General features: G+C 33.5%; 1 protein-coding gene, 1 long non-coding RNA gene and 1 pseudogene across 2 annotated transcripts; all 3 read left to right on the top strand.

Moving 5' to 3' along the window:
* The first annotated feature begins 6,218 nt into the window (after positions 1-6,218).
* LOC135599154 (uncharacterized) lies at positions 6,219-12,780 on the top strand. Its single transcript, XR_010481853.1, has 3 exons — positions 6,219-9,201; positions 9,280-9,326; positions 12,373-12,780. It is a non-coding gene; the product is annotated as an uncharacterized LOC135599154 (long non-coding RNA).
* A 15,355-nt stretch (positions 12,781-28,135) lies between these two features.
* On the top strand, positions 28,136-29,422 carry LOC135598257 (cell division cycle 20.2, cofactor of APC complex-like). Its single transcript, XM_065091789.1, has one exon. It carries the CDS (start codon positions 28,136-28,138, stop codon positions 29,420-29,422), a length of 1,287 nt encoding a protein of 428 aa, XP_064947861.1.
* Positions 29,423-42,323: 12,901 nt separating this feature from the next.
* Positions 42,324-51,733, top strand: LOC135599153 (uncharacterized; annotated as a pseudogene).
* Positions 51,734-61,359: the final 9,626 nt, after the last annotated feature.

Raw genomic sequence — 61,359 nt, 5'->3', positions numbered from 1 at the left:
ATGTACCGCCCGTACCGGGCGGTATAATTCGGTATTGTAGACCTTGGTCATGAATATAGAAATTCAGAAAATAAATCTATCTGAGATATTTTTTTTCTGCTGTTATGTAGTCCATTCTCTAATCTTATATAGGAAATATTTTATTGATGTCAGTTATCTAGTTTTACTTGACATGCCATATTTAGTAATTTGTGCATCTCTGTGTATTTGCCTCGTTCAAGATTCAGATTGTTCATTGTACCAACAACAACAAGAAGTGAAGACATCATGGGTAGCTACTATCATTTTCTAAAATGCTGTATGATTGGTTATAACCATTGAGTGTCATACAATTTCAACAATGGTGATTTAGATTTATTTACTCTCAAGTGTTGGTGCTATCAGTTTTTTTGGTTATGTTAATGTTGCTCTGAGCTAGGAACTAGGTCAGAATTTTTTTTAAAAAAATTGAAGAGAATCTCAAGAAGTAAGAAATCATGAAGACAAATGTCCATCTTTAAATATTTTTGTGATTTTAAATGGAATATTAAATGCAAAGCTACCTTTCTTGTGATCTTAGAGTTCTCTCTTGGTGATTGTTATTTGTCATAGCTTGATAAGGATTAGTAACCAGATGACATTCACTTAATATGGGTGTTTCTCTTTTATTTTCAAAATTTGCTATCAAGTAGATGCTAATACAGACAAATTCCAATGATTTATGACCTCTCCTCGACCTTTAGGTGTTAATGTTGGTGTGTTTGTCTTAATGAAATTTGGGACTCAATTGCTGATGGTTTCAGCTTGGTCATTTCTCAGATGATGGCGATTGCAATATGTGGATATGGAATTATGGGATAGTGTCACTTGGTAGAATGTTTTTTCTTTGATTATTAGCTCTTATGTTGTCTAGATTCAACTTCCAATAGCATTTTGTAGTGCTTGTGATCAAGATTTTAGTTATGCTCACTGATCCGAAGTTTTTGTTTATGTTCACTTATCCAAATTGAGAGATTTACATGAGCTCTTGAAATGTTGCTGAAGTCAAGTCTGCAATTTTGTGCCCTTAACATTGGAACTATAAATTTTTATGATGTGTTGTTAGCAAGAAGTTCTTATGCATTTATGATGCAATTATTACTATAGTTAATAAGGTTTTATAATGTGGCATTTTATATTGTTTGCTATGCTTTAGCTAAATTGACTTTACTCAACTCGATACTCAAAGAACATCCTTGTGTAATTTTTACGATCCTTTTTGCTTATCATGTTATTACTTCTAAAATAATTAATTTGTAATTCTATGATGGTAAATGTACAATGTGAAATATTAAGTGTAAATAAAATCTCACTCAAATTGAAATGACTAGCAAAGCAAATTATAAAGGTATCGTACAAAGCTAGTTGTTAATTGGAACATATTTGTGCAGCATTCAACTGATATCTCAATAAAAGATGCTTCTTAATCAGGTTAAAACACATGTACTTATCCATACGTTTTGAAGGTACACTCAATCAGTTACGTTTTGATATGGTAATTTGAAACTTTTATTTTTAGTCTCCATAGGTTAGGCTTTGTAGAATCACTAGATTTGGGTATAAAAGTAGATGCATAACTGAATCATGATACTTTTGGCTCATATCATATTCTTTTTTATCACTAAATAGGAAGCTAGCTACTTAGTTTTGATGAACATCTTCTATTGTTTATAAAGCAAATTGTCATGCCCTGTAATTCTTTATGTTGTTTTTCTTCTTTTATTTTTTCATGTAATATGGTATCAAAACTTAATCGTTGACCCGTATGCTCGTCCCTCTTGGATTTGTATGCTATGTTTGTATGTAGTTGTTTTTGCTTTTCATGTACTTTCCAACTTCCATGAATGAATTGAATATTGGTACTAATTCTAACGCAATATGATGTGATATAACACAAAAATACAAAAATTGTTAGTTGAAATCTTTAGGAATGTACAATATATTAATTAATGCTAGCAAATGATCGGATTGATGTTGTCAAATTGACTCTGTTAGAACGTCAATCCTTGTTGTCAATATATCATACCAACTCAGGCAGAACATCAATAACATCAATCCTTATTGTCAATATACCTTGGTTATTTTAATTATGGCTATCTAAAATCGAAACATGAAAAAAATATTGAGGAAAATAATTTGGAGTACATAAATTAATTTTTATGACTTTTAAACATAATACAGTTGTTTGAGGTAAAATTCCAAATTATTTTGTTCTGCGTAATGAAATTTGCCACCAAATTGAGAGTATAACTAAATTTCCTTTGTCATGAGAAAAAATAATAGATAATTTTAGAAAGAAATATTGATAACAATTAAGAAGAAGTTGACAAAACATATAACACAAACAAAACATATAAAATATTTAAAATAATTAGGAAAATATGATTTAATTGAAAGCAGTCTGAAAAATGTTTAAATAAGATTTAACACAATAAAAACATGGAAAATTAAAAATCTACTTATGTTGATAAAGATGTTAGAGAAATGTTTACAAATTTATGAAAATTAAAAATTTCACAAAAGTTGTCTTAGTCTAAGAATATATTTTCCTCAAATCTTGAAAGTTCATAATAGTTTATCACACAATCAAAATCTTCAAGGGCATTCCTATAGACTACACCTATTCGATCCAAAACATAGTTATCTAATAAGGGACATGACGAGTGCCTACTGGGCCTCTACCTGAACTTCATTAACTCAGACAAACATAGTTCACTCGATCAAGGATCTCTGCTAATTTCCTTGTCCTCAAACACCTATTGCATCAATGATAACATGTCTCCTTAGTTTTGATGTAATGCATTACTTAGCTTTTAAGGAATGAACATTTTGATTTTTTTAAAAATAGATGTAATTGAAATAAAGTTTACAAAAGGTAGAATATGGTGATTAGGAATACTTGTTAATTGGCTAAAATATGTTAATTGTTGCCATTTTGTGTGTCTTCATTAAGAATTAATTATAAAAAATACAGTTATCATTTAATAAATATAAGGCATTGTTAGAGATTACATTTTAGAGGAAGGGAGATGCATAGTTGAAAAGGTCATTTTATAAATATAAAGCAGTATTAGAGCTCAAATTTTAGCGCAAGAGAAGTATAGTTGAAATTTGAAAAGATCTACCAAGTTTTCTTTCTAGTCTAAAATATCACATTCTAAATAAAGACCTTAATGATGTTTGATGATGTCTATAATCTATTGTTTGGACTCTGGATTATAGTATCTCTTTCTCTTTCATTCAAATTTGTTAATGATAAAAAATGACTAACAACTTGTTTGTATACCAGGCGGAACATGTTGGTATACTATCTTATATACCAGTACCATACTACTCTGATATATTATTGAAACCGATATCGGACTGAGATTGAAAATATTATTTTTTGGTGTGTATTTTGTTTATTTCAATTTGTTTACAAGAGTAGTTCTGATTCATTTTTATGGGCATTAACTTTATTTCTGGTAACATGTGGAATTTTACCGCAAGACAACTACGTAGTTTGCCAACATGGCAACCAATTTTAGTGACTAAGACTTTTAGTTAAAAGCAAGGGCTTTTCAATTTTAGTTATTTTGGGTTACATGAATGAACAAACAGTGTACTTTTTTTTCCCAAAAGTGGACAAATTTAAACATTTAAGATGATATGCTAAACATTGTTTGTAAAAAATGAACTAACAAAATGAAAGAATGCAGGAAGAACTTGCAAGACTCTGAACGTTTACATCTTTGGGCAATGAATCATTCGAACCAGAAGCTCAGCTTAAACACATACTTTACCTTCATTTGAATTAGTGAATTGGTCCCCCCTCTGTGTCTTTGTTAAGCCTTCTGAATTTTTTAATGAAATATTACAAACTTGTTTAAAGAGTTCAATTATTCCAAGAATTACTTCAATGCATTTCTGATTTTAGTAAGATGCGTCATAATTTCTGTAGAAAGCAGTTATTTCAACCTAAGAGAACTGTAAACCACAGTATATTTCATAATAGTAAAGAGATACCAAACAAATAAATCTATGAGCTTGATAAAGGTGAGGCATTGTAATTCTGTTTATTATGTTTTTCCCTGTGAAATGAATAAAAATATCAAATTTACATGTCTTTCCATGAATAGACTAGGTCTTCTGCAACATAGATACACTTCTGATCCTAAGATAGGGCTAGAAAACTGGTGCCAAATGGGATATAATGCAGGTTCTAAATTTTGGAAGTTAGTTTACTAGATCAATAGTTCACAAATGCTTCATTATGGTGATAGTGGAGTAGTTCGGGTCCTTCCGATTAACAGGATCTTCATTGAATCCGAAGGTTCTGATTTGTGATTGTTTCAGTCTATGGGATTTATCTTGCTGAATCAGTTGTAGCTGTAGAAGAGTAGTAGCAATGTTCATGAGCTTGATAGACAAGCTTGTTATGTTTCATATAAATGTTCAACAATTAATGACATGGCTACTATTTCAGTATTTTTTCAATTCTGCTGTTGTGGTCATTTACCACAAGTTTCAGCATCCAAGCACTATATCTGAAATTTTCCTTTTGTAAGTATAACACCGACCTTTGAGTTGGTATTTCTTGTTTCCAACTTCCCTATTTGTTTACTGAGATTAAGGTAGCAGCAACGGTTGTGATTATTTATTGTGATTCCAGTAATATCACATGTGGTGCCAAGTTTGAATTTGACATGATAATTCCGATTGAATTATTGAAGTCATCATTTTTTTAATAATATATTGATGATCTTGTTGGATGTAATGGAGAAACAAAATGAATATTGGGTAAGCATTTGAAGTCTCCATCACCAAAGTTACCATCCCTTCCAACACCTCTACCTCTGTGCCTCTTGCCTTCGTCATGTACATCTTGTAAACTATCATTGGCCTTATGGACAAGGCTAATGCAGTGGAGATTGATGATCCTCAGGAAACTCCAGAGCCTGATCAAGACAAACAAGAAGCTCATGGCCAATGGTGCGTGCATCCTTTGCAAGAAGGGGATGGTGTATATACCAAGGTTCGTAATACCGTACCGTACCATACCGGTATTTCGACCTAGGCTCGGTACCGGTACGGTACGGTATACCGAGCGGTAAAACCAGGTGTACTGAGTACTGTAGCACTGCTACAGTGCTACGGTACACTCGGACCGATAACAGTCGGTCCGCGTACCGACAACCTGTCGGACCGGTACGTACCACCCGTACGGGGCGGTATGGCTCGGTACGGCAGACCCACTATATACAACCTTCTTTTTCTCTTGATTAGTGGTTATTGGTGTTTGAATTGTAAAACTAGAAATCAATTTTATGTTGTGAAATTATGCATCGAAGAACAAGAGAATGAATGTCTGACAAATTACCAATGAGATCATCTAGTATTTTTTTTATTAATGCACATATGCTTAGCTCACCCTTGTTATCCAGAATAATAGTTATTCATACTGGTCAGATTTTTTTTGTTTCCCTCGTGTTTCAAATGGTTTGAATATTTCGTGCTTGACGTGGAGCCATCCAGAAAAGATCCATCTACTAGGTGCTTGTTAGTGTTTGACTTGAAGCCTCCCACTTTGGATAAAAATTTGAGAGAATTTGTACATGAATGAACAACCAGTGTACTTTTTTTTCACAAAAGTGGACAAATTTATATATCCAAGCTGATATTCTAGATATTGTTTGTCAAAAATGAACTAACAAAATGAAAGAATGCAGGAAGAACTCGTAAGATTCTGAACGTTTACATCTTGGGGCAATGTATCATTCGAACCAGAAGCTTAGCTTAAACACACACTTTACCTTCATTTGAATTAGTGAATTGGTCCCCCATCTCTCTCTCTCTGTTAAGCCTTCTGAATTTGTTAATGAAATATTGCAAATTGTTTTGAAGAGTTCAATTATTTCAAGAATTACTTCAATGCATTTTATTGGTATACTAAGTGAACTGATTTTCCAAAAAATTTAGAAGTCATATGTTAATTTATAAGTAAAACAAAGGGACGTCGCTTGTTTTTTTGCCCGCGTGGGAGAAGAAACCCTCCCCCCGCACCAAAAAGGGTGACGAGGCAATCGCCCCTTTTTATGTTATGTATATATATGTATATATATATACATATATATATATATATATATATACATATATATACATATATATATACATACATATACATATATATATACATACATATACATATATATACATACATATACATATATATATCAAATGTACCTCTCGGTATACAGTACCATATTGTACCGAGCGAATCTCAAAACTCTGATATGGTATGAAATTTCAATCCTTGTCCTGAATATACATTTATTATTCATTATAATCCTTGTCCTGAACATATATTTGTTATTCATTATAAGTTTTTGGCTTTTGTATATTGGATCTTAAGTTGCTAGACTAAAAATGTATGTATTGGAATGAAATCCTACAGAAACAAGATGTCTAATTAGTTTATGTCAACTAATCTAGACAAAAGTAAATAAATAATGGGTCGGACGGATAGTTTACATATATGATTCAAGTTTCAAAAATTCTATATATTCTTGCAAAACTCTTAGGATATGCCGAAATAAAAGTTGCAATTGATCACAACAAGAAAAAAGATATAACTTAATTCCTCGATGGTGTGACAAAATTTGAACATTTTTTTTGTATTACAATATATGTCTCTTTAACTCAAGTCCATGATAGTGTAATCAATTTAATTGTCTTCTTTTATATAAATTATTATCTGAAAGAGTCTTCCCATATTTTCTTAATTTCTGATTTTTTTATTTTAGTACACTTGTTAATGGAGCTATCTCTTGATCTTCCAAGGCATTCTCTCATTAAGATATTAGGACAAGCTACCCAGTTGATATATGGATCTGAAAATTGAATAAAAGTTACATAAAGATTGCATCTTTCATGAAACAAATAGGATAAATATTTATATAGTTGGGTTTCCTTACCACAAATGGAGTACCAATAGACTAGATTAATTAAAAATGTTCTCACCTTGAACGTTAGGCAGGAGGCAAGGTTAGGAGGAACAAATTTAAATGGACAAATTTATCTTATATAAGTATTTGTTAGACGTAAATAAATTTTTGCTTAGTTGTAAACAAGATGAAACATGTTCAATCTAGTAGAGTTATTATGTTGATGTGAATGCCTCAATCGAGAACTTCATTTTCTCTAGGATTTTCTGCATTGGAAGTCGTTGTGTCATAGGTTAGTGATATGTTCAGAGATGGCTATGCTTAATTTCCCCCTTTCTCCACCAAAATCACAGCCATAGAGAAAACAAACTTTCTTATGTTTTTATGTGTTGGCAAAAAAATGTTTCTCATTGTTAGGTTTAAAAAAACGAGTAGTGCCATGATTCAAAGGCCTCTTTGTTGTCTAATTAGACAGAAGTATACTTATTTTTTGGATCTACAATTGTCACTTTTAAATTCCTTCTAGGTGTTTCAATTTTGATCTTTCTCAAAGAAAATTAGTTTCTTTACTTGATTTCTTGTTATGAGTACCAATGTTTCTAACATCGCCAATGTCGGTCCCAAGCCCGAATGAAAAAGGTGGAGGGTTGCTTAAGGCCATAAAAAGCCAGTGTTGAAAACATGTTAGTACTCATAAGCATGATCCTAACTGTTTCATGGTAAGACTAGTCTGTCTGGTAGCGGGCGGTTCGCGTACTGGTATGTCGTCGGATCGGTACGTATCGCCCGTACCGGGTGGTACCAATCTAAATTGGTTGGACCAAGATTGACAATCCTTGGAACATGATGAGATAAACTACTCCACTCTATTTGACTTTGTGAACTAAAATTTGATGGTTAATTTTTTTTTTTAACTTTTTATTGGCAGCTGCAATGACATATATGAATCTCCAATTGAATTGTGAGAGACACGATGGCTATGCAGGTCCATTTCTCAAAGGATTTGGACTGCCATTTACAAGGACAAGTCTCCACATTGTTAGTTACAGATGCTCTTTTGTTTCTTCTTTGCATTTTGTTCTGTAATATTTTGTGTCAAACATTGAAATAATTATAGATGATGTGTTCCATATTACTTAATAGAAATTCTTTTGCTTTTTGGCTTTCCACGTGTTCAAAAGTGTTCTTTCTTAGTTTAGAGGATTCCACAATAAGTTTATGAAGAAACTAATGTTAATTAAATTATTTTTTCATGCATATTATGTGAATGGATATGGTTTCTTATCAAATCAATTTACAACCTGATTTGGCAATTTTGTACTTGAATAGTTGGGTCTGTCTTCAATATTTGATGAAATTGTTAAAACTGAAGTAACCAGGCACATGCAACCTACTGATTACTTGAGCTTGTTTGGGGAAGAATTCAAATGAACTGAAGATTATTGGGATGCTTCTTATTTGAATGTCTTGGATATATCTGCAGCGGAAGAAGGCAGTCCTCATGTCTTATTTGGATGTGCTTCACAAGTATGTTCTAAATGATCACCTACCCTATAATGTTTTTTAAACTAATTATCCTATTTTTTTCCTATTGGAATAACTTTTAGCCACCAGGAGTCTGCTTCTGTAACTAAATTGTCGAGTGTTTACATTCTTTTATAATGAATAAATAGCCTCTCTTGTTCTGCAAATTGGCTAACAGTAATTCAAATTTTTGGTGCCTATTACCACTTATACAAGCACTGCTTCCAGGTGAAAGGTCTCTGTTTTAAGTTAAAACTTTTAACACCTTTTACTAGTTTATATATTAATTAATTTGGATGGATTCTGATTTCCTTTCATTTGATGGCACGTCTTCCTCCAATTAGCCTCCTAAATCAAGTTGATGATAGTTTTTTCTTGTGGAAACATCCTTCTGTCCAGCATGCTCTCTCTCAGGTTCAGCAGTGATGCATCTGGGTGATATACGTTACATGCATTTGTATTCTTATCAAAAGTCTCAACAATTCATATTAATCTGTTGTTGCAGATAATAATAATTTCATCGTCATCTTCTTAATGCTTGTGCGGGCTATCTGTCTTCATTCTTATCATCTCGTGTTTGTTGGTTTCATACCAAGTTTAATTATGAATAGACAACTTACTTTTTGGCTTTCTAAGTAAGCATTTATTTTTCAATCTTCAGGCAAAAGCAGCATGTGTATTGATTGATTTATGCTTTGGACCATTATCACCATGGATATATACAATTACTGCAAAGGTTTCATCTTTTCTCATAATAAGTCTACATATTAAGTCAACAACTTGTATTTTTGTAACTGCATCGACTCTTTTTCAGGTTGATCTTGCAATTGAACTTCCGGAGGACCTCTTGGTGTTATTCAAGTAATTCCATCATTCTTCTTGTTTTTATTACTGTTATGAAGGTTTAATTCTTTATTATAATGAATGCTCGTTTGATTGGTTGGTTGGTTATGAAGTCATGGATACAAGTGCAAGATATTGATATGATGGATATGGGCATGTATCAATGTATAATGTTTACTATTTAATGTGCCAAAATTTGGTATTTATTTAATGTTAGAATAGGTAGATGTATATAAATCATGATTCATCATAATTAACCTATTCATCATGAAAATATATAAATAATGTTTGGTGAATTATCTAACATAAGCAATTAAAACTATCTATGTTTGATGAGTACTTGATCATTTCTTGGTGCAGATCTGACCTTTTTTGTGGTCAATACATTGTGATTTATTGTGGATGATCAAATTATCAATCATTAATTTTCTCGTGAAATAATCTTCTCATTTTGAGAAAAATGTTATTTGATTTGAACATCATAGTCCTAGCATAACAAAGACTATGAAGTTCAAAGGTAATTTGTTCTGCTGTGGTATAATATTTGATGATGATTGTTCAGATGGCAATTAGTTTTACTATTTGATGATGTATGATAATATTTCAAGTTTGCCAGCAGTGGTTGATGATTGTCGAACTATGTCATGCTAGTATAATACTAGCATGGTGTTTGGTTTTATACCAAGGATGTCCTTGAACACACAATCAAGCACAAGGCTTGTTCCAGCCATATGTTTAAACCGTGCTGATCGGCATGTATTGTACTGACATGTCCATCCTGATGAACTAAAAAAACACTTTCTATGACCTATCATAGATGTTATTTTGTGATCCATCTATTACCTTATTGTGAAGATTCCAACAATATCAGTCATTTGTACACTTGAATAAAACCTTGATCTCTTGAATTTGATCATGATCATGATAGCAGTTATTGTGAAACTGAAAATTTTGTCTGTTGGATTGTAGTTTTCCGTTTTTTCTAGAGTGCCAATAAAGAACCTACTGTTTGAGTGTTCTGATGATACAACTATGACACAGCCTTGTACAGAGTTCTTTGGAGTGTTGTGCTCAACTCTTATGGGACTTTTATGGACCAATATAACTACTGTTGTGGCTTGGAAAGCTATATATTTCTTAATAGGTAGCAGATTATTTTTTACATGTTTCTTAGATACCAATATACACTTAAAATATACACTTTAAATCCTGTGAATGCAAGTCCTTTAGTTCTAGTTACTGTCATTTAGTACTTTTTAGTTCATGAACCCTGTATGTGACATCCATCTTTCATCTGTGTGTGCTCAAGAAATTATGAATTTCATCACAATGCCCCAGTTATTATCCAATTTCACTAACAGTTATGTCCAGGATACATCTTGACTCTATGATTTCGCAGACCTGATTTTATCAAGATTACAAAATAGGATAATAAGTTGTATCACATATTATAATTTATAGACTGGCCAAGGACCTTACATTTGATTAGGTACTAAGATCTTACTGATACTTATTGCATTATGATCTTCATTTTTTACTGATTTCATCAGGCTTTTTTTGGATATGCACAATTGGTAAAAAAAAAATCAGTTGGGTCCTGATGCGATACCTTGTTTCTGTGGCATGTATCTAGCAACAGGTTTTAGTATGAAAATGTCTCTTTGTGAGTTCCACACATTGCAGCTACCAACATGCATGTGACAGCTCTCTTGCACACTTTCACTATGTTGTTTCTAAGACTAATGAAGTTTTAGTTCCTGATTGTTTTTAAGGTACAATAAAATATTTTCTTTATGGAACCATATATTCTAACTTCTAAGAACCTACAATGGAATATTTTTAGTGTCACATTTTCTGCAGGCACATTTGACGAAAAGAGCATTTCCTGTTATTTACTTATGGTGGATCATGTTTCTTATGTAGGATAAGATTTTTTTCATGCAGCTTTTATGCATGAAACAATAAGGATCCTACCTGTGAATTTGGAATTAGCTATGGTTGGTTTATTCAAATCCTGCAAGTCCTTTAGTTCTAGTCATTATCATTTAGTACTTTTTAGTTCATGAACCCTGTATGTGACATCCATCTTTCATCTGTGTGTGCTCAAGAAATTATGAATTTCATCACAATGCCTCAGTTATTATCCAATTTCACTAACAGTTATGTCCAGGATACATCTTGACTCTATGATTTCGTAGACCTGATTTTATCAAGATTACAAAATAGGATAATAAGTTGTATCACATATTATAATTTATAGACTGGCCAAGGACCTTGCATTTGATTAGGTACTAAGATCTTACTGATACTTATTGCATTATGATCTTAATTGTTTACTGATTTCATCAGGCTTTTTTTGGATATGCACAATTGGTCAAAAATAAATCAGTTGGGTCCTGATGCAATACCTTGTTTCTGTGGCATGTATCTAGCAACAGGTTTTAGTATGAAAATGTCTCTTTGTGAGTTCCACACATTGCAGCTACCAACATGCATGTGACAGCTCTCTTGCACATCTTGACTCAGTTATTATCCAATTTCACTAACAGTTATGTCCAGGATACATCTTGACTCTATGATTTCGTAGACCTGATTTTATCAAGATTACAAAATAGGATAATAAGTTGTATAACATATTATAATTTATAGACTGGCCAAGGACCTTGCATTTGATTAGGTTTCCTTAAGTACTTTTGGTTTGCTTTTTCAAAAGCTGTTATTTTAACATCCTGCGCTTTAGTCTTCAGAGCATCTGGTACACTTCTGATCTGCATTTCAAGTAAGGTGATAATCTTCTTTAATTATCCCCCAAGTGGAATGTAGATCCTGTTCTTCTCCGTCTCCTTTTGCTTTTCCTATGTTGGTTGGCAGTCTGCAAAATTTTAACACAATGGAAAGGATCGCCTGCCACCCCCCATCTCCCTGCTGCAAATCAAAGCTTCCTCTCTGCCTCCTTTTGCTTTTCCTTCCCCTTCATTAGTCATTCTCTTCTCAGTGTCTACATTAACCAGGCACCTTGTTTTGGAATGAATAGACTGATTGCTTATCTGCGATTTGTTGACAGACGGGTGGTCTAAGCAGTCGCCAAAAGGAACATAAAAAGAAGATGCCTCTTTCTGCCAAAAGAGCAAAAGTAGCTCGCTCTAGGCAGGAGAAAAAACAGCGGCAAAGGCGGTCAGGCAAGCAGTTCCAGGGAAGGAAAGCATGGAAGTGACAAAATTTCATAGCTTCCTAAAATTTCATGGCTTCGTAAAGTGACAAGATTTCGTAAAATTTTGACCCCATGCAGTTTCTTCCATTAGAAAATTTCATTTCAAAAGTTATGATTTCTGCTTAGAATTTTGATTTATTTTCTTCTGTTGTGTAAGTCTTTAGCTGATTTCAGATGAGCTATATGTAAATCAAAGCTGCCTTTTGTCTTGAATGCTGTTGCAAGGAAATAGAGCAACAGATTTTATTGATTGTGTTTCAATGCATCCATTCATGTGCGACAGATTTCCCAGAAGAGTTCGTCAATCTTTCACCGTTGCATGTACAAGTCACATTATTATTAAAATACAAGATTAAAAACAATAATTATTAGCATGTTGTATTTATTATTATGAATTCTATTGCAGGATATATGCCTCTTCAGATATTAAGATCCTCTTCCAGTTAACATTTATTTAAAAAACTCAATTTGAGGTAAAAAGTACTGATTTAGATTTAACCTTTTTTAAAATTCTTGTCATATCTATCTGTCTATCTATCAATTTGAAGTTAAATGTCCCTAATCACAAGGGCATATGTATGGTTTCAAGTTCTGCACGGGCTTATCTGTTAAATACAAATTCAAAATAATTGAAATGTGCAAGTTAGTAAATTTTTTGCTTCCGTTTGAAGAAACATGCAAGTTGGTAATTGTTCTCTCATTTTGTCATTGTCAATAAGAAGGAAAGAATATAATATTGTAATTCTTTTCCCTTTACATCAATTTCTATATCATGATAAAAGATAAAGTAGCAATCTTTTTTCAATATGAAAAATTCAAATAAGATATCATTTTAGAAAATGATAGTTGATTTTCACATCGTTTCATAAAAAAAATCATGAGTATTGCATGAATCATTCTAAATCATAAATATTTCAAATAATGATAGTATTAAAATATCAAATTACATTACATCCTATCATGCATGATCATAATTTCTCATTTGTGTGTATCAACATAATATCATGAGTATTTCATGCATAATTGTATATCGTCGCATAAAGAATATCAAGAAAAATTAATTGGGTGATGAGATGTACAAATCATAATTACAAAGGAGTCATATAAAGATCATGACAGGAAAGATATTAATATGAAAGATCAATTCGTGAATGATTAATCTTGATAAATTTCCTTTTTAGTAAATAACGAATAGAATCATAGGAGGACAATTTGTGAAAAGAATAATCATGATTCATTTGGATGAATGTTTTCTTAAAAGATTGAATCATACGAGAATCAAGAAAAATATTTCATATAAAATACATCTCAAGTCATAAACATCAATAAATGATTCGATTGGATATATCATCTTATTATTAAAATGAATCATATTAAAAGAAATCCAAAATCATCATCAAAATCACTTTTCGGATAATTCAATGAAAGCAACATAGATAGATTCCTATAAGATTATAAATAGCTCAAGTTCTTTTAGTATCAAATTTTATGATTGATTTTACGTAAGTCTTCCATACAAAAATGCATCATCATTTAAAATCGAAAAACAATATGGATATAATCAAGATACACATTATTACTTCTTAAAACATATATAGGATTAATCTTATTAAATATATAAGCAATAGATTTAAATCTAACATTTTGTTTCTTTGTCATAAAATATGTAATTGTTATGATCAATATTTTTTTTAACAATTTATATATAATTTTTCTAAACTAATTTAAAAACAGCTGATGAAATGCTTCAAGTAATTTCAAAATTAGGTAAATACATTTCGGGTGAGTTACATAGCTCATTGTGAAAGGTCACCTCATCTTTATTGGTTTGCTCCTCATATTCGGATGTGCTCAATTCGTCCTTGAGTGCTTCTTTTTTCTTTGACAACTTCTTCTTTAGTTTTATATACTCATCTTTGTAGTATCCTGACTTCTTACGTTCATAGCAAGTAGTTGTATTCTTTTTAAGTTTATTTTTATTCTTTGATTCTTGTTTCATTAACTTTTTAAGCTTTATTGCTAAGAGTTCAAAGTTATCATCACTTGAGTTCTGAGTGTCAAATCCTTCTTGTTCTTTGGAAGGTTGTTCTTATGCTTATTATGTGCTTTACATGTCATTTCATAGGTCATCAAAGACTCAATAAGTTCTTCAATCGGAAAATGGTTCAAGTTTTTTTATTCTTGTATTGTTGTTACTTTTGAATCCCAATTTTTAGAAAGAGATCATAAAACTTTATTAATAAGTTCAAAATTTAAAAAATATTTACCAAAAGCTTTTAAATTATTGATGATATCCGTAAAACGAGTGGACATATCAATAATAGTTTCGCTTAGCTTCATACAAAATAATTTGAAATCATGCATCAAAAGATTAATTTTCGAATCTTTAACTCTATTAATGCCTTCATGTGTAATTTCAAGTGTGTGCCAAATGTCATGCACAATTTTGCAAATGGAAATCTGATTAAACTCGTTTTTATCCATAGCACAGAACAAAACATTCATAGCTTCTACATTTAAAGAAAATATTTTTTTCTCAAAGTCATTCCATTCATTCAAAGGTTTAGAGGGGGTTTGAAAGCCAAGTTCAATGATATTCCATAAATCAAAGTTTAAAGAAAGTAAGAAAACTCTTATTTGAGTTTTTCAATATGTGTAGTCCATCCCATTGAACATAAGAGGACGAATGATAGAGTGACCCTCTTGAAAGCCGAAAAGAGTCATTTCTCTTGGGTGTTAAACCAAATGAGGAAAAACATGACTTTGATACCAACTGTTAGGATCGAGTTGACACTAAGAGGGGGGTGGGGGGGGGGGTGAATTAGTGCAATGATAAAAGTCATGTCGGTTCTAAAAATCTATCATTTCGATAAAAATCGATATCAAAAAGATGAGTTTAACTTGATAGCTCATTTATAAGCGTAGTGAATGTAGTAACAAGTAAGGCAATTTGCAGTAAAGGTAAATAGCAAGAATAGAAATGTAAACCAAGTTTTATAGTGGTTTGGTCATCATGACCTAGATCCACTCCCGATTCCTCTTCACTCGAGGCCACCAACTTCCATTACTGATCTTCTTTCAATGGGCGAAGATCAGCTATCTTTATAACTCGATTTTCCTTTTGACAGGTTCAGGAGAGAACCTTTACACCCCCATTAGCTCCTCTCTTAAACTTCACCAATACTTAGAGCTTGAGAGGAGTTCCCATAAGATTATAACAGTGTTTTTCTTTCTTTTTGCTCTTAATTCTTGTGTTTACTAAGCAGGGATGAGAGGGGTATTTATAGACCCCAAATGGATTCAAAGTTAGAGCCTAAAAGTGTCTCATCCTTGGTTTTTGGGGTAATAGCGATATCACCGCTTATGCTGGGCAGTACCACCGCTTATAATATTGACACTGGGTGGTACCATGCCTAGTCTAAAGGTACCACTACTTAACACAGGCTGGTAGATTGTGTCTGGGCATTACCACCGTTTAGTCTGGCGGTACCATCGCCTAGTCTGGTGGTACTATCGCTTGACATAGTCTTGGAGACTGTCTTGAAGACTGAGCCTTTGGAGGTGCCACCGCTTGACCCAACTGTTGGGTCTTGAGCTTTTCTATTGACCCAAAACAGTCTAATTCGGGCCTAGTTGGCTCCTATTTGAGTTGGCCTAATTATATTCTAAACCGACACAATTACTACTAAGACTACCTCGATCTAGATAAATTATTACATGCAAGAATACTAAGTTGTCCGGCATGTCATTAGTTCATCCGGCGCTTCGTCCGACCCTTCAGCACATCGTCATCTCCTTTGACATATTGCTCAATCGGCATATTGCCTTCTCGCAACATCCAATATCTTTAGTGCAATGTCTAATCTTCTTGGCTTGATGCCTAAACTCATGACACGAAGCCTTCTGCCAACACATCAACCATTCCTCTGGTCTGACGTCCAATCTTCTGATATGTTCAATTCCGACCCAACTTTTTATTCTTCTTGCTTTAATCAATTTGCCTTTCCTGATCGAAGGTAGTCCTACATCACTCAAAACACAAATTAGATCACAAACACATCAATTAATTTCATCATCAAAATCCGAGATTCAACACTCTAGACCATTGCAATTGATCCAAATGGATTTATTTGGATCAATTAATACAACAAGCTTAGGAGGTAGCAAATACGCCTTTGTAATTGTTGATGATTATAGTAGATACACTTAGACATACTTTTGGACATACAAAAGTGATTTTTTAAGTATTTTTTAAAATTTTGTAAACTTGTTCAAAATGAAAAAGGCTTTATAACGAAGTCATGAGATTTGATTCCCTGATCAAATCTTATGTTCCAACTTTGGGAAGCTTGCTTTAGTCCATAAATGGACCTAAGCAACCTACACACCACCTTATTTAGGTAATCCTTAGACACGAATCCCCAAGGTTGTATTATATATACCTCCTCCTCGAGATTGTCATTAAGAAATATTGTTTTCACATCCATCTGGTAGATCTCATAATCATACTATACTACAATAGCCAATAGAATTCAAATGGATTTTAGCTTAACTACGGGTGAGAAGGTTTCGTTATAGTCAACACCTTACTTTTGGCAATACCCCTTAGCTACTAGATAATTCAATATTAATGGAAGGATGATCTAAAACATATCACAAGGCTACTCCTCAAAGCTCGAAAAAGATATATGACAATATTTTCTAATTTACATTATTTTTGCTAAAGCTATGCAAAATTTATATTTATATATATCTTAAAAATTCTATTCTAACTTTTTTTTTTTTACATATTTTTGAAGGGATTTTAACTCATTTTAGGCATATTGGCAATATGTCCTAGCATACCATTTGTATGCATACTGTATTGAGCGAGACTCGATACATCGGTATAGATAGAAATTATGAATCATGCTTGAATATGTGTTTTTGCTAGGTGACATTGCTTAAATATAATCATAATATGATGAGTAAATCTTGTGAGACACTTTTAATTTTACTTTTTGTTTCTAATTCTCAGTTTGTTCTTTCCTTATGAAGAATTGTGTTAAAAGAAGAAAGTGTTATACAAATTGATCTCTAGGATTTCAGTTCACGTAACTTTTGAGTATTCTCTTGATGAATCTATAAATTTGGTATCACTCTACTCACTCTATACAGTATTTGATACATGAAAATGATTTTTTATTTTTTTTATGTGAATCATAAATCTCTAAAAGTCTTCTGAATGAGACCAGTGAGGGCAACATCTTGAGTTACTTTTTGTACTTGATCAGCCCATCTTTCTCTCTGTTCCACTAGCAATAGAAAAGGTAATTTATTCTAACTCTACAACCATATTGGGCTTATATACTTTCTGTTTGTAGAAAGATAATTCATGTTTTGTGATGTTTATATGCTCTATCAAACCTTTAGCTTTTGGATAAGTTATGGCCATAACATTCCAAGTTATAGCAAGTGAAATCATGCCTGGTGCTTTGCAGACATGACATTATGGTTTATGGTCATAAGTTAGTCAGTGAATTTATGTAAGAACATTAGAGCTTTCACAAGAATAAGGCCTTTATAGGTAAGTTGTGAAGTTTTATTTTCTTATCTCTCTGCCTTAGCCTCAAACAAGTATGATCAGATTATTCAAAAATAAACATGGCGATCACATCAAGAGCCTTTAGCTACTACAAAATCTCAAGGAAGTTTAAACATATATAAATGTATCCCTCTAGGCCATGGGATATTCATTATATTATTCAAGTCCATAGTACTCATTTGTTACATTAATCATGTAGGTAGAGTAGTGCCTGCTAAATAACAAAAACACTCTACAGATTAGTGGGCTTCATTTATTGATTAGATTTTGACTGCTTGATTATGTTGAAAACTCATAATAATCAAGTAATATTTGAATCTTCAAGAATAAAAAGTAAATAGTATTCGGTTATTTCGTGTTGAATTAGGAGGTAATATTTGACCGCTTGACTATGTTAAAAGTTGAAAATAAATAGGTAATATTTAAATTTCTTGAAGAAAAATTAAATAAGATTTTGTTATTTTCCTAGAAAATATTTTCAAGTATAGATGTTCGTGTTCAATTAGGAGGGAGTTAGTCCTATTGCAACTTTTGATGAATAAGCACATGATGACATTTATAAGAATAGAATTACAAAGAATAGCTTAAGTGGAATTTCATATTATCTTCGAGAGCAGCATTTGATATCTTTATTTGTTGGTCCCATATTGCTATGTCTTACGATAACACAAAAATTTAATAGCTATGCCAATAATTTGTGTTCCAGAAACGTTGCCACTAAGTTTGGTATTATTTTCCTTTATTTGTTATTTGTCTATTGTATGTTTTTATCTTTGCTTGTCATAAAGATGTTTATCTAATTCAATATATTCCAAAATCATTACCAGTGAGTTTTGTGTACTTATATTTGTGCTCTTGTATATTTATTTGGTGTGTTTTTGTATGTGATAATATGTGTTAAATTATTTTTATAGGTGCACATGACTATATATATGAGGATTATTTATTTAGATACTTCAGATTATATATAAAGCTTCTAAAGGACAAATGAAGTACTCTGAAATGTCTATTTCTATTTGAATAAATTTTAGGATGTTGACTTAATTCAGCCTTGTACAATATAATGTCTTTTGATGGTTGCATGATATTTCATCTGTTAGTGATTATATACTTAGTATCATTCTTTTGGTTGACCTGCTTTAAGCTATAGGTTATTTGGAGCAAGTTAGATATGGCATTGGCAATGCTATGCAATGTCTGAAAACTTAATCATTGGTGAGACATTTGCTTAACAATCCAAACTTTGCTTGTTTGACACGTTTTGATGAAGCAAAGCATTGGCAAGGTAGAAAAGGGCCTGACGTGAAGCATAGAATTTGGAAGCAAATCCAAAAACATCATGTTTACATTATGATCATTTTATTTAACTATGTGGCCTATTAAATTTACTAAATTTATTTGCAAGTTTCGTTGCATTGATATCTACAGCTATAATAATAAAACAATATATTATTGTAAATCTCTAATAAAAGCTACAACATACTCCTTAGAGTACTGAAAAAATGATCAAGATGACCAAACCAATCTCTATAAGCTAGAAGACTTAGAACAAAGAGCAAAATGTATTAACCATTTAGTACTATTGTTCTCCTCCCTAAACGCATAACAAAATACGCATGCTTGAAGTCTCAAAATAAAAATCCAAATACATTTTAAGCAATTTAATGAACTTCATAGAAGAGATTCTTTTTTGTTAATGAACTTAATAATCAACTTTGCATCATATTCAGCTATCAACTTAGGACCCTCTCTTCAATCGCAAGGTCAATCCCATATTTGATCATAATTTATTCAGGTTTTCAACATATGATTTTTGATAAATTGATAGTCTACCATCATATGTGTCCTTGCATTATTTCTAAGAAGGAACCCTATTCCACCATAACCATCCAGCATGTTAAATGCACCATCTGAATTAAGCTGAAACCATCTATAATTGGGTTTGGACTAAGTTATAAGTAATTGATTGTTCCCCAAATATTCCTTAGACAGAATTGAGAAAGCTAATCCCTTAACTCCATTTGAAGGTGGCCTGGGCCTTCCAAATCAACCAAATGTCAAAGGCAATCAAGACTCTCAATAATTAATAACTGATTTTAGTAAGGCTCTCCCCCTCTCTGGACCTCAAGTTTTTAATCATTCTTATGAGCAAAGGATATACCAAAATCTCTAGCCCACTCCATACCTACTCCATACTTCACAAGCAAATTTGCACTTCAAAAAATAAGTGATCCTGTATATCCATGTCTTCCCCGTACAATAGCGCACACAGTTTAAAATCATAAATACCAATCTTAGCTAATCTCTCGGTGGTAAGAAGCCTATGATGAAGCAATTTTTAACAAAATAATTAAATTCTAGGGAGGATAAGAACCTTCTATAGCCTCACCTAACACTCCTTACTCAAACCAGTGTCACTAGAGCAACCTCTTAAATACCTATAAGCAAATTTAGTGAATAGTTGCGCCTTCCATACCCTCCTATCATCATAGAGGCTAAGGAAATACTAATCCTTATAACCGAAGGTCCACCCACTAACCCAAATAAGGATAGTATTTTACATGTATCCCATGATTAATTATTAACCAAACCAACATTTATTGTACCACCACCAAAAATGGTATAGGATGGGTGATATATACTTGTCCAGATGTGAGCCAATATGCGGACTATCCCATTTTTAGCGATTTAGTTAACTTAATAAAAAATCAAAGATATAGTGGAGATCCTATCCAAATTAATGTTAAAAAAAAGAGATTATGACTTACGAATGCGAGCTCTCTTCTCCTTTAAGATATTGTCATCTAGCCATTGCTGCTTTTGTCACTATTATCGTCATGCTTCATTGTTGCATAAGAGGTCACTAACTCGCCATCATAAATGCGAGCCCTCTTCTTGTGTAAGATGCTACTGCCTTACTGTTGCTACTTCATCACTGTTCTCACTACAACTTCGACATTAAGTAAGATATTGTTGTTGTTACTTTTGCCACTTCGATGATATTATTGCTTCACCAGTACTACTAATGTTGTAGCTTTCCAAGTACACTACTACTATTCTTTTTCTCCTCATCATCTTTCTTCTTCTTCCTTCTTCTTTCACCACTTCTTCCCTCTTTCTTCCTTCCTCCTTCCTTCTCTGTTTCGATATCGCCCCTTCCACTTCTCTCTCTTTTTCTTTCTCGCCAAACCCCCAGTATACACCACCAGCATACCATGTGTTAATATACTAATATAGATTGATATATACCATTCGAAATGGGTTTAATACCTAAAAAGACAAACCCTAAATCAAAGTAGAAATTATAACATTTTCAAAGTTGAAATCCATATTTATAAATGTTAGCTTCAATAAAAGAGGGACATCAAATAATCAGTTATCATGCATCACATCAATAAAAATACTATCACCGATGAAAAATGATAAACCCTCATGGAGAAAATGTAGAGAAAAAGACTCCAACAACAATTAACAAGAGAAGAATTAACATGCTTCTAAGGGGAGATAATGTCATTTAACACTAATAACTTTGACCTAAAGATTGGACTCCTAGTTCAACACTATGGAAACTCTTTCTCACTTGAAGAGCAAGACTAGTAGTGGTCAAATGAATGCACTAACCACCATATTGTTTGGGGAGAGTAATAATATCCTAGGAAATTAGATAAAGCAATTAGTATTATTAAAGTTCTATTATAAGAAATCCTTAATATAATATTCTGAAATACTTTCTTAAGCATCAAGACATTTAAAACATGAAAAAGGGTGATATTTAAAAAATAATAATGAGGGTGATCCAATTCTATATTTTGATAATAAAATCAATTGATGAGTTTACAAATTAATATACTTTTGAGAGAAGCGGCATAGGAAATATATCGACCAAAGACTCGAACTATCAAGGGCAAATTATCGAAGTAGGAGAATCAGAAATTATGCTAAGAAAAGTATTATGTTGGACATTGGGCATAGAGTTGGACGATTGAACTTTATGGTATAAGTTTGGGCATCTTGCTAGAAGGATCAGATATTTTGCTAAAATATCAGATATCGTAGAAAAATTGACATGCCGATGGATCGAGCGATATACCGATGAAAAGGGTGACATGCTAGAGTTTCAAATAAAATATCAAAAGATTGGATGACTTGCCAAAATAAAGTATTATGCAGGATATGTTGTTAAATTGTTAAAGTCTTGTTTGATGTCTTTTTGGTCAAACTAAGTTAGGATTGGGCCAAAACCATGCCAACTTGTTGATAAAGCCAATAGGCTTTGACCAAGGTTAAATTAGGCCTATTAGAAGGCTAAAACAATGGACTTGAGTTAGCTCGGATAGTGGTACTGCTAGGCCCAAGCGATGGTACCACTTAAGTCAACCGATAAGCACAAAACAATATTTGTCAATGCTATTGGTAGTGGTACCACCTATATTGATGGTGATACTACTTAATATTTAAAAATTATGATAGTTGTATTGTCCAAAAGTCTAAAATTGTAATATCAAAAGTTATAACGGTAGTACTACCATATGTCAACGATAGTACCGCCTATGCCTTAAAATTTTAAGAATTTAAATTTTTTGGCTCTATTTTTTAAGCCTCTTGGGGCCTATAAATAGCCCACTAAGGTTTGGTTGATGGAGCATCAATTTCTGAGTTGGTGAAGAGTTGTAGCTCTCTCTTTGGATATTATTTGAGTCTCTTTCTCTGAGTTTAGAGGTGATTCTAAGTTATAGGAGATGAGAGATATTATAAAAGAGTGAGTATAGAGGTTCTCTCATAAGCCTATTAAAAGGATAAAAGCTATAATAATGATAGTTGATTTTCATCCATTGGAAAAAAGATCAGTAGTGGAAGCCACTGGCCTCGACAAAAGAGAAATCAAGAGTAGATATAGGTCGGAAAGATTGAACCACTATAAATTGATTTGTATTACTTCTCTTAATTTTGATTTGTTGTTACTTACTAATTTACTTTACTCACAACCCTTACTCATATTTTTTGTTAATTTCATTTCCAATATGGATTTATTGATGGACCTTTAAAATCGATTGAAATTTACTGTAATACTAATTCACCCTCCCCTCTTAGTGTATCCTAACACCTACTAGCCTAGGATAACTTAGACCTATTCCAAGAATCAATCTTACCATTAAGACTTCAACATAATATCAAAGGGCGATTTGAGAATTCTATGAGCAATGATCATAGTACTAAGGTATTTAAAATAGAACTTTCTCACTTTGATATTAAAGGAATGGATATCATGTCTCTTACCAACTCTCATGCTACGAGAAAAAAAAAATCATATTTACTAAGATTAATAAGTTGATTCATAAGAGTCTCATAAGCCTTGAGATTATCCTTAATGGTTTCGCAAAATCTTTTATTCACCCTAAAGCATGTCAAAATATCATTTGCATATATAATATGAGAGAAACAGATACATTTTTAAATTTAAATAGGGTGAGCAATTTATTTTCAATAGCCTTATGAAATAGGCAAGAAAGGATTTGGGCCACAATGATATATAGATATGGGGATAATAGTCCCCAATACCCCTATTGCTCTTGAAATACCTTGAGCCCTTACAATTAATAAGATATAAAAAAATATAAATAGAAATATAATTTTTAATCCAAGACAGAAATTATATAAAACAATTTAAAAGAGTATAAATGCAAAAAATGACATCCCAAGAAAGACGATCATATTCTTTTTCAAGATCAATTTTAAACATAACTAAAGGACTCTTACCCTTATTTCAAATGTAGAATGAATCACTTCTTAAGCTATCAAAATATTATCATGAATACTTCTACTCGAGAGAAAAATTGATTACTCAATATCAAACAAATTATTCAAGAGAGATTTGATATGAGAAGCCAAAAGCTTAGACAAAACATTATATACCACATTACCTACAAAAATGGGATGAAAAATATAAAATTTTTCTAGGAATTAAATATTTAGGGATGAAGACAAAGAAGGTTCTAGCCTAATCAACCAACAAAAAGGCATGAAAATATAATTAATTAAAGGCCTCAATAAGATAATCTTTTTTAGTATCTTAGTAGTATTGATAAAATTTAAAAGTATACCCATCAGTCCCAGGATTTTTACTAAAGTCGAACGACCTAGAAACTTACAGATTTTATATTTGTTAAAGTATCTAATTAACTCAGAACCTTGATCATTAAGAATACTATTCATATTAGGCTAAAGGGATTTAGAATTAAAATAAAAAAAGGGCTTATTCATATCCCCACCACAAAATTGAGAATAAAAGAAGATGAATTTATGAGAGATAAGCTCAGGTTGATAAATATACTATTGGTCACTCTGAATATTATGAATGAAATTTTACTTATATCTGTCAATAATTAAATTATGATAAAATCTCATATCCTTATCCTTGTTCTGAATCTATTTAAACTTGATCTTAACCTAAGTCTTTAGGTAAACATACATAGTAAGAGTCTGAATGTGATTATAAAGGGATCCCAACTCTATAACATCCTTGTTTAAGATAATAGCAATGACATCTAGAAGCTCTAACTTATTAATATCAACCTTGGCATTAATATCACCCAAAGTATTCTAATTCCACTTAGACAAGACTCCTCTTAAGTAATAAATGTTATTAAATAGAGAAAGCATCTAAATATACCAAATATGATGGTAATTTTGCAATGAGTTACTAATAGAAAATATATTTTTCTAATGGATTTTCTTTCCGATATTTCAAGCTATAACTATAAATAAATGGAACAATTATGTTGTTTAACCTAGTCTTTCTTAATATTTTTAAACATCTTATATATGGCCTTAATATTTTTAAATATTTTGTATATGAAAATAAAATATATAAACCTTATACTATATAAGATCATTGGACAAACACAAAATGATGGTGATTGAAGTATCTAATAATATGAGAATCCAATTTGAGAAGCCAAACTCAAAAGAGGTCATGTTGAACATAAAAGCATTTATGTAGTTGTTAATATAAGATAATCCAATAATATGCTTTTGTCCTATATCAATTTGTGTTGGATTGGGAAGAAGGAAGAAGAGGAAGCAGTGAAGGAGAAAGAAGAAAGAAGATGGATCAAAGGAGGGAGGAGGAAGAGGAGACAAAGTAGTGAGAAATGACATGAAGAAAGAAGAGAAGGATAAGAAGAGAGTATGTACCAAAGAGAGAAATGATGACTAATGGGTAAGCACCATCCATGAGAAATATGGTGATTCTAAGGTTTTCATATATAATTTAGATTATATCACTTAAAACAAAAGCAATTCGCATACCGATCCACATCTAGACTAGTACGCACAATATATTTTATACCATTTTAGGTGGTATGATGATTTTTGCTACATATGCAATTTTGTTTGATGGATTTTACCTTCAATTATTTTATTTTAAAAAATCAAAATCTTGCCTAAAAAGAAAATCTTACTTGGATAAGCTCAGGTTAGTTTCATATGATGGTCTCTTTTCCTCTTTTCTAGGTGTTCATATTATGATAAAAATAACATTATTTGTAATATAAAAGAATACCAATGATCACAAAATGTACTCATAGAAGCTTGCAATCAGCTTTGTACAACAAAAACTTCTACATGGCTTATTATATCTTTTCATAAGACATTCTAATTTTAGTGTTTATTATATCACTTTATAAAGCATCCTAGTTTTAATTTAATGATCATTTGTAATAAAGAATTCTGGAAATGATATTTTTTCCACTTTTATTTAATAATAATACTCTTATATCTATATCCCTCAAAACCTCTTTCACAAATTATGGATCTTTTAAAGAGTATTCTAAGTGGATAATAATATAATTTTTTTTAAAGTGATCCAAAGTCTAAATAGTTCTCTTAACATATCAAGTTAAAATGTGATGAAAAGGTAAAAAAACCAATAAATTTTTATCAAAGTTTTAAAAACTGAAACAATCTACAAAATATTTATAAAGGTTTCATGTAGAATGTTTTTGATTTGGAGTTTAATTACCTTAGCTAAATAAAATTATAATAATTTTATGAATTTATGAAGTAGTGGAATCTATTTTAAGAACAATGTATCTCATATATTTTGGTTCTACCTTTTATAAACTCTTTTATACTCTTTATAAATATTTTCTAATCTACTTTATGGATTTCATAACTTATAAATTTAATTTAATTTTTTTGCTCTTTTATCCGTTCTAACACATTTTAATCAAAATTATGTCAAAAATAGCAAAAATGACTTAAGGAAAATTAAATTGATATCTAATAACAACAACCTATATGATTATTTCTTGACAATACTATTATATTTTTAATAATTCATATTATATTTATTAAGATATTAATTAAAAGTATTATTTTATTATTTAATATATCATTATAGTCGTATTTGGTTTATTGATATTTTTATATTTTTTTTGATAAAGGGAGAGAAAAGTATCTCAGTCTTTTACATAATATAGTAAAGTCATCATTTTCCAGGTAAAAAGAAAAAAATAAAAAGTTTTTCCAATGATCTTATCTTATAAATAAATATAATTTTCTTAGTATTATATTTTAAAAATTAAAATTATGTAAAGATAATCTTGATATGCATAAAAGATATTTTAATGAAAGGATATGTCTCTTACAACAATATCAGTTATGACATTTAGGATGCTTTTTAGGCTCTATAAATAGAATTGTAAATGGCTATAGTTTATTAATTCATATTTCAATACAATTTCTCCTCTTTATTTTTTAAAAATATTATTATTATTATTATTTTGCTACTTGATATGCTAAGAGAGGCTAGTTAACTAACTCTATGATAATATTTATTTATGTTCGCAAAGATAAGATGGATTAAATATTGAGATTAGAATCTCGATCAATCCGATATGTAAGGATGAGTTTTTCATATTAAGACATTGATTACATGTTTTTAAGTTCTTTCTAAACTTTATCTTTTTATTTTTATTATTTTAATATCTTATTTGTTTCTTCATCAAAATTTGTATATCATTGTTTTGCTCCAACAATTTAAGATGAAATTTCAATGAATTTTGGTTAGAATAATAATAATAAATTAATATAATTAAAAAATGATTAATTGTCATGTTTTCTTAATAATTCAAGCATTTAACTATTTATCATCTAAATTGAGAATGGTCAGCATTTACTTCTAGTTTTGTCTAATTGTTCACTGTTTGATCTTTGTTGGATTAATTAGATGCATAATTTATGTGAATGAATATTGTACTAAATTTAAAATTAAAAAATAAGATATATTATAATTTGAGACTCAAAACCTAGTGTATTAATAAAAATATTATCAGTTTATAGATATTATTTAAAAATTTTCTTTTTTAGTGACAAATAAAAGAATATCAAATCTCATTATATTAATAATAATTTTAGTAGTTTAAAAACATTGCTTCGTACAAAAAAAAATGCCACGTCTTGTTTCTTTAACATACGAATTCTAAAAGAGTAAGGTACACGAAATTTAACGTAGATGATAGCTGTATATAACGGTGTGATGTCAAACTACCCGCTACGTAGATTGGGTAAATATAACGGAACGATTTTAGAATGTAACGCTTGGGCTGGTGGCATCTATATAACCCGAGGGCCCACTCTGTTGCAATCACAACAACTTCTCTCCCCTCGCGCGCTCTCCTCCTCTCGACTCTCGGCTCTCGACTCTCGACTCTCGGCTCTCGGCTCTCGGCGATCTCGTCGTTCTGCGAAGGTCGGAACTGCTCTCCGACGAACACGAACGGGCACAGCTGCGAGGGTCCTTCCCTTCGATTTTTATTGCGGTGATCTCATTCCTTTCTTTTTTCTCTTGTTTCGTTTCGCTTGGTTCTTCATCCGTCGAAATTTTGATTAGGGTTCAGAATTTTTGTTGGTCTTGGGGTTCTTTTAATCGATTCTTGGTTGTCGACTTTCTTGTGGGAAGATCGATCTTTCTGGTTTTCTCGATCGTTTTTCGTCACCTAGCCAGTCTCGTTCTGGTTTCGATTGGAAAATATGTCTTCTTCGCGTTCTAGGCGTGTGGAGTACGACCGCTTCATCCCGTTCCGGTCGGCGATGGACATGGACTACGCACGCTTTGCCCTAACCGGGCCTTCGAGACCGCAGCGTGATGGTTCGAGGGAATCCCCATCGAGCGTGGCGTACCAAAAGCTTCTTGACGAGTGCATTTTGAAGAACAGGTCTCGTATCCTCGCTTTCAAGACTGCACCTGAAGCGTCGGCCAGCAAGCTGCCCGAGTTTGACGAGCCCATTCGGCCGCAGAAGAAGCAGCAGAGGCGAATCCCTAAAGAACCAGAGAGGGTTTTGGTAATTCACGGCTTGTTGGATGATAATGTTTTGAATCTCCTCGACTGGGGAAGCAATAATGTGTTGGCGATTGGCCTTGAGGACGCAGTGTATCTCTGGGACGCTGCAAACGAGTCTACTAAGCTTCTACAACCCGTAGAAGACAGAGGACCTATCACTTGCATCCGCTGGTCGCCAGACTGTGCAGTTCTTGCTGTCGCATTTGGCAATTCAGATTTATCCCTGATTGATCTAGCAACAGGACATGTCGTGGATGGGATGGAAGATGAGAACCAGGCCCCTGTGTCGTCACTTGCGTGGAGAAGTAATTCAATCTTGACAGTCGGAAGATTTGATGGCACTGTTGTTGATTATGACTTTAGAAAGGATGACCTGTTCATCTGTTTCTATAATGGGCATCGGCGTGGAGTTTGTAGTCTTAAATGGTCCGTGTTGTCAGGGCGGTATTTGGCGAGTGGAGGGCAGGACAAACTAGTGCACATATGGGATGCCTGCATGCCTGTCTCACGTGACCATCCACGTCAACGTCAATGGCTTCACAGGATCAGCAGCCACACTTCCATTGTGAAGGCCGTTGACTGGTGCCCAACTCGGAGCAACCTGCTGGCTTCTGGTGGAGGTTGCAATGATCATTGCGTTAAGTTTTGGAACACCGTTAACGGTGCTTGCTTGAACTCGATTGATGCTGGCTCTGAAGTTTGTGCATTGCTATGGGACAAAAACAAATCTGAATTACTGACCTCCCATGGTTCGCCGAACAATCAACTCACCTTGTGGAATTACCCATCCATGACGAGAGTGGCTGAGGTTTCCGGTCATTCATCCCGGGTTCATTCCTTGGCTGGGAGTCCACTGGGAGGTGTAGTAGCTTCTGCCGCAGCAGATGAGACAGTCAAGTTTTGGAATATCTTTGAGACTCCCAAAATAACAAAACCTGAACTGCCTTTTGCCCAATTTAATGTCATCATAAGATGAAAAGGTGGATAGGTGGAAATGATTAAGATTCCAAATGGAAGACTTCTCTAGTGCTTGGCATGAAGATCTGTTGTTGGTAACATTGCGATGGGAAGTTTCGTGGTGTCAAAGAGGCAGTACATTTTCATACAAGTGCATGGATTCGAGATCTTCAAATATGAGCGCAACCGCCTAAGGTAAGTTAGAAACCTTACAGCCTTTTACAGCATTTTAGTAGGCTTATTTACAACATGACTATCATTGCAGCTACGAGTCGGATTTTTGTTTCCTATTTATTGTTTATCATTTCATAGTTATCGATATGATTATTGCCCAATTGATGAAACATGTGGTCTATAATTTTTGCCCAATTGTTATAATCTAATTATGTGGTTTAAAGTGATTTTAATTTGCTTCTCTTGTGTTTCTTTTTTGTAAGTTACTATCTTTGTCTCATTTTTGTTTGAGAATTTTTGTGCAGACTATATATTTTGTTGTGTATGCTAATCATGCATAATTAGATCAAACTGATAGATGCTTATTGTTTTTTTTCTTTTTTGAGTTCAGATTTCTTATGATATTCAATATGGCCTTGATATCACATGAAGACATCACATTGCACACCTAGAAGAGTGTTTGACAATCGAGAGATCTATGCATTATAAGAGGTAATTGCCTATGGCCTTATGTTTCTATTTTTTCTTTCCGATTATAAGTTTCCTATGATATAAGTTAAACTTAAGAATTTTATATTCTTTTAGGACTATAAAGAAACTTTGAAGATTGAACTGTGTAGCTCTAGTGCCAGAACAAAGCACTTGTAATATGGCCTTAAGTATCACATGAAGATATCACATTGCCAAAACAAACTTTGAAGATTGAACCGTATAACAAACTTCAGATTTCCTTTTCCATTTTTTTTTGAGTTGAGATTTCTTATAACATTCAATATGGCCTAGTTATCACATGAAGACATCACATTGCATATCTAGAAGTGTGTTTGACAATCGTGAGATCTATGCATTATAAGAGGTAATTGCTTATGACCCTATGCTTCTTTTTTCTTTTCTAACTATAGGTTTCCTATGATATAAGTTGAACTTCAGAATTTTATATTCTTTTAGGACCATTAAGAAACTTTGAAGATTGAACTGTGTAGCTCTATTGCCAGATCAAAGTACTTTCACATGATGAATTTAAAATCTTGCTATGGTGTCTTTGCTAAATCTTTATTCACAGATACAAAGATATTAAAGCATCTTTGGATTTGCTTAGAGGGTGAAAATATGGAAACTTATGGTGTTGCACAACTATAATCATATTCAACAACTAAGAGATCTATGCATAATTTTGATCTAAGATGTAACTTCTTATGTCTTTATTTTTTGGGTGACTAAAGATTCCCTAAAATATCCATTAGCCTTCAGATTTTTTATGTTCTTTTAGGACCATTCTAGAACCCGTGAAAACTTTTATTTGGTGTAGATATTATTTCACTACGGAGTACTTCATTTCACTTGAAATAGTGTTTTTTTTATGTTTATTTGCATATACAAAGATACTAAAGCATCTCAGGATTTTGTTTAGAGGGTGAAATAATTTAGAAAATTGTGGAGTTGCAAAACTAGAATTGTGTTTGACAATCAAAAGACTGTTGATCAACCACTCAGATATTGTTTAAAAAACTGTTCATGAAATGAATAATTTTCAATTTGAAATTTTTCGAAAATAAAGATAAGTTCAAGAGTGAAATCCAAGCCTAAAATTTTTTGTTTTTAGTAAGATGTGTCATAATTTCTGTAGAAAGCAGTTATTCAACCTAAGAGAACTGCAAACCACAGTATATACCATAATAGTAAAGAGATACCAAACAAATAAATCTATGAGCTTGATAAAGGTGAGGCATTGTAATTCTGTTTATTATGTTTTTCCCTGTGAAATAAACAAAAATATCAAATTTATATGTCTTTCCATGAATAGATTATGTCTTCTGCACCATAGATACACTTCTGATCCTAAGATAGAGCTTGAAAAATGGTGTCAAATGGGATATAATGCAGTTCTAAAGTTTGGAAGTTAGCTTACTAGACCAACAGTTCATAAATGCTTCATTATAGTGATAGTGGAGTAGTTCGGGTCCTTCCGATTAACAAGATCTTCATTAAAGGTTTCGATTTGGATTTATCTTGCTGAATCAGCTGTAGTTGTAGCAGAGTGGTAGCAATGTTCATGAGCTTGATAGACAAGCTTGCTATGTTTCATATAAATGTTCACCAATTAATGACATGGCTACTATTTCAGTATTTTTTCAATTATGCAATTGTGGTCATTTACCACAAGTTTCAGCATCCAAGCACTATATCTGAAATTTACCTTTGTAAGTATAACACCGACCTTTGAGTTGCTATTTCTTGTTTCCAACTTCCCTATTTGTTTACTGAGATTAAGGTAGCAGTAGCGGTTGTGATTATTTATTACGATTCCAGTAATATCACATGTGGTACCAAGTTTGAATTTGACACGATAATTCCGATTGATTTATTTAAGTCATCATTTTTTTTAATAATCTATTCATGATCTTGTTGGTTGTAATGGAGAGACAAATTGAATATTGGGTAAGCATTTGAAGTTTCCATCACCAAAGTTACCATCCCTTCCAACACCTCTACCTCTGTGCCCCTTGCCATCATCATATATATCTTGTAAACTATCATTGGCCTTATGGACAAGGCTAATGCGGTGGAGATTGATGATCCTCAGAAAGCTCCAGAGCTTGATCGAGACAAACAAGAAGCTGCAGTGAAGCTCATGGCCAACGGTGCGTGCACCCTTTGCAACACGGGGAAGGTGCATATACAACCTTCTTTTTCTCTTGATTAATGGTTGTTGGTGTTTGAATTATAAAACTAGAAATCAGTTTTATGTTGTGAAATTATGCATTTTTTTATTGATGCGCATATGGTTAGCTCACCCTTATTATCCAGAATAATAATTATTCATACTGGTCAAATTTTGTTATTCTCCCCTCTGTTTCAAATGGTCTGAATATTTCGTACCTGATGTGGAGCCATCCATAAAAGATCCTTCTACTAGGTGCTTGTTAGTGTTTGACTTGAAGCCTCACACTTTGAATATAAATTTGAGAGAATTTGTAACATGAATGAACAACTAGTTTACTTTTTTTTTTTCCAAAAGTGGACGACTTTATATAAAATCTCCAAGCTGATATGCTAGACATTGTTTGTCATAAATGAACTAACAAAATGAAAGAAAGCCGGAAGAACTCGCAAGACTGAATGTTACATCTTTGGACAATGTATCATTCGAACTAGAAGCTCAACTTAAACACACACTTTTCCTTCATTTGAATTAATGAATTGGTCCTCCCCTCTTTTTCTGTTCTTTCTGAACTTCTTAATGAAATATTTCAAATTGTTTTGAAGAGTTCAATTATTCCAAGAATTACTTCAATGCATTTTAGTGATATACTAAGTGAACTGGTTTTGCAAAAAACTTAGAAGTCATCTGTTATTTTTTTGTTGAGCCTGCATATGGATTTTAAGAAGGAATATAGACACCATTTTTAAGTTCCATCATATTTTTTCCTCTTTTTCCCCTTTTCCTCCATAAATTTACAGTAAGGGTCTTTCCATAATTGTCAATATTATAACAAATGTCTACTATTATTCATAACCATCAATATTTTCAGCTTCATACAATGAGATTTTGCCTAATGTCACTGATTATAGATTAAGTTGTTTGCAAATTGTTTCATGCTTAAAGATATTTCACCTCCAACAATTTTCTCATAGATTGACATTTGTGATGCTTCAGTCATATGTTGAGGCTTACCTTTCATTCATGTTATGATCAAGGCACATTGCTTTTTTTTATCATTCAGGGACAAAGAGACTTAGAGCATTGATGTTTCTTTTACTGGAATTTGAGAATCAGGTTCAAGTATCCTTTCTTTGTTGAATATTTTGGTTACTCCTTTACTAGAAAGTATCTATGGTGGTTTCTCAAATTTTATCATTGAAAAGTCTACTGCACTAATTAATTCTCTTTCTTGTCTAACTTCTGGCCTGCCTCTTAACATTCTGTAATCTTTTTATCAAATTAGTTATAATTACTAACAAAGAATTGTGACTTCTATTAGTCTTTCTGTTATGTAAGAAAGAAAAAAAGAGATCTTATCAAATTCTGGATTGCATTCAAGATATTGCTCTTCTATTACAGATTATTCATCAATAATATTTTTAGACATGTTTCGATTCCTTTAGACTTTGTTTTTTCTCCTTTTGTTATATTATTCATCAATAATAGCATTCCATAATCTTTCGAACAAATTAGTTGTCATTACTCATTACTAACAAAGAATTGTGGCTTCTATTAGTGTCTCTGTTCCGTAAGAAAGCAAAAAAAAGACCTATCAAATTCTGGAATTGCATTTTAGATACTTCTCTTTATTATAGATCATTCATTGATAATATTTTTAGACACATTTTGATTCCTTTAGACTTTGTTTTTTCTCCTTTATTTATGTGTTTTCCACTTTGCACTATTCTGACTATATATTCTGTAGCTGCTGATATTTAACTAATCGTTTTATCATTTAAAAACTGACAATTTATCATATTAATAATATAGGTTTTCCTACCTTGTTGGATTTGCATGTAAAGGTACTGAACATAATACCTTCGCTGTTGATGAGTCACTTAAAGACTTCGCACGATTAGCTGTCGGACTTTCAGTTGTTGGCTCCACTTTTCAAAATTATTTTTTTTCCCACATTTGAACATGAGGCAGCAAATAGTTTCCTCATTGCTCTAAGTATGCATTTTTAGATGTCTAGAATTTAGGAGTATATTATTGCTTTGGTTGTCATGAACAAGGTTCGCAATATTGTACCGTACCGGTGTTTCGACCTGGGCTCGGTACGGTACGGTATGGTGTACCGACCGGTACCCCCAGGTGCACCGAGCGGTACACCTAATTTCAGTCCGTTAAACCCTCCGAAAATACCTGAAAATAAAAAAAAAGTTAGGATAGGGTTTTCAAGTTATAAATAAATATAGTAATAGTATAAGTTTAGCAAAATCAATGTAAATTAGGTAAGAATAGTATCACATATCTTTTTCGGGCTTTGAGGTAGTTTTGTTCGAGGTTCGTATTTCAGTCCGTTATAGATTGAAATATCTACAGAAAAATCATTTGAATTGTTAGACTATTTTATTACAATATAAACTCTAAAATTCAAATTAATTAAATAATTACATATGTAGATATACCTGATTGTTGATTTTACCACCAAAACGAACGACGGGTCTCCACCCAATCTAACATTGGCTCTGAATCTTCGTTGTAGAATTGGAGGTCAATGGGATCAATATGATTCAAATATGTAATTTTAATTCAATATGATTTAAATTATGATAAAATCATCATTTATCTACACTAATTATACGATTAACATAGTTAATTTTTCACTAATTGCGTCTCTTTCAACACTATAAACATGACAAATACCCTAATAGGTATTAAAGATATTGAATTGATATAAAATCGAATAAATTTTGATTAAATCATCATTAAAATGACTAATCACAGCATTAAATAACTTTAATAAAACTTAATTAAACTTATTTTACTATCATAAATATTATTCAATATTTAATATGCATGAAACACACTAATCATAATCTTAAAGATCTTAATTACTCTCTAATTAAAGAAATCGAATATATACCTCTTGATTAAAAAGCTCTTCCTTTTAATCTTCCCAAATTAGCCTCGATTGAATTCATAAATCGTTGTTTTGTAGAGTTTAGGAGAGAAAAAAAAGTTTGAGAGAGAGTTTAAAAGAGTATAATGAAATAGGGGAGAAGAATGACTTAAATAGAATGAGAAAGGGCTCCAACGGTCAAATTGACCGTTGGAGCACTGTAGCACTGCTATAGTGTGGTAACGATCGTTGGAGCACTATAGCACTGCTATAGTGTGGTAACGATCGAAATCGACCGTTATCGCTCGATATTACATCGTATCGTTCGATACGAGATTTTTTTGAATGTACCGCCCGGTAGCGGGCGGTCTGCGTACCGGTATGTACCGCCCGTACCGGGCGGTATAATTCGGTATTGTAGACCTTGGTCATGAATATAGAAATTCAGAAAATAAATCTATCTGAGATATTTTTTTTCTGCTGTTATGTAGTCCATTCTCTAATCTTATATAGGAAATATTTTATTGATGTCAGTTATCTAGTTTTACTTGACATGCCATATTTAGTAATTTGTGCATCTCTGTGTATTTGCCTCGTTCAAGATTCAGATTGTTCATTGTACCAACAACAACAAGAAGTGAAGACATCATGGGTAGCTACTATCATTTTCTAAAATGCTGTATGATTGGTTATAACCATTGAGTGTCATACAATTTCAACAATGGTGATTTAGATTTATTTACTCTCAAGTGTTGGTGCTATCAGTTTTTTTGGTTATGTTAATGTTGCTCTGAGCTAGGAACTAGGTCAGAATTTTTTTTAAAAAAATTGAAGAGAATCTCAAGAAGTAAGAAATCATGAAGACAAATGTCCATCTTTAAATATTTTTGTGATTTTAAATGGAATATTAAATGCAAAGCTACCTTTCTTGTGATCTTAGAGTTCTCTCTTGGTGATTGTTATTTGTCATAGCTTGATAAGGATTAGTAACCAGATGACATTCACTTAATATGGGTGTTTCTCTTTTATTTTCAAAATTTGCTATCAAGTAGATGCTAATACAGACAAATTCCAATGATTTATGACCTCTCCTCGACCTTTAGGTGTTAATGTTGGTGTGTTTGTCTTAATGAAATTTGGGACTCAATTGCTGATGGTTTCAGCTTGGTCATTTCTCAGATGATGGCGATTGCAATATGTGGATATGGAATTATGGGATAGTGTCACTTGGTAGAATGTTTTTTCTTTGATTATTAGCTCTTATGTTGTCTAGATTCAACTTCCAATAGCATTTTGTAGTGCTTGTGATCAAGATTTTAGTTATGCTCACTGATCCGAAGTTTTTGTTTATGTTCACTTATCCAAATTGAGAGATTTACATGAGCTCTTGAAATGTTGCTGAAGTCAAGTCTGCAATTTTGTGCCCTTAACATTGGAACTATAAATTTTTATGATGTGTTGTTAGCAAGAAGTTCTTATGCATTTATGATGCAATTATTACTATAGTTAATAAGGTTTTATAATGTGGCATTTTATATTGTTTGCTATGCTTTAGCTAAATTGACTTTACTCAACTCGATACTCAAAGAACATCCTTGTGTAATTTTTACGATCCTTTTTGCTTATCATGTTATTACTTCTAAAATAATTAATTTGTAATTCTATGATGGTAAATGTACAATGTGAAATATTAAGTGTAAATAAAATCTCACTCAAATTGAAATGACTAGCAAAGCAAATTATAAAGGTATCGTACAAAGCTAGTTGTTAATTGGAACATATTTGTGCAGCATTCAACTGATATCTCAATAAAAGATGCTTCTTAATCAGGTTAAAACACATGTACTTATCCATACGTTTTGAAGGTACACTCAATCAGTTACGTTTTGATATGGTAATTTGAAACTTTTATTTTTAGTCTCCATAGGTTAGGCTTTGTAGAATCACTAGATTTGGGTATAAAAGTAGATGCATAACTGAATCATGATACTTTTGGCTCATATCATATTCTTTTTTATCACTAAATAGGAAGCTAGCTACTTAGTTTTGATGAACATCTTCTATTGTTTATAAAGCAAATTGTCATGCCCTGTAATTCTTTATGTTGTTTTTCTTCTTTTATTTTTTCATGTAATATGGTATCAAAACTTAATCGTTGACCCGTATGCTCGTCCCTCTTGGATTTGTATGCTATGTTTGTATGTAGTTGTTTTTGCTTTTCATGTACTTTCCAACTTCCATGAATGAATTGAATATTGGTACTAATTCTAACGCAATATGATGTGATATAACACAAAAATACAAAAATTGTTAGTTGAAATCTTTAGGAATGTACAATATATTAATTAATGCTAGCAAATGATCGGATTGATGTTGTCAAATTGACTCTGTTAGAACGTCAATCCTTGTTGTCAATATATCATACCAACTCAGGCAGAACATCAATAACATCAATCCTTATTGTCAATATACCTTGGTTACTTTAATTATGGCTATCTAAAATCGAAACATGAAAAAAATATTGAGGAAAATAATTTGGAGTACATAAATTAATTTTTATGACTTTTAAACATAATACAGTTGTTTGAGGTAAAATTCCAAATTATTTTGTTCTGCGTAATGAAATTTGCCACCAAATTGAGAGTATAACTAAATTTCCTTTGTCATGAGAAAAAATAATAGATAATTTTAGAAAGAAATATTGATAACAATTAAGAAGAAGTTGACAAAACATATAACACAAACAAAACATATAAAATATTTAAAATAATTAGGAAAATATGATTTAATTGAAAGCAGTCTGAAAAATGTTTAAATAAGATTTAACACAATAAAAACATGGAAAATTAAAAATCTACTTATGTTGATAAAGATGTTAGAGAAATGTTTACAAATTTATGAAAATTAAAAATTTCACAAAAGTTGTCTTAGTCTAAGAATATATTTTCCTCAAATCTTGAAAGTTCATAATAGTTTATCACACAATCAAAATCTTCAAGGGCATTCCTATAGACTACACCTATTCGATCCAAAACATAGTTATCTAATAAGGGACATGACGAGTGCCTAAGATAGGGCTAGAAAACTGGTGCCAAATGGGATATAATGCAGGTTCTAAATTTTGGAAGTTAGTTTACTAGATCAATAGTTCACAAATGCTACATTATGGTGATAGTGGAGTAGTTCGGGTCCTTCCGATTAACAGGATCTTCATTGAATCCGAAGGTTCTGATTTGTGATTGTTTCAGTCTATGGGATTTATCTTGCTGAATCAGTTGTAGCTGTAGAAGAGTAGTAGCAATGTTCATGAGCTTGATAGACAAGCTTGTTATGTTTCATATAAATGTTCACCAATTAATGACATGGCTACTATTTCAGTATTTTTTCAATTCTGCTGTTGTGGTCATTTACCACAAGTTTCAGCATCCAAGCACTATATCTGAAATTTTCCTTTTGTAAGTATAACACCGACCTTTGAGTTGGTATTTCTTGTTTCCAACTTCCCTATTTGTTTACTGAGATTAAGGTAGCAGCAACGGTTGTGATTATTTATTGTGATTCCAGTAATATCACATGTGGTGCCAAGTTTGAATTTGACATGATAATTCCGATTGAATTATTGAAGTCATCATTTTTTTAATAATATATTGATGATCTTGTTGGATGTAATGGAGAAACAAAATGAATATTGGGTAAGCATTTGAAGTCTCCATCACCAAAGTTACCATCCCTTCCAACACCTCTACCTCTGTGCCTCTTGCCTTCGTCATGTACATCTTGTAAACTATCATTGGCCTTATGGACAAGGCTAATGCAGTGGAGATTGATGATCCTCAGGAAACTCCAGAGCCTGATCAAGACAAACAAGAAGCTCATGGCCAATGGTGCGTGCATCCTTTGCAAGAAGGGGATGGTGTATATACCAAGGTTCGTAATACCGTACCGTACCATACCGGTATTTCGACCTGGGCTCGGTACCGGTACGGTACGGTATACCGAGCGGTAAAACCAGGTGTACTGAGTACTGTAGCACTGCTACAGTGCTACGGTACACTCGGACCGATAACAGTCGGTCCGCGTACCGACAACTTGTCGGACCGGTACGTACCACCCGTACGGGGCGGTATGGCTCGGTACGGCAGACCCACTATATACAACCTTCTTTTTCTCTTGATTAGTGGTTATTGGTGTTTGAATTGTAAAACTAGAAATCAGTTTTATGTTGTGAAATTATGCATCGAAGAACAAGAGAATGAATGTCTGACAAATTACCAATGAGATCATCTAGTATTTTTTTTATTAATGCACATATGCTTAGCTCACCCTTGTTATCCAGAATAATAGTTATTCATACTGGTCAGATTTTTTTTGTTTCCCTCGTGTTTCAAATGGTTTGAATATTTCGTGCTTGACGTGGAGCCATCCAGAAAAGATCCATCTACTAGGTGCTTGTTAGTGTTTGACTTGAAGCCTCCCACTTTGGATAAAAATTTGAGAGAATTTGTACATGAATGAACAACCAGTGTACTTTTTTTTCACAAAAGTGGACAAATTTATATATCCAAGCTGATATTCTAGATATTGTTTGTCAAAAATGAACTAACAAAATGAAAGAATGCAGGAAGAACTCGTAAGATTCTGAACGTTTACATCTTGGGGCAATGTATCATTCGAACCAGAAGCTTAGCTTAAACACACACTTTACCTTCATTTGAATTAGTGAATTGGTCCCCCATCTCTCTCTCTCTGTTAAGCCTTCTGAATTTGTTAATGAAATATTGCAAATTGTTTTGAAGAGTTCAATTATTTCAAGAATTACTTCAATGCATTTTATTGGTATACTAAGTGAATTGATTTTCCAAAAAATTTAGAAGTCATATGTTAATTTATAAGTAAAACAAAGGGACGTCGCTTGTTTTTTTGCCCGCGTGGGAGAAGAAACCCTCCCCCCGCACCAAAAAGGGTGACGAGGCAATCGCCCCTTTTTATGTTATGTATATATATGTATATATATATACATATACATATATATATATATATATATATATATATATATATATATATATATATACATACACATATATATATATACATACACATATATATATATATACACATATATATATATATATATATATATCAAATGTACCTCTCGGTATACAGTACCATATCGTACCGAGCGAATCTCAAAACTCCGATATGGTATGAAATTTCAATCCTTGTCCTGAATATAAATTTATTATTCATTATAATCCTTGTCCTGAATATATATTTGTTATTCATTATAAGTTTTTGGCTTTTGTATATTGGATCTTAAGTTGCTAAACTAAAAATGTATGTATTGGAATGAAATCCTACAGAAAAAAGATGTCTAATTAGTTTATGTCAACTAATCTAGACAAAAGTAAATAAATAATGGGTCGGACGGATAGTTTACATTATATGATTCAAGTTTCAAAAATTCTATATATTCTTGCAAAACTCTTAGGATATGCCGAAATAAAAGTTGCAATTGATCACAACAAGAAAAAAGATATAACTTAATTCCTCGATGGTGTGACAAAATTTGAACATTTTTTTTGTATTACAATATATGTCTCTTTAACTCAAGTCCATGATAGTGTAATCAATTTAATTGTCTTCTTTTATATAAATTATTATCTGAAAGAGTCTTCCCATATTTTCTTAATTTCTGATTTTTTTATTTTAGTACACTTGTTAATGGAGCTATCTCTTGATCTTCCAAGGCATTCTCTCATTAAGATATTAGGACAAGCTACCCAGTTGATATATGGATCTGAAAATTGAATAAAAGTTACATAAAGATTGCATCTTTCATGAAACAAATAGGATAAATATTTATATAGTTGGGTTTCCTTACCACAAATGGAGTACCAATAGACTAGGTTAATTAAAAATGTTCTCACCTTGAACGTTAGGCAGGAGGCAAGGTTAGGAGGAACAAATTTAAATGGACAAATTTATCTTATATAAGTATGTGTTAGACGTAAATAAATTTTTGCTTAGTTGTAAACAAGATGAAACATGTTCAATCTAGTAGAGTTATTATGTTGATGTGAATGCCTCAATCGAGAACTTCATTTTCTCTAGGATTTTCTGCATTGGAAGTCGTTGTGTCATAGGTTAGTGATATGTTCAGAGATGGCTATGCTTAATTTCCCCCTTTCTCCACCAAAATCACAGCCATAGAGAAAACAAACTTTCTTATGTTTTTATGTGTTGGCAAAAAAATGTTTCTCATTGTTAGGTTTAAAAAAACGAGTAGTGCCATGATTCAAAGGCCTCTTTGTTGTCTAATTAGACAGAAGTATACTTATTTTTTGGATCTACAATTGTCACTTTTAAATTCCTTCTAGGTGTTTCAATTTTGATCTTTCTCAAAGAAAATTAGTTTCTTTACTTGATTTCTTGTTATGAGTACCAATGTTTCTAACACCGCCAATGTCGGTCCCAAGCCCGAATGAAAAAGGTGGAGGGTTGCTTAAGGCCATAAAAAGCCAGTGTTGAAAACATGTTAGTACTCATAAGCATGATCCTAACTGTTTCATGGTAAGACTAGTCCGTCACAATAAATTGATGCAACATATATTGACCTCTCCAGTTATTATGAGAAATAGAGTTTTCTGTTCCTAATTCTAACATTTAAAGTGCCCATTAGTTCTTTAAATCAAGGTCTGCAATACCGAATGATACTGCTCGTATCGAGCGGTACATACCGGTCCGTCAATAGACCAGTACACGGACCGCCCGCTACCGAGCGGTACCATCAATTAAGGCATTATCGTTATCGATTGAGGTGTTATTATCGACGGTGATCGAGGGAGAAGAAAGAAGAGGGAGAAGACGAAGAAAGAAATAGGAAAAAAAGGTAGAACCTGGATGTCACCTCTCTCCTCCTCGTCTGTCGACGACTTCTCATCTGTGCGCGGGAGAAGAGGCATCGGCTTGTGGGGCGGAGAAAAGCGAAGATAATTTTTTTTCTTCTCTTCTTGGGCAATGTCGCCTCTGGCATCATCGTAATATTTTTGTTTTTTAGATTTCGTAATTTTTTTTTATCTGCGACGTCGCCCCGCATAGAGGTAAACTGTGCGGTTTACCTATATATATATATATATATATATATATATATATATATATATATATATATATATATATATATATACACACAGCGGTATACCAAAATATACCACTCGGTATATAGTATCATACCGTATCGAATAAGTCTTGAAATTTTGGTATGGTACAAAATTTCAATCCTTGATTTAAGTGACTTCTTTTATGGACTAACATGCAAATATCGGGACTGTGTAACTTATATATCATGAACTAGCATTGTCCATAATGTAAGTTACTCATCTAAGAAACCAACAAGTATGCTTTCTATGGATGATAATTGTTAGGACGGGAAACCACAGCATATGGATAAGGTTCTTAATGGTGAAATTTTATAGGTTGGATCAAGATATGCAATACCGTACCGTATTAGTATTTCGAGGTTGGCTCGGTATGGTACAATACTGTATACCGAGCGGTACGCTAGGGTGTACCAAGCGGTACACCTAATTTAGATGTAAGACCCTCCGAAAATACCTAAAAATAAAAAAAAAAGTTAGGATAGGATTTTTAAGTTAGAAATAAATATAGTAATAGCATAAGTTTAGTAAAATCAATGTAAATTAGGTAAGAATAGTATCACATATTTTTTCAGGCTTTGAAGAATATCTTATGCAAGGTTCGTATTTCAGTTCAGTACGGATTATCCTTATGTAAACATACCTCTTGATTAGAAAGTTCTTCCTCTTAATCTTCCTAAATTAGTCTCGATTCAATTCACAAATCGTTGTTTTGTAGAGTTTAGGAGAGCACAAATGTGAGAAAAAAAGAGTTTGAGATAGTTTAAGAGAGTATGAGAATGTAATGGAGTGAAATAAAGGAGAAGAAGGGTTTAAATACCATAAGAAAGGGTTCCAATAGTCAATTTGACCATTGGAGCACTGTATCACTATTACCGAGCGGTTTTAAATATTTCTTCCTCTTACTGTAGCATTGTAGCACTCTAGCATGTTCTGTCTGGTAGCGGGCGGTTCGCGTACCGGTATATCGTCGGATCGGTACGTATCGCCCGTACCGGGTGGTACCATTCTAAATTGGTTGGATCAAGATTGACAATCCTTGGAACATGATGAGATAAACTACTCCACTCTATTTGACTTTGTGAACTAAAATTTGATGGTTAATTTTTTTTTTTAACTTTTTATTGGCAGCTGCAATGACATATATGAATCTCCAATTGAATTGTGAGAGACACGATGGCTATGCAGGTCCATTTCTCAAAGGATTTGGACTGCCATTTACAAGGACAAGTCTCCACATTGTTAGTTACAGATGTTCTTTTGTTTCTTCTTTGCATTTTGTTCTGTAATATTTTGTGTCAAACATTGAAATAATTATAGATGATGTGTTCCATATTACTTAATAGAAATTCTTTTGCTTTTTGGCTTTCCACGTGTTCAAAAGTGTTCTTTCTTAGTTTAGAGGATTCCACAATAAGTTTATGAAGAAACTAATGTTAATTAAATTATTTTTTCATGCATATTATGTGAATGGATATGGTTTCTTATCAAATCAATTTACAACCTGATTTGGCAATTTTGTACTTGAATAGTTGGGTCTGTCTTCAATATTTGATGAAATTGTTAAAACTGAAGTAACCAGGCACATGCAACCTACTGATTACTTGAGCTTGTTTGGGGAAGAATTCAAATGAACTGAAGATTATTGGGATGCTTCTTATTTGAATGTCTTGGATATATCTGCAGCGGAAGAAGGCAGTCCTCATGTCTTATTTGGATGTGCTTCACAAGTATGTTCTAAATTATCACCTACCCTATAATGTTTTTTAAACTAATTATCCTGTTTTTTTCCTATTGGAATAACTTTTAGCCACCAGGAGTCTGCTTCTGTAACTAAATTGTCGAGTGTTTACATTCTTTTATAATGAATAAATAGCCTCTCTTGTTCTGCAAATTGGCTAACAGTAATTCAAATTTTTGGTCCCTATTACCACTTATACAAGCACTGCTTCCAGGTGAAAGGTCTCTGTTTTAAGTTAAAACTTTTAACACCTTTTACTAGTTTATATATTAATTAATTTGGATGGATTCTGATTTCCTTTCATTTGATGGCACGTCTTCCTCCAATTAGCCTCCTAAATCAAGTTGATGATAGTTTTTTCTTGTGGAAACATCCTTCTATCCAACATGCTCTCTCTCAGGTTCAGCAGTGATGCATCTGGGTGATATACGTTACATGCATTTGTATTCTTATCAAAAGTCTCAACAATTCATATTAATCTGTTGTTGCAGATAATAATAATTTCATCGTCATCTTCTTAATGCTTGTGCGGGCTATCTGTCTTCATTCTTATCATCTCGTGTTTGTTGGTTTCATACCAAGTTTAATTATGAATAGACAACTTACTTTTTGGCTTTCTAAGTAAGCATTTATTTTTCAATCTTCAGGCAAAAGCAGCATGTGTATTGATTGATTTATGCTTTGGACCATTATCACCATGGATATATACAATTACTGCAAAGGTTTCATCTTTTCTCATAATAAGTCTACATATTAAGTCAACAACTTGTATTTTTGTAACTGCATCGACTCTTTTTCAGGTTGATCTTGCAATTGAACTTCCGGAGGACCTCTTGGTGTTATTCAAGTAATTCCATCATTCTTCTTGTTTTTATTACTGTTATGAAGGTTTAATTCTTTATTATAATGAATGCTCGTTTGATTGGTTGGTTGGTTATGAAGTCATGGATACAAGTGCAAGATATTGATATGATGGATATGGGCATGTATCAATGTATAATTTTTACTATTTAATGTGACAAAATTTGGTATTTATTTAATGTTAGAATAGGTAGATGTATATAAATCATGATTCATCATAATTAACCTATTCATCATGAAAATATATAAATAATGTTTGGTGAATTATCTAACATAAGCAATTAAAACTATCTATGTTTGATGAGTACTTGATCATTTCTTGGTGCAGATCTAACCTTTTTTGTGGTCAATACATTGTGATTTATTGTGGATGATCAAATTATCAATCATTAATTTTATCGTGAAATAATCTTCTCATTTTGAGAAAAATGTTATTTGATTTGAACATCATAGTCCTAGCATAACAAAGACTATGAAGTTCAAAGGCAATTTGTTCTGCTGTGGTATAATATTTGATGATGATTGTTCAGATGGCAATTAGTTTTACTATTTGATGATGTATGATAATATTTCAAGTTTGCCAGCAGTGGTTGATGATTGTCGAACTATGTCATGCTAGTATAATACTAGCATGGTGTTTGGTTTTATACCAAGGATGTCCTTGAACACATAATCAAGCACAAGGCTTGTTCCAGCCATATGTTTAAACCGTGCTGATCGGCATGTATTGTACTGACATGTCCATCCTGATGAACTAAAAAAACACTTTCTATGACCTATCATAGATGTTATTTTGTGATCCATCTATTACCTTATTGTGAAGATTCCAACAATATCAGTCATTTGTACACTTGAATAAAACCTTGATCTCTTGAATTTGATCATGATCATGATAGCAGTTATTGTGAAACTGAAAATTTTGTCTGTTGGATTGTAGTTTTCTGTTTTTTCTAGAGTGCCAATAAAGAACCTACTGTTTGAGTGTTCTGATGATACAACTATGGCACAGCCTTGTACAGAGTTCTTTGGAGTGTTGTGCTCAACTCTTATGGGACTTTTATGGACCAATATAACTACTGTTGTGGCTTGGAAAGCTATATATTTCTTAATGGGTAGCAGATTATTTTTTACATGTTTCTTAGATACCAATATACACTTAAAATATACACTTCAAATCCTGTGAATGCAAGTCCTTTAGTTCTAGTTACTGTCATTTAGTACTTTTTAGTTCATGAACCCTGTATGTGACATCCATCTTTCATCTGTGTGTGCTCAAGAAATTATGAATTTCATCACAATGCCCCAGTTATTATCCAATTTCACTAACAGTTATGTCCAGGATACATCTTGACTCTATGATTTCGCAGAGCTGATTTTATCAAGATTACAAAATAGGATAATAAGTTGTATTACATATTATAATTTATAGACTGGCCAAGGACCTTGCATTTGATTAGGTACTAAGATCTTACTGATACTTATTGCATTATGATCTTCATTTTTTACTGATTTCATCAGGCTTTTTTTGGATATGCACAATTGGTCAAAAAAAAATCAGTTGGGTCCTGATGCAATACCTTGTTTCTGTGGCATGTATCTAGCAACAGGTTTTAGTATGAAAATGTCTCTTTGTGAGTTCCACACATTGCAGCTACCAACATGCATGTGACAGCTCTCTTGCACACTTTCACTATGTTGTTTCTAAGACTAATGAAGTTTTAGCTCCTGATTGTTTTTAAGGTACAATAAAATATTTTCTTTATGGAACCATATATTCTAACTTCTAAGAACCTACAATGGAATATTTTTAGTGTCACATTTTCTGCAGGCACATTTGACGAAAAGAGCATTTCCTGTTATTTACTTATGGTGGATCATGTTTCTTATGTAGGATAAGATTTTTTTCATGCAGCTTTTATGCATGAAACAATAAGGATCCTACCTGTGAATTTGGAATTAGCTATGGTTGGTTTATTCAAATCCTGCAAGTCCTTTAGTTCTAGTCATTATCATTTAGTACTTTTTAGTTCATGAACCCTATATGTGACATCCATCTTTCATCTGTGTGTGCTCAAGAAACTGTGAATTTTGTCACAATGCCCCAGTTATTATCCAAATTCTATCCACTTCCTCCTGAATAAAAATTCAAGAAAAGGAAAAAAAAATCTTGATATACTTCCGTATGACAGATTATGCACTTATTTTCATGCTTTATGTTTGGTTGACTTTGTTCATAATGTCCCTACCAGGTGTTTTCATAATCTGCTAGTCATGCTTATGTTGCTTTGAAGCAAGGTATACAATTTGAATGGTACCGCTCGATACGGGTGGTACGTACCAGTCCGATAGGTTATCGGTATGCGGATTGTCCGTTACCGCCCGGCACAGCTCGGTAATGGTCGATTTCGACCCTTTCTCATGTTTTTAAACCCTTCTTCTCTCCTATTTCACTCCATTTTATTCTCACTCTCTTTTTTTTTCTCATATTTGTGTTATCCTAAACTCCATTACACCTAAATTAGGCGTACCGCTTGGTATGCCATACCGTACCATACCGAACCAACCTCGAAACACCGGTATGATATGGTATTTCAATCCTTGCTTTGAAATATATCTTGCTGGCCTTGTCTGGGCATATGGATGATGTTTGCTGATCTATATAGCAAGTCTGGTGGTGGCTTTGTTAGCCTGCAAGTTCTTGTTAATTAAAAGAAGGATTTTCTATATTGTTCATTATCTTCAATTTCCTGTTAGTGATTAAGTTCTTAAGATCAAGGTTCGTAATACCGTATCGGACCGGTGTTTCGACCTGGGCTCGGTACTGGTACGGTACGGTATACCGAGCGGTACACCCAGGTGTGCCGAGTACTGTAGCACTGCTACAGTGCTAAGGTGCACTACTACAGTCCACTTGGACCGGTATGTACCGCCCGTACCGGGCGGTACAGTTCGGTACTGCAGACCATGCTTAAGATATGCTGTTCCATTGAGATCATTAATGTTTTAGAAAATTGGCCTGAATACTTGAATCTACATGTGATTAAGATAGGGATGTATTATAAAGAGTTATATGTGGCTCTTTACTCTATTCAGAATGTTTTGAATGGGTGAATTTTATTTATTATATTGAAAGGCTATAGTCAATGTCATTTCAATGTTTTGGTAGATTGGTTCGCACTGTACACTAAGCTGATAACAGTAATTTATAATGAAATTTCTCTTCTATGTTAGACTACATGTGTTATTTATTGGTTGATATATGAAATTTTCTTTTGTCGACTATTGTTGTTACTTTGTGTTGCAGGATTGGATGATGATGTTAAAGTAATAGCCACAACTGTTGGATTGCACCGTCTGATCTCGTTAAATTTTTATCCGTTTCTTCAAAAATATGTTCAGGTAAACAAGGATTTTTTTGCTTATATGTATTTTAACTTGAAACCATACTTATTTGTATTTATTTTTTTTTAGCCTCATCAACGTGATGTCACCGATTTGCTTGCTGCAGCTGTCCAGGCCTGCCATGATATGGTTGTGCTTTTTTTACTGTAGATTTTCTAAGCATTCATAGTCAAGGCATGCTGTTCCCAGTTCTGTTCTTCAGATAGAAGAACTCATCGAAGCTGTTTTTATTTGAATAGTACCTCCTGATGTGGTTGAACCCTTATTTAAACAAATTGTGAATCAATTTGTGCATGATCGTTCTCGCACAGAGGTACTGCTGAAAATGATATTACTTTCAGTCATGTTCATCTGTTAATAGTTGAACTGTTGATCATGGACTTTCTTATTTGTCTTGTCAGGCCATTGCTGTTGGGCTGAATGTTGTGATGGAGATCTGTATCAGGATGCCTTTGGTATTGCTTTACATTTAGTCAATTATTTGTTCAAGTTTGTTTGCGACAGGTTTATTCTTTGCATCATCTTGTATGAGATGCATCACAATTCCATGGTTCATGCCTACTTAATATATCATCTTGTCACTTTAGCATGATCTCGTCACATTAGCAGTTTAGCCAGACTCCATCTGAGATACAAGATGTTGACAGTATGATGAACTTTTATAACGTGCCTTCAGATTTTCTAGGAAGTTGAATCTGTGAAAGAACTATACTTGTTATGGAATTCTAATTTTTTTTCGTCTATACATTGTCACAAAAAAGTACTCAATGTGGATTTGGGTCCGTTGAATGTTTACTTACTCAAATTCTAAATGCAATTATCTTAATAATTATGTTTTTTGTTTTTCAAAATTTTACCCATCTTCATATTAATTAACTGTAATCTTGTTTTTTTTTATTTTTTTTGCTTCAATTTGAGAAATAATAAAATTATTTGAGAAGGATAGTGCACCACTTGAAATAGATATGTACCTGTAAAAGCTTGTAAATGTCTACAAGAAACTAGTTGTCTAACTGTCACATTTTGGTTGTTTACAGTTAATGAATGAAGATCTGCTTCAAGACTTGGTCTTGTACAAAAAATCACATGAGAAGGCAGTTTCTTCAGCAGCTCGCTCCTTGATAACTTTATTCAGAGAGGTTGGAATATGTATTTCAGTCTAACAATTTTTGTTTCAGACGTATAGCTTGTGATTGTTATTCTGAGCTTTATTTGTTTTCAGATATGCCCTTCTTTATTGGTCAAAAAGGACCGTGGCCGTCCGGTCAATCCCAAAGCAAGGCCAAAAGCATATGGAGAAGTTAGTATAGCTACTGATGTGCCTGACATAGAGTTGCTGGAACACGTTGATAACTCGATGACTGACAGTTCTGATGCTGAGGCTTCTGCATCAGATTTGGATGATGAGTATGACAGTGATGCTGAGACAGAGAAAGAGGATGATTCTTTGGAAGATGAAGAAGAGGATGATGAGGTTTCAGATGAAAAAAATGAAGAAGATTTAGGTAACAGTGATAACATTGATGGGGAGGAAGATGATGGTGATGATCTTGATGATGATATTGATGAGAATGCTGCCTATGATGAATATGATAGTGATACTAAAGAAGATGTGGATCTTAGTGATGATAATATGGATATCTCCAGTGAGCTAGATGCATCAAGGAAAAAGTCTTCTAATGACATCTGCAATGATGATGACCTCAGTAATCATGAATGCGCTTGTGATGACAACGATGAAATAAAGGAAGAGAAGGCCAAATCAAAGAAGAGGAAGTTTGCGGATTATGTTGGACATAGGCAAAGAAAGAAGCAAAGCTGGTTATGGCTCAGCAAGGTCTTTTGAGAAAGGGTATAGACTCGAAAGTCTCATCTTTCAAAATTCCCTCTTCTGAGCAATTAAGTATAAAGCCAGTGGATCCTGCTATGCTAGAGGTGAGCTCTCATCCTTTCTCTTGGTATGAATGTTTTTCTTTTTCTTTTCCCTATTTGGTAATTCTGTGACTATGTAAGGTTGATAAACTCCTTTTGTAATGTTCCAACTATATGTAAAATTGATATTTAATAATGTACCAATTGATCCGATTTTAGCTCTCACATATATTATCATTCTGTAATGCAAATTTCTGGTGTTGTATATGTTGTTCAAGGCATTGATTCTTTTGAGATCACTGGTCCATGCTTTTGATCTCTGGATGGAAGCATATCTGCACGAGAGCTTGTATGAGTATTTTTAAAAGTACATGATGAATAGCTAGATGTTGATGTACTGCTAGCTTTTTTTTTTTAATGTACTGGTAGCTATTCGTACTTTGGATTACATTTCCTTTACTTTAAATTATGATTTTATGTCATAAGCTTGTGAGTTGTTCTAAGTTGAACTAATTCTCTTTATCATCAACGAACTATTGTTCTTTAGGTCCACATTAAAAGAAAGCTTAGCAAGGAGGAACGACTGGCCCTAGTAAGAGCTGGGAGGGAGGATAGAGGAAAGTATCAGGCCAGAACTGCTGTGAAACAAAAAAAGGTTATCCTGTATTGGATTTACGACATGTTACGTGACAATTTTTTGTTTTTAGTGCAGATTAAAATATAGTGACATTCCTATATTTTATGATACACATCTTGCCTATGTTCCTTTAAAGCTCGCAATTGGTTTCCTTAAGTACTTTTGGTTTGCTTTTTCAAAAGCTGTTATTTTAACATCCTGCGCTTTAGTCTTCAGAGCATCTGGTACACTTCTGATCTGCATTTCAAGTAAGGTGATAATCTTCTTTAATTATCCCCCAAGTGGAATGTAGATCCTGTTCTTCTCCTCTCCTTTTGCTTTTCCTATGTTGGTTGGCAGTCTGCAAAATTTTAACACAATGGAAAGGATCGCCTGCCACCCCCCATCTCCCTGCTGCAAATCAAAGCTTCCTCTCTGCCTCCTTTTGCTTTTCCTTCCCCTTCATTAGTCATTCTCTTCTCAGTGTCTACATTAACCAGGCACCTTGTTTTGGAATGAATAGACTGATTGCTTATCTGCGATTTGTTGACAGACGGGTGGTCTAAGCAGTCGCCAAAAGGAACATAAAAAGAAGATGCCTCTTTCTGCCAAAAGAGCAAAAGTAGCTCGCTCTAGGCAGGAGAAAAAACAGCGGCAAAGGCGGTCAGGCAAGCAGTTCCAGGGAAGGAAAGCATGGAAGTGACAAAATTTCATAGCTTCCTAAAATTTCATGGCTTCGTAAAGTGACAAGATTTCGTAAAATTTTGACCCCATGCAGTTTCTTCCATTAGAAAATTTCATTTCAAAAGTTATGATTTCTGCTTAGAATTTTGATTTATTTTCTTCTGTTGTGTAAGTCTTTAGCTGATTTCAGATGAGCTATATGTAAATCAAAGCTGCCTTTTGTCTTGAATGCTGTTGCAAGGAAATAGAGCAACAGATTTTATTGATTGTGTTTCAATGCATCCATTCATGTGCGACAGATTTCCCAGAAGAGTTCGTCAATCTTTCACCGTTGCATGTACAAGTCACATTATTATTAAAATACAAGATTAAAAACAATAATTATTAGCATGTTGTATTTATTATTATGAATTCTATTGCAGGATATATGCCTCTTCAGATATTAAGATCCTCTTCCCGTTAACATTTATTTAAAAAACTCAATTTGAGGTAAAAAGTATTGATTTAGATTTAACCTTTTTTAAAATTCTTATCTCTATCTGTCTGTCTATCAATTCTCAAAGTCATTCTATTCATTCAAAAGGTTTGGAGGGTGTTTGAAAGCCAAGTTCAATAATATTTCATAAATCAAAGTTTAAAGAAAGTAAGAAAATTTTCATTTGAGTTTTTTTAATATGTGTAGTTCGTATCATTGAACATAAGAGGAGAGTGATTTTTTTGAAAGTCGAAAATTGTCATTTCTCATGGGTATTAAACCAAACGAGAAAAACATAATTTTGATACCAACTGTTAGGATCAAGTTGGCACTAAGAGGGGGTAGGGGGGGGGGGGGGGGGTGAATTAGTGCAATGATAAAAGTCATGTCGGTTCTAAAAATCTATCATTTCGATAAAAATCGATATAAAAAAGATGAGTTTAACTTGATAGCTCATTTGTAAGCGTAGTGAATGTAGTAACAAGTAAGGAAATTTATAGTAAAGGTAAATAACAAGAATAGAAATGCAAACCAAGTTATATAGTGGTTTGGTCATCATGACCTAAATCCACTCTCGATTCCTCTTCACTCGAGGCCACCAACTTCCACTACTGATCTTTTTTCAATGGGCGAAGATCAGCTATCCTTATAACTCGATTTTCCTTTTGACAGGTTCAGGAGAGAACCTTTACACCCCCACTAGCTCCTCTCTTAAACTTCACCAATATTTAGAGCTTGAGAGGAGTTCCCATAAGATTATAATAATATTTTTCTTTCTTTTGGCTCTTAATTCTTGTGTTTACTAAGTAGGGATGAGAGGGGTATTTATAGACCCCAAATGGATTCAAAGTTGGAGCCTAAAAGTGTCTCATCCTTGATTTTTGGGGTACTAGCGATATCACCGCTTATGCTGGGCAGTACCACCGCCTATAACATTGACACTGGGTGGTACCATGCCTAGTCTAAAGGTACCACTACTTAACACAGGTTGGTAGATTGTGTCTGGGCAGTACCACCGTCTAGTCTAGCGGTACCATCGCTTGACACTCGATGGTACCATCGCCTAGTTTGGTGGTACTATCGCTTGACATAGTCTCGGAGACTGTCTTGAAGACTAAGCCTTTGGAGGTGCCATCGCTTGACCCAACTATTGGGTCTTGAGCCTTTTTATTGGCCCAAAATAGCCTAATTCGGATCTAGTTGGCTCCTAATTGAGTTGGCCTAATTATATTCTAAACTGACACAATTACTACTAAGACTACCTCAATTTAGATAAATTATTACATGCAAGAATACTAAGTTGTCCGGCATGTCATTAGTTCATCCGGCGCTTCGTCCGACCCTTCAACGCATCTTCCTCTCCTTTGACGTATTGCTCAATTGGCAGATTGCCTTCTCGCAACATCCAATATCTTTAGCGCAATGTCTAATCTTCTTGGCCTGATGCCTAAACTCATGGCACGAAGCCTTCTGCCAACACATCAACCATTCCTCCGGTCTGACGTCCAATCTTCTGATATGTTCAATTCCGGCCCAACTTCTTATTCTTCTTGCTTTAATCAATTTGCCTCTTCTGATCGAAGGTAGTCCTGCATCACTCAAAACACAAATTAGATCACAAACACATTAATTGATTTCATCATCAAAATCCGAGATTCAACACTCTAGACCATTGCAATTGATCCATATGGATTTATTTGGACCAATTGATACAACAAGCCTAGGAGGTAGCAAATACGCCTTTGTAATTGTTGATGATTATAGTAGATACACTTGGACATACTTTTGGATATACAAAAGTGATTGTTTTATGTATTTTTTAAAATTTTGTAAACTTGTTCAAAATGAAAAAGACTTTATGATTTTATTTATACGTAGTGATCATGGTGGTGAGTTTTAAAACTATGATTTCCAAAACTTTTGTGAATCAAATGGGTATAATCATAACTTCTCTACTCCAAGAAACCCATAACAAAATAGAGTAGTTGAAGGAAAAAATAGGAGTTTACAAGAAATGGTAAGAACCATGTAAAATGAACATAGCCTACCCAAATATTTTTAGGCCGAAACCGTTAACACGGTATGCTATGTCATGAATTGTGAAATAATAAAAAACCTAATGTTTCATATTTTAAAGTTTTTGGTTGTAAATATTTTATTTTAAATGAAAAAGATGTCTTAGAAAAATTTGATGAAGGTATTTTTCTTGGTTATTCTTCTACTTCTAAAGTATTTTATGTATTTAATAAAAGAACTTTAATTATAGAAGAATCTATTCATATTTTTTTCAATGAAGTTTCTAAATCTAAGAAAAATAATTTTGATAATGATTTTGATTTTGATGGTTTAAATTTGAATGAACCCTCTCCTCCCACTAATAACTTAGATGTATCTTCTTCCAAAGAATTTTTATCTAAGGATTGGAAGTATGTAGATGCTCATCCTAAGGAGCTAATCTTTGGAGACACTTTAAAAGGTGGTCAAACTCGTTCTTCTCTTAAAATTTTTTGTGCAAATCCAACTTTTTTATCTTAAATTGAACCTAGATGCATTGATGAGGCCCTGAAAGATTATTCATGGGTTATTATAATGCATAATAAATTAAGTCAATTTAAGAGAAATGAGGTGTGGAAGCTTGTTCCTAGACTTAGTGACCATTTAGTAATTTATACTAAATGGGTCTTAAGAAACAAGCAAGATGAACTTGGTATCATTGTTAGAAACAAGGTTAGATTAGTGGCTAAAGGTTTTAACTAAGAAGAATGTATCGATTATGAAGAAATCTTTGCTCTTGTGGCTAGGCTTGAAGCTATAAGAATTCTCCTTGTCTATTCTAGTTGTAATAATTTTAAGTTATTTCAAATGGATGTTAAAAGTGTTTTTCTTAATGGCTTTATTTCTGAAGAAGTTTATGTTAAACAACCTCTCGGATTTGTGAATGCTAACTTTCCGAATCATGTGTTTAAGTTGACTAAGACTCTCTATGGATTAAAACAAGCCCCTAGGGCTTGGTATGAGAGGCTTCGTCTTTTCTTATTCAAAATATTTTTATGAAAGGCAAGGTCAATACCACATTGTTTATCAAATATTTTAAAAATAATTTTCTCATTGTTCAAATTTATATTGATGATATCATTTTTGGATCTTCAAATGAGTCTTTATATAAATCTTTTGCCAGTAGTATGAGCCATAAATTCGAAATGAGTTTGATAGGAAAATTAACTTTTTTCTTAGGTTTACAAATCAAACAACATAGTGATGAATTTTTTGTTGATTAAACAAAATATTCTTTAGATCTATTAAAGCGATTTAATATGGATAATGCTAAGGTTATTAATACACCAATGAGCACTTTTACAAAATTAGATATGAATATTAATAGAGAATATTTTGAAGAAAAGACTTATATGGGTATGATAGGTAGTTTATTATAGCTCACAACAACTAGACTCGATATCATGTTTAGTATTGGACTATGTGCTAGATTTCAATCTAATCCCAAGCAATCTCACTTAAAAGCTGTTAAAAGAATTTTTAGATACCTAAAAGGAACTCCTAATCTAGGATTATCATATCCAAAAACTAAAAATCATGAATTGATTGCTTATACCAATATTGATTTTGCTGGTTGTCAAATAGATAGAAAAAACACATCTAGAACATGTTAACTCTTAGCTCATGCACTTGTCTCTTGATCTTCCGAGAAACAAAACTCGGTTGCATTATCTACAACCGAAGCTGAATATATAGCAACATGTGCATGTTGTGTACAAGTTATATGGAGAAAAAAATACTTTAGAAGATTATGAAATTTATTTAAAAAATATTCCTATAAAATACGATAATACTAGTGTAATATGTTTAACCAATAATCTCATTCACCACTATGGAACTAAGCATATTAACATTAGGCATTATTTTATTAGAGATCATGTTAATAATCATGACATATCTTGATATTTTTACAAAACCATTGAATGAGGAACAATTTGATTTTATTAGAAGAGAATTAGGCATGTTAAATCTTCCGAATGCATGAGTTCCTCTTGTATATTTTTTGAATTTCTTGGTTTTTTATAACTTGAATTTTTCTTTTAAATCGAGATCGTTGTTGGGCTGATGGCCCATATTCAGCCCATGTGGGCTTTATCAGCCCACAGCCCACACCCTCTCTTAACCTAACCCTAATTAAGATTAGGGGGGTGTGGTGGCTGCGTTTTAGAGGCAGATTAAGGCTATAAAAAGGCAGCAACGAGGCAGATCTTTGAGGCGACGGGATTCCAAAGAGAAGAAGGAGATCAAGGCAGAAAAGGAAGAGAAAGAAAGGGAAGAAGACAAGGACAACGCAGAGAGACTGTTCACAATCATCTAGCAGTGTTCTCATCTCAGGTTAGATCAAATCTACAGTAGACTCTTGCTGTGATTACTTGGGGAGGTTTTAGATATTGTCATCTCAGGTTAGATCAAATCTACAGTAGACTCTTGCTGTGATTACTTGGGGAGGTTTTAGATATTGTGGGCAGTGACGTGATCCTTGTATCCCAGTTATTCTCTTGTGGTTGTTGCTAGGGTTTTGGGCAAGAGATTGAGATTTGTATATTCATTATTCTCATAGTGGATTATCTCTAGTTTGCCCCGTGGTTTTTACCCTTCACATTGAAGGAGTTTTCCACGTATATCTTGGTGTTCTGTTTGATTGTGTTTCCATTTTATTCCGCTGCGTATTTTGGTCTTCTAGTATTTGTTCCTATACAAAGGTTATTCCTCTTTTTATCCCCATCAACTGGTATCAGAGCGAGGTTTTGGTGATTTAATTTTTGTATTTGAACATGGAGGCCAGTAATATTTCTCGCATGATTAGTTTGAATGGAAATAATTGGATGATATGGAAACCAAGAATGGAAGATCTCTTGTATTGCAAAGATTTGTATGGACCTTTGCAAGGGGATAGTGCAAAACCTACAACTATGACAGATGATGAGTGGAAGAGGTTAGATCGAAAAACAATTGGGTTTATTAGACAGTGGCTTGATGATAGTGTCTTTCACCATGTTTCTACTGAAATTTCTGTATATTCTCTTTGGAAAAAATTGGAAAGTCTCTATGACAGAAAAACAGCTGGCAACAAAGCTTTTTTGATCAGAAAACTTGTGAACCTAAAATATAGAGAAGGTGCTTCTATTGCTGAGCATTTGAATGAAATGCAGAGTATTACTAACCAGTTATCCTCTATGAAAATGTCTCTTGATGATGAGTTGCAGGCATTGTTACTTCTCAGTTCATTACCAGAAAGTTGGGAGACACTGGTGGTTTCCCTCAGTAATTCTGCGCCAGATGGTATTGTCACTATGAGTCAAGTAACAAGCAGTTTGTCGAATGAGGAGTTGAGAAGAAAGAGTTCAGCAACATCTCAGAATGATTCACAGTCACTTATCTCAGAGAACAGAGGAAGGTCAAAGTTCAGAAGCAGTTCACGTATGGGTAGGAGCAAGTCAAGATCAAGAAAAGATATTGTTTGCTATAACTGTGGTGAGAAAGGACATTACAAGAACCAATGTAAGCAACCTAAGAAGAACAAGAAAAAGGGAAAAGAAGTGGAGTCTACAGAATCAAAGGATAATACTACAGCTACAGTGTAGGGTGGTGATTATTTGATTTTGTCTCCTTCTGATGATATTTTTTCTTGTGTGTGTCAGGATCTTGAGTGGGTGATTGACACAGGTGCTTCTTATCATGCTACACCTCGGAGGGAGTTTTTTGCTACATACAGGTCTGGAAACTTTGGTGTTGTCAAGATGGGCAACTATGGCACAGCAGACATCATTGGCATGGGTGATATCCATTTAAAGACCAACCTTGGCTGCAAGTTGGTACTTAAGGATGTGAGACATGTGGTTGACTTGAGGCTGAATTTAATTTCAGTTGGAAGACTAGATGATGAAGACTATGAAAGCAGATTTCACAGAGGGCAATGGAAACTCAGTAAGGGTTCTCTTGTTATAGCTAATGGAAAGAAATGTCATACTTTGTACAGGTTGCAGGCTAAAGCTTATGGTGAGCAGTTAAATGCTACAGAGAAAGACTTCAGTATGGAGTTGTGGCATAGGCGATTGGGACACATGAGCGAGAAGGGGCTGCAAGCTCTTTCCAAGAGAGAGGTATTACCAGATCTCAGAGGTATACATCTGAACCCTTGTATTGATTGTTTAGCTGGTAAACAACATAGAGTTTCATTTGCTAGTGCTGCTTTGTCTAGAAAAATGCATGCCTTAGACCGTGTTTATACAGATGTATGTGGTCCTTTGAGGACAAAAACTCCTAGTGGATCTGTTGATGTTCTTGGTATAAGTGGTGCACTTTATTTTGTCACTTTTATAGATGATTTTTCTAGGAAAGTTTGGGCCTATGCTTTGAAGACCAAAGATCAGGTTATTAATGTCTTTAAAGAGTTTCATGCCAGGGTTGAAAGGGAGACAGAAAGGAAATTGAAATGCATAAGATCAGATAATGGTGGTGAGTATACAGGATTGTTTAATGACTATTGCAGGTCACATGGAATCCAACATGAGATGACAGTTCCTGGTACACCTCAGCATAATGCAATTGCAGAGAGGATGAACCGCACCATCATGGAAAAGATCAGATGTATGCTTTCACAGGCCAAGCTACCCAAAAGGTTTTGGGATGAGGCTTTGAGGACTGCAGTTGATGTGATCAACTTATCACCATGTACAGCCCTAGATGGTGATGTTGCAGAGCATGTATGGTCAGGGAAAGATGTTTCCTACAGGCATTTGAAAGTGTTTGGTTATCGTGCATTTGCACATGTTCCAGATAATGAGAGGTCCAAGCTGGATGGTAAGTCTAAAGAATGTATTTTTCTTGGTTACTCACATGATCAGTTTGGTTACAGGCTTTGAGATCCAGAAAAGCAGAAGGTGTTCAGGAGCAGAGATGTGATCTTCTTTGAGGATCAAACCTTTGAGGATTTGAAGAAGAAGGCACCAGCCAAGACTTCTGCAGAAGGATTAGCAGATTGTGACCCAGTTACTCCTCCAGTATATCAGGGTGATGGGGGAGATATGCAGGAAGATGGTGTAGAACCTGATATTGATCTACCTGTAGGACATGTTGAGCAAGAAGAAGTAGGAGAGCAAGTTCCCGCAGAACCTCAGTTGAGAAGATCTTCTAGACAACGTTAACCTTCCAGAAGATACTCTACAGATGAGTATGTGATGCTTACTGATGCAGGTGAACCAGAGAGTTACCAGGAAGCAGTTGAGAGTGAGCAGAAAGAGAAGTGGTTAGTTGCTATGCAGGAAGAGATGGATGCTCTTCAGAAGAACCACACTTATGATTTGGTGCTGCTACCAAATGGAATGAAGGCCTTGAAGAACAAGTGGGTTTTTAGGTTGAAGACTCAAGAATATTGTTCTCAACCAAAGTACAAAGCTAGATTGGTTGTGAAAGGCTTTGGTCAAAAGAAAGGTATTGACTTTGAAGAGATATTTTCTCCTGTTGTTAAAATGTCTTCTATTCGTGTTGCTCTAGGTATTGCTGCTAGCCAGGACTTGGAGGTTGAGCAGTTAGATGTAAAGACAGCTTTCCTTCATGGTGATTTGGAGGAGGAAATTTATATGGAGCAACCAGAAGGCTTCAAAGTCAAAGGTAAAGATAATTTTGTTTCCAAGTTGAAGAAGAGCTTGTATGGGCTAAAGCAAGCTCCAAGACAGTGGTACAGAAAGTTTGATTCATTTATGACAGAAAATGGATACAAAAGAACGGCTTCAGATCATTGTGTGTACATCAAATGGTTTGGTGAGGATTTTATTATTCTCTTACTTTATGTTGATGACATGCTTATTCTTGGGAAAGATATGTCTAAAATTGACAGGTTGAAGAAGGAAATGAGTGAGTCTTTTGCAATGAAGGACATGGGGCCAGCAAAGCAAATACTAGGCATGCAGATTTTCCGTGACAGGAAAAACAAGAAGATTTGGTTGTCACAGGAGAAATACATCGAGAAGGTATTGGAAAGATTCAGTATGAGCAATGCTAAACCAGTTGGTTCTCCTCTTGCAGGTCACTTCAAGTTGTGCTCAGAACAGAGTCCGTCAAGTGATGAGGAGAGGGAGAAAATGCAAAAGGTTCCTTATGCTTCAGCAGTTGGAAGTTTAATGTATGCAATGGTATGTACGAGGCCAGACATCGCATATGTAGTGGGTGTTACTAGCAGATTTCTTACAAATCCAGGCAAAGAGCACTGGGCAGCGGTGAAGTGGATTTTTAGATATCTCAGAGGGAGCTCTAAGGTTTGTTTAAGCTTTGGAGGTGGACCACCTGTGTTGACAGGTTACACAGATGCAGATATGGCCAGAGATATAGATACGAGGAAGTCTACTTCAGGTTATGTACTTACTTTTGCAGGGGGAGCTGTGTCATGGCAATCCAGGTTACAAAGGTGTATTGCTCTCTCCACCACAGAAGCAGAATATATTGCTGCTACAGAGGTATGCAAAGAAATGTTATGGATGAAAGAATTCTTACAAGAATTGGGGCTGAAACAGGAAAATTATGTGGTGCATTGTGACAGCCAGAGTGCCATCCATTTGTGTAAGAACCCAATGTTTCATTCCAAGTCAAAGCATATAGATGTCAGATACCACTGGATTCGAAATGTATTTGAAGAGAAGCAGTTGCAGCTTCAGAAAATTCATACAGATGACAACGGAGCAGACATGTTGACGAAGACCTTACCAAAAGAAAGACAGGAGATATGCCGACAGTTGGTCGGCATGGCTTCACATTGAGGAGTCATGGGACAGCCTCCCTTATGGGCTGAAGGGGGAGGTTGTTGGGCTGATGGCCCATATTCAGCCCATGTGGGCTTTATCAGCCCACAGCCCACACCCTCTCTTAACCTAACCCTAATTAAGATTAGGGGGGTGTGGTGGCTGCGTTTTAGAGGCAGATTAAGGCTATAAAAAGGCAGCAACGAGGCAGATCTTTGAGGCGACGGGATTCCAAAGAGAAGAAGGAGATCAAGGCAGAAAAGGAAGAGAAAGAAAGGGAAGAAGACAAGGACAACGCAGAGAGACTGTTCACAATCATCTAGCAGTGTTCTCATCTCAGGTTAGATCAAATCTACAGTAGACTCTTGCTGTGATTACTTGGGGAGGTTTTAGATATTGTGGGCAGTGACGTGATCCTTGTATCCCAGTTATTCTCTTGTGGTTGTTGCTAGGGTTTTGGGCAAGAGATTGAGATTTGTATATTCATTATTCTCATAGTGGATTATCTCTAGTTTGCCCCGTGGTTTTTACCCTTCACATTGAAGGAGTTTTCCACGTATATCTTGGTGTTCTGTTTGATTGTGTTTCCATTTTATTCCGCTGCGTATTTTGGTCTTCTAGTATTTGTTCCTATAC

Source organism: Musa acuminata, chromosome BXJ2-1 (assembly GCF_036884655.1).
Source record: "Musa acuminata AAA Group cultivar baxijiao chromosome BXJ2-1, Cavendish_Baxijiao_AAA, whole genome shotgun sequence".
NCBI lineage: Eukaryota > Viridiplantae > Streptophyta > Magnoliopsida > Zingiberales > Musaceae > Musa > Musa acuminata.
The sequence above is the reverse complement of the archived record's forward strand: the minus strand, read 5'-3'. Positions and strand labels throughout refer to the sequence as shown.

Coding starts and splice junctions, on each gene's coding strand:
- LOC135598257 (XM_065091789.1), top strand. CDS start 28,136: ATGTCTTCTTCGCGTTCTAGGCGTGTGGAGTACGACCGCTTCATCCCG.